Raw genomic sequence first — 72089 nt, 5'->3', positions numbered from 1 at the left:
CTTCTCGGTCCCCGTCGCTCGCTCTGTGTCTCTGTGCCGCTAAGATAAATAAAGGAGATGTAATGAGAAATCTTACAAGGTTGTGAAAAGCAGCCTTTGTGTTCTTATATTACAAGTCGTGAATAAAAAGAGCCTCGCCGTCTTTACTCGAGTGAGGACACAATTCGAGCGAAGACAAATAGGCACTGGGACAAAATAAAAAGGTAGCACGGTGCTGGTGGTGGAGGTGGTGGGGTGGGGCTGGAGGATATTGAAAAAGCAACAGATGACCTTCTCCAAGTTTCATCTCTTCCCCCTGTCTTTCTCATTCTCCGCTCTGCCCCGCCGTCTCCCTCTTTCCCACTCACTCACCCACTAATGGTTATTTACCTTGTTGGAAAGGGCTCCGCTTTCTCACCGGAGAGATCGACAACAGGACGTGAGCAAAGGCAGAGATGGAAGAAAGAACGCGGAGGGGAGAGGAGAACGAAAAAATATATCAGTCATGTCGGTCTCCCCGGCGACACCGACTCTGCCTCCTACTCTCCCTCACAGCTGTAATGGAAGTGAAGGCTTGGCCACAGAGAGTGGGGAGAAGAAAGAATTACATGTCAATATTTGTTCCCACTGGCTGCCCAGATAGAAACAGATACATTACATGCTCTAGTCTTTTACCCCTAAAGCCAATTTGAGAGCTCTACCTTTGTTTGGGATCAGGGGGACTTTGGGGATCGCCTGGGAAAAAGAGGAGACCAAGGAAAAGGTGTGAGCGTAAGGGGGGAAAAGAGGGCGAGAGGATGACTAACGCCGGCAAACACTGATGCTTTTTTGTATTGTAAGGCCACAGAATGGGAAGAAGCGAAGAGTGGACATTTCCCATAGCAAGTCTTTGGAATCCAAACAATGACTCAAATTATTGTCCTGGGCCTCCACGCTTCCATCTCTTTGACTACAGGCTGTAGCATCAGCATGAGCAGTTATTGCTTTTGAGCCACAGGCCGTCCCTTACTTGGAAATTGCTTTGGCTATATGAATAAATATCGTTCTCAATATATCCAACAAGGAGAGTACAAAGAGCAGGAATGTCTGCTTCTCTGTGTGCTGGATTTTGGGCGCTGTGGAATAAACAATAAGGCAAATATTACACCTACAGTTTGCTTTCCGAGATCCAAACCACAGTAGCACAGTTTGTTCTGTTGTATTTGTTAAACCTCATTACCAGTATGTGGCGGCTTGAAAACAGACACTGTACACAACCTACTTTTTTTCCTCTCTCTTTTCAGCGATTAATCTTTCCCTTTAACCAGCGCACCCCAATAAACCCACAGCCTGTTGTCCTCCTCTGTGGCACGCCGTGAATCCTTCTCTCCTGTTGAGAAGAATTCACAGAGACTCACAACTTCTTTATTGGACAGTTTTATGAATCTGCCATCCTAATGCATCAGAGATTTCGGCTCGCGCTCATGAACCTGTCTGCGCTTGTTGCTAAATTGTTCATCAGTGACAGCAGTTATAAAGACTTGGAGGAGCAGTGTGATACAATTAAGAGTCAAAAATTTAGTTTCCAGTTTGTTTCCTGGCTTAGAGCGTAGAAATAAGTCCCGCTCTTCAGCTCCCTGATGCCGTTGTACAGCTATTTTGAAACCTCTATCTAGATGAATGGTGAAAGAGCCACGACTGTAATTTCAGTGCTCACCGGGACATAAAACAATGCATTTGCAGGATCAGTAAAGTACTTTATTTAGCTTTCAACCTAATTAATGTTGGTTATTTATGACCAACAAATGACAAAAGTCTAATCCTATAGCACTTTAATCTGGAACATTCAAGTCTACTGTGTATGTTGTCACCTACACAACCCGTGTCGGTTGGTGATACTGTATGATTTGGGAACCTTCCTGTGTCATTGAAATTAAAATAATTGTGCTGGATTCAGACTGCAAAGAAAGCGAATGGTAAAAAGGATCATTATAGTCTTTGGTGTTTAACCAGTGTATATTAAAACTTTGAATCCTTTGTGATCTGGCTAAATAGGCAGATAGTGTAGAAATCAACAGTACAGTGAGCTGGTTTAAGTCGTCTTTGGTTCCTCTCTTAATCAGAATTTTTATTGGAAGTTTAAAATGAGACGAGGTTGCATTGCGCTGAAGTACAGGGTGCAGTCAGCATCTCTGGCTCATCCTGACAAATGCTTTGCTAATTTATGTTATGACTACAATAATTACATTTACTTACATCTTTACTAAGGTGATACTAAGGTGACTAGTAGCTGAGGCTGTGCTCACATGCATCAATCTGCTGATATAAACATGCGAACTATATACTTTTTTCACATAAGTTGTTGGAATCTTAGAAAAAAGCTTAAAATTTTACAGTACCAACGCTTTTCACCAATTTCATGTCTGTACCTCGAGCTGTTTGGGATTACCAATGGGTTGAAGTTCAACATATCTCCTGAATTACAGTACTGTGCCAAACTTTTGAGACACCCCTCACTTCTTTATGTTTTGCTTCCGAGGAACCAGACTGACATACTCGTGATCTTTTAGAAAGAACTGTCAACTTCTAATAGTTCTCCATGCTATCTGAAGGTCTTCGATAATGACCCGAATTTTTGCTTTAAATCATTGTTAATATGTGCAAAGCAGATATTGTGAGTGAGTCTCTACAGCCACCTTTAAAACACAGTGGAGGTCATGGTGTCATGATCTCGTTGCAACGTATGGAATTATGAAGATAAAAACTGCTGTCATATTTAGAGCCACCACACCAATATCATTTGGAAAGCATCTGACTGGCAACAGCATAAATATTCAGCATGACAATGATCCCAAAAACAATGCAGTAAAGGGCCATTGCAGAAACACACACAGGGCCTATTGGTCATGGATTGGCCTCCCCACAGTGTGGATCTCAATAATATTAAAGCAGCTTGCCAAAAAAAGCTCAGGCTGTCTTAAAGAATAAAAAACAGTCATACTAAATGAATTTTTGTATTTTTGTATGCTGTATTTCTATTCATATTCATACATTTTCAATAAATTGCTGCACGTTTCCCATTTTCCTAGCAAAATATGAAGAAATGAGGGGTGGCACAGCACTGTATTGGTGAACGTGAGGTATCATTAGAGTCAAATTCCACTCACCCAGCATGTGCCACATTAGATTTTATGGAACAATTTTCTTTTCAATTTTCACCAAAGCAGCAACGTTAGCAAAATTTTAAGGTGGTATTCCTCTTCAGTTTGACACAGTCACTGAGCTAAATAAACAGAACCAAAGCCATAATTCTTTTTAGGCTTCTTGAATCCTAACTCATCATGTGAACACGAGCTCACTGACCACAGAGGAGTGTAAAGTTGGCCGATGCCCGTGTGTGTCACAACGTGACAGCGTCTCAATGTCATGTTCAATATTTCCGTGCATTAATACTACAGGCTCCAGAGCTTGTAGAGGAGAGTTTGTAAGTCAGCATGTACTGTGTGGCATGTGTGACATCGATGTTATTAATTAATTGGCCAGGGGCAGTCGGTTCATCCCATCCACCATCATTTGTAAATGCATCCTGTGTTTACATACAGCACTTATAAATCAATGTGCTGCCATCTAACAGTGCTCAAGGCCTCTGGAATATTCAATGAAACACATGTTGTTGTTAAGGTCATCCAGAGTTCTTCAGTGGGAGCAATAGCAACATGAGCCAGGGCATAAGCAAACATTTAGGAAGGTAGTTAAAGTAATCTGAAGCAAACAAACAAAAAGAAAGAAAAAAAATCAACTCGGGATGTAGTAATGAAACCGTTTAGCGCTCCAGGTTTAACGATAACTGCTGTCACATTTTGTTCTAAATCATAAACATCTTACTGTCCACATTTTTCCATTGCTTTTCTGAGCGACTGCCTTCTGACCTTTTCTTTCTTCTGAGGTTTTCTCAAAATCAGGTTCAGATTGAAATCAGGCCACGTGAAACAATGATGTTGATTGTCACCGGGGCAACAGGGTTCTTGCAGTGATGAAAGCACGCGATTGTTAGATTAGAGTCGCAGCCATTTAGCGCAACCTGAATAAAGGTTAATTAGAGCTGTGTATGAAAATTAGCATGGCATTCAAAATAATCTGTTTGGCTTAAATCGTCTATTCTTCTTGCACAGAACTTGCATCGCCTCAGGACAACTTTTTGATTTGTGGTAATTGCACAAGTTCTCCACGTTCTTAATCCCACAGACAAGTGCCAAGTCTGTAATCTATAATATGCATCATAAATTAGAATATTTGAAATGCAGCTATTGTTCACATCTCATTAATTTGGAGCCGTTTTATTTTCCATGAGGATTTCTTGGGTTTTGTTTTTGCACATTCTTGTCTTTTGGGTTGTTTTTTTTTTGCATTTAGCACATTAAAGAAGCTTCTGATGAAAGCTTGATAGCAATTTGAGTGCAAATTCAGGAGTTTCATTTAACTGCTCAGCATGAAAACCTATTGTGTTTCTGTAATCTCCAGCGATTAACTGTTGGATTAAATTAGACTGAAACACTGTCTTTGTTTATTAAGCGGAAAGACAGCACAGATGTAGATTAGACTCCTAAATTATTAAAGGTTCACCACTGCAAAAAATACAAATAAAATACAGTAAATAAATTCAACATATGGCAAACAGTTATGTTGCAGATGTGTTTTGGCATCAGCTGTGCAATCAGTGAGGGATTACTTACATTTCTGATGATATCAGGTTCAGGAATTCTTTTATGCTGGAAACCAAACTTGTCCTCTGAAATATTCAATATCGCAGTATCAAAATGTCACGGTCAACACCAAAGTGTGGGTTAAACTGAAAAAGCATCTCGAGGTGACACCTTCAGTGGGAGTCACAGAGGTTGGTCGTGGGCTTGCAAGATTACTGTACGTGGCACGCAGTCCTGAAAGCCCTTCATTCTAGGACAGGGTGCCCTTTTTAAATAGTGTAACCTTCACAAAGTGAGAGGTGACTGCTTGTGCTTTTCACTGTACTCATTTTAAACGCTCACTTCAAAACACGGCCCCGGGGGTTTCATTTGAGTACAGACACTGCTTCACAGCCAACATCTGACCTTTAAAACCTCTAATGTTTCTTTTTCCTTTTTTCTTCACACCGTTGCATATGCACGTTTTCCCAAAGGATGAGGATTGCAAATGGCAAATTTATTTATTTTTTTCAGATTGCTTTTATTTAGACTTTTGTAAATTCTTTCCTTTTGAAACTTGTTTTTGGAACCAGCTGCTTTTAAGAGAACAAATGTAAAGCTGACTTCAAACCAATGAGCCGGTTGTTTCTACTAAATAAGCGGGCTGATTACGCTGAAAAACCCACACCTTCGCATGTTGCGTGCGTCGTCTGTAACGTGGTCATGCTTTCGTTGCTTCCCACACACTATGTGCCACTTTTTGTCTTATCTGGGCGACTGGTGTTATTTTCTGTGCCTGTTATCTCGTTGCATCTGTTCAAGATAACGATAAAACTACTACAGTAAAAGCAAACACTGCAGTCGTCATGTAGCTACACGGAGGCCAATACACTTGCACAAAATTGCACTTTAGCCATGCATGGAAACAAGAGAGGGAGATAATATTTTTTTTATGAGGGAAACAGATTGACCTCTTGTGTACATATATAAACATAAAGAAAACATTCATCCTGCACTCGCATGATACCTAAAAATTCACAGTGGAGCGGAAAAAGCAATCTTCGAAAGGGAAAGAAAAGAGTTCTCATAGGTAAAGATGGTGTTCATTACATATCAGCAAGGAGAAAAATTGATTTACAGCAGCTATGACTGAGTCTCTATGCTAATTTGTCTCAAAGTGTTAGCACGAGGCTGTTTCTGAGATCCTGAGAGGGAAACATCTACCTCCTCCTGATGGCCTTGATGACGGATTTGCAGTTTTTACACTCCTGAAAAGAAACTGTCCCTTACATCCCAAGAATAATTAATGTATATATATATATATATATATATATATAGAGAGAGAGAGAGAGAGAGAGAGAGAGAGAGAGAGATATTGCTGAACCACAATATGACAAATATGTATTAATGACACTTTAGCCATGGTACAAACACTTGGTGTCGTGGTATTATTGTTGATCGTTGTTTAGTGTCCTCCCCTTCCACGTCCACCTTGCCCTCCCCCGTCTGCATCTCACTGTTATCTGGGCGACTTTATTCTCGCTCCCCCCTTACACTTGACTCCCTACTTTATTTTGAAGGTTAATTCCTCATGTGGCTTTCCTGCCTTTTTCCCGCCCTCATTATTATCTTCATTGAGTTCACTTGTGCCTTATTACACTGCTCCCCGGTGTGTGTATTAGCCTGTGTTTTCTCTCTCTGTCTGCTCTCCCTCCTGTTTCTGAGTCCTCTGCTCTGGTTAGTTCTGGTTCTCTTCTGGCTTTATCTTGTTTTGGGCACTTGGTTTAGCTTTGTTTGCTGCTACATATTCCTGCTGCCTCATATATTTTTTTTTAATTAAAAAACCATCTTTAATGTTACAACCAGCCTTTGGTCAGCAATTGGGTCTACTCAAGAACTTTCCTAAAACTGTGACACTCTCTGAATTTGGTGATTAATGAATTATTTAAAAAACCTCACAAATTTCACTTGGACTATTTCGTACTGATTGTCCCCATAAAAGTGTTGACATAGCCCATTACACAAGAGATAAGTAATGTTTTTGCAATTTGTGTGAACTGACCCGTTGACTAAAGGTCAGTTGCTTTCTAATGTCTAATACGTTGATTGTCAGCATGATTAAAAAGTTCAAGTGCCACATGACAGGTGACTGATTACAGCACTATGATACATCTTGGACAACAAAGGGCTAGTGAAGGAAACTGCCTATAGGATAACACTGATTGGCACACTTATTAAGGAGCTCGGGAAGCTCAGGTGCGTGGTGGTAGCTCTGTTAATGAATGGGTCTGAGTAGTGTCAGATGCCCATCAGGGTACAATAGCAGGGGGGTGGTGAGTCTGGCCTGTCCCGTCAGTCACAGTGCAGCAGGGGGTCAGAGGTGACCCTGGCACCCCATCTGGTTCCGAAAAAGATGACGGGGGGAAAGGAGGGGGAAGGGTGCCTTCACAGGACGGGAGTCAGGCATTTCTTCGAAAGATAGACGCAGACATATGGGGCCTCATGCAAGCACAAAAACCTGTACATGATCATAGGCAGATGCATATGAACACAGTACATCTGTAGTTTGTAACAAGAGCAATCCACATATACATGAGCACGCTCCCTCCCCGAGGGCTGAGGTCAGGGGTGATCTGTCACACGATGCACCTCGATTGTAACAGATGGACGTGCACACTCTCATTCTTTCGCATGCCCACCCCCCTATCCAAACACACACACACACACACACTTATATTCCAGTGAGGCTGGCAGGGTCCTGACCTGTGTGATCAGGCTCGCAGACCAGGCAGGCATATGGGCCAGGACCCTGGGGGCAGTGAGATAGACAAAGAGCTGATTGGCACCGTTAGAGGATAAACACACATAGTTTATTCAGCTTTTAAGTCAGGAAATGAAGTTTACCCACTTTTATCACACTAAAAAAAGAAGCTTTTTTCAATATGTCATTTTTTAATATGTCACTCGCTATTAGGCTCTTGTTTGCTACACACAATTATTGTTCTCTTTATATAATCTGATGCTGATATGAAAATATTTGGTTTTGTTCAGGCAGGAACTGGGAGGAAGCAGGTGCTGCTGGAAGTTGGCACTGGAAGCTTGGCCAAGGAAGGACATACATGAGTAGGCATGGCTGGGCCCAAATTAACACGGGTTGGCTCGCTTGCTGCAGACTGTATGATTTATATCCCACACCAGTGACTCTAATTCCTTTGTACTTATTTTATGTATAGTCATTTTGTTTTGGCCGCGGGGCGGTAAAATTGGCAGATGGCTGACAATGATCCATGCCTGCATTTCTCTTTGTGTCTCTCATCTAAAGATGCATATGCTGTCACACACAAAAACACAGGAGCAGCTGTGACCATACCTTGAAATCTTCGTGAAACAACAGGATAGTTTGACCTTCCCTTAAAAGCGCTGCGATACCACACAGCGTCGTGTTGTTGCTTTAGAGCTCTTTGTGGTTCCAAACCAACAACAAAAAATCTAGTCTGGAATAAAATGTTCACATTTTGAGAATATGTGCTTTTTAGTGCTCTTGTTGAGAGGAAAATTAGAAGATTATTGGTTTTTGATGTCTGTGAGATAAATAGAAAATATATAGTGGGAGCTTAGCTTAACACAAATACTGGAAACAAAAAATAAAAAGTCTGGTTATGTTCTGAACACGACCGCAGAAGATCAGTGGATTGGTCCCCTGCTCCTAGAGCCGATGTGTCCTATGCCAAGTATCCTTGGCCAAAATACTGAACTCCAAGTTTCCCCTGATGCATTAATCGCATGTTAGTGTGTGAATGTCAGATACAGAATGTGTGACTGGGTGGATGAGACTTCAGCGTGGTATCGTGACAGGATGCTGACTGTGCAACAAGTCCAGCGGTGAAATTTCCTCATACAGCCAAGGAATGCAGAAGACCATATTTAAATGCACAGTACACCGACTCTTGAAGCAGATGCACTTCAGCAGCAGAAGACCACAGTGAGTGCCGCTCCCTGAGATGAAACAGGAAATTAAGACATAACCAAGGACTGGAAAAATGTAGTCTGGTCGGATGAGTCTGCTGCAACATTTGGATAGTAGGAATCAGAATTTGGTGCAAAACCAAATTAAATAAGCGATCCATCCTGCCTTGCTGGTAGTCGGATTATAATGGTGTTGGGGATAATTTCCTGGCACACTTTGGACCCCATATCAGCAACGAAGCATTGCTTAAAGGCCACTGAGTATTGTTGCTGACCATGCCCAATCCTTTATGACCATTGTGCACCAACCTTCTGATGACTGCTTTTAGCAGGGTAACACTACACAAAGCTTGTATCATCTAAAACTGGTTTCTTAATTGTGGCAATGAATTGACTGTTTTTTTAAATGACTTCCACAATCACTAGATCTCAAGCCGAGGACCTTTGGAACCCATGCAATGATGAATTAAGGCAGTTCTGAAGCCAAAAGGGGCCCTACCCATTACTAGTAAGGTGTACACAGTAAAGCGTTCAGTTGGGTTTATATATACCAAGATTGAATTGAACATTCAGTTTAGTTCAGGTTAGATTTGACTGGACATAAGTGGATGGATATCAGCTAAACAGGCAAACCCATGTAAAGTCAAACTTGTATGAAGACTGTATTTCCTTGCAGGTGGGTTTGGTGTCCCAGTCTGGGGTCTCACATAAGTAACAAAGCTCTCAAACTGAGTGCTTTTACAGCCATTTACAAGTCACAAGCGACTCTCAAGGGTTAACTGTTTCCGTTTCAGTCAAGCTTTACAAAACTGCCGATCCATCCATGGAGCTTTTGTTCGAGCGGACGTGTTAAAAGGTGGAACTATTCACCACAAAACAGTCTCCTTTGCTGTGGTGTTCATTTTATCCGCTTTCATTTGTAAGTTGCGTTCCCGAGTGTCTCCTGTCCAGATTGTTTTTAGAGAATGATCCAGGTCTGCATCCCGCTGATCAATTCTACATCAGCAACCTTCACCTGTGATCTTTCCTCTCTTATCATAGAGATTAAACTTCTCCCGACATTTAGCAAGAGTCACTCCCGACTGTTTTCTGTCTCTCGATCACGCGCGCTCGTGCAAAGACACAAATACTTATCGCTACATGTGATATACACACGGTCGATCAGGTTGAGTTAAAATCTCTTCACTTTCCATTTATTTCTGTCACCGTGTGCATGCATGCATACTGACACTCGCACGCGCGCACACACACACTCGCACACACCTATGAGATGTGCACGGGAACAAATCACCAGCTGCCAGTCGCAAATGAAGATATAACCACTCCTGGCCGCCGTGTACCTTCAGCAGTGCCACTTAATCCTGCCGTAGGATCTAATGTGGATGGACACTCAGTGATGGAGAAAGACAAGCACTAACAAACACATCTATTTCAGCTAACAGTGACTGACACAAGCCCGAACAAAGCTCTCTGTCTTTAACGCACAGTCAGGCACACGGGGAGGCCGATGCGGAGTAACATGCAGGCCCGGGAACAAACGGGACGCACATACAGTACACATCTTATTACAGCTGCAAACGTGCACAATGTCTGGGTTTAAATAATTAAAAAGAAACAGTTTTCTTTTTCAAATGATGCACTTGTGTTCAGCACTAAATAAAAGATAATGATACTGTACATGCATACTTTGATGTTGTGTACATCCTGTTCTTTTTTAAAATTTTATTCATTTTTATCTGTATACAGCATATCCATCTGGAGATTACATAATCTATGTAACAAACAATGTATTCTATTCACATTTATAGATGTCAAGCACAGGGCTCCACCCACCTGCTCTTCAAACTTTCTGCCCACGAGGGGCAGCCAATCAGAACAACGTTGTCTTAAAAAAGGAGCATGGGTTAATAGGAACTAATTGGACTTCTTTTCAAACTGAGGATGACATAAATGCTAATGATTTTAGCTCCACCCACCTGCTCTTCAAACTTCTGTTCACGAGGGGCAGCCAATCAGAACAAGGTTGTCCTAAAAATGGTGCTCGGGTTAACGGGAACTAAAAGGACTTATTTTAAAACTGAGGATGACATAAATGCTAATGTTTTTAGCTCCACCCACCTGCTCTTCAAACCTTCTGCACATGAGGGGCAGCCAATCAGAACAAAGTTGTCTTTAAAAGGAGCTTGGGTTAACGGGAGCTAAAAAGACTTCTTTTTAAAATGAGGATGACATAAATGCTAATGATTTTAGCTCCACCCACCTGCTCTTCAAACTTCTGTTCACGAGGGCCAGCCAATCAGAACAAGGTTGTCCTAAAAATGGCGCTCGGGTTAACGGGAACTAAAAGGACTTATTTTAAAACTTAGGGTGACATAAATGCTAATTACCTTGAGCTGTAAACCATGCAAAGCTATTCTAGTGGAGTGCACAAACATATGATGCTGGCAAATAAGAATAATAGGTTCCTATTAAAAATAACACTGATGCTGAACAGGATTAAAACACTGATGAGATTTTATCCAAAAAATCAAATTCACTGCGACATCGTAGCGACCTGGAAATTCTGGTCATTATTCAACATCACAAACCAAGAGCAGAAAAAGGGAATCCAACCATATTTGATATTTGGATTAAGTGAATTAATCCAACTAAATTTTGGTGCTCCCTCTGTTAAAGTCTCAACTAATATACGAGTCTGAACAGATGCTTATTCATTCTAATTTTGGTTTATTTTAAAATAATTAAATGAACATTTTCACCAGAAAGATTCAGTCCGTATTGAAGCGTATATCATTTTCGCATAAACAAGACAAAAAGTCATGGTAGCAGCTGAGGCAGAATTTTGGCAGAGTAGTGCTCGGAGCTAAATACTATCGTGGCAACGTGCCCACAGCAGATCTTTTTTTCACAGCACAGAAAATGTGTGTGATTAATAACATAACAACTGCAATCCATTTGCGTTCCCAAGTTCAGTGTCCCGGGGCCAGATGCATAAATAGAGTGTATACAGAAACCACACACATGGCAGTTTCACGCACAAACTGGTATTTGTAGAAGAACGGCGCTGTGAGATTGTGCGTGCTTCAGGCATACTTGAAACGAGGCATGCGCACAGACTTCTAGGGCAAACTGCAGGTGACCCAGTGAGCAGGAGATTAAACATGAAATGAGAGATGTAATCCTAGACTAAAACACTGTTTAGATGTTTTTGCTGATTTCCTGCATTGTTTTATTATTGTTGAAATCTACACAAGAATCTGTGAAATTGATTAAAGGCTTGCAGCAGCTTTTTATTTACATAGCAGCCATTATTTCCCCATCAGCTGGGCTGTGAAGTCAAGTTTGTTTCTGATGTTGCGATTGATGTTGATTAAACTGTGGTTGCAAAGCTGAGTCTGTGAAAAAGTTGTGGCATGAGCACCGTAACTAGTCACAGCAGTAAAGATCCCAGTCTGTCTGCATAACATTATGCAGCTTTCACCACCTTATATTAGCCTTGATAGTGAAGTTAAGTTGATGTACACCTCCTGTCAATGCTGGACATTCCTTCCACTATACATGAATTACTTTGTGATATTTTCTTCTTAACATCAAGGCAACGACTTTTATTTCAGAGTATATGAGCATCATGTCATACTTTGTGGATATTTGTGGATTGATGTAAATCACTAATGAAAACTTTCATGTGAAGCCTTCCTTAACATTATGAGTAATCTTGCTCCAAAAGAATAAAGGGCACTACACACCAAATGTGCTGCGAAAGTCTGAATGTTTCGTATACAAACTTGACAAACTCGACGTGTAACATATATACACACACTGAGAGCGAACATTCATCCTCAAAAATGCACTGTGGAAAAAAACGAAGCCGACATGAAGTGATGATGAGTTGCTCCTGATGTTTCTAAACAAGAAGAAGGAAGAAATTTGATTCTGGGTTCATCCAGTTCTAATGAGGAGGCAGCAGCAGGGAGACTTTCGTGGTTTGATCCAGGAGTCGAAGCTGTATGGCAGCTGCTTTCGTACATATTTCAGGATGTCAGTGGGGCAGTTTGAGCAGGGCTGGGACCACATCTGAGGAGGCCGAGAAATAATCTCAGATAGCCAATTGACCCGGAGCAAATCTAGCTGTGTGTCTGAGGTAAAACAGGATTATTTTAGTATTTGTAGATTCAGTACCAGCGCAGTTGTTGGCCTGATTGGTCAGAACTGCTTATTCTGATCCTTGGTGAACCCCAAAAAGTTGTGATTTCCTTACCTGAATGATTGAGCATGCATCAAGACACTTCTTGGTGGAAGTAAAAATAGGACAGCAACTAAAATAATAAGAGACTTTCTAGTACAAACTGTGAGCCGATGTATTAGTTTGATATTGGGCAAGTTTGCAAGACAAGTTAAAACTCACGCCAAAGGAAACAATCAGATTCATCTTCAGTTGCATCCATCCTGTCACTCCAGCCAGCGTGCTCTCATCCCAGGACCACCGATGCTGCTGAGATACTCAGAAGACATCCTTTGGCACTGACGTTTTCATGACCACAGCAATATTGGACACTGAGAGATAATCCTGTTTTAAAAGTCTAGTGTAGGGGCATAAGTCGCATATTTTGTCAGACTGTTTGCCGCTGCTTGAGAGCTTTGTGTTCTGCTGACGACAGCAATTTTGTTTTTACCAGGTTTGTACTTTTGCTTTTATTACCTCCTCATCAGAGGTTACAGTCTTAGTAGTGTTTGTTTCCTCGTTACAGCTTTATTGGTCAAAAATTGACAAAAAGCCTTATAACTTAGAAACTGTGACAAGAGTGAAGTTTATTATCAACATACAGAAAGTGCTATATAAAGATATCATACCACATTTGACCTCTGACCTCTCCTTTAAGCTTAATAGACTGATCTGAAGATTAAAACATTAATAATGCTATATAGAGCTATTTAAAAACTTTATAACTTACAGCCATTGTTTGTATTAACAACACACAGGCATGTTAGGTTACTTTATTATAGCTTTATTATGTACAATACAGTAAGAGATTATAACCATGTAAATGCACTGAATACATGCACAAAGTAACTTTATCTTTATTATTAAACATGTAAAATAATTTTTACTAAACAATGGAATACATTCACTACATTTAAAAATATCATATACAAAATCAAGCATGAAAATAAAATATAGACTATACAGCACTAGTCCCTTAAAACTAAATAACACAGAGACAGTGGAGGTTTGTGCTGAATGTTTTGATCAAGTTTAGCCATATTTCTGTTAATGTGGCTACTCAGCTTGTACAAATGTGACACCAAAGAGTCCTTAACATGTGTCCGTAGTGTCCAGACTTGCAGTTGCCATAACTCGGTGCATCATGGAAGTGGCACAAAAGGACACCTTGTGCGTATCTGTCAGACAGCAGCAGTTCTGACCTTAGCCCTGGAGTTGAAGGCGGTGGATTTATCCAGTAGTTGTTGAGATATGTCAGTCTGGACCGAATTGATTGACTGACCGACAGACATCCCTAGAGCCAGCAAAAGGAAGCCTCACGTGGCTCCTTTTGCTGTGTCCTCCTGTCACCCTCTGTCGCCTCCTTTGTTCCCGTGCTCCCTCTGTTGGGGTCTGTCACCGCTGCCTCCATCTGCAGAGAGCACTGATCATCATTAGTGACAGGCAGGCTTTAATTAGCCCGCAGTAAACAATTAACACACACACACACAAAACATTTCAATGCAAATCACATTCTCCAATGATAAAGTGCTGCAACAATATTATCGAATACATTTGCCTGCAATTAGGATTACCTTTCAGCTTTACTCTGCCTATGTGTGTTTTCATACGCAGACAAAAGGTTGTATACGGCTGTTGTGTTAATAAATTCCTTTTAAACTGTGTTGGTCTCCACTTTGCTGATGCCTTTGTGCGACTTGCTCATTAATGATCATAGAATTGCTATTTCAGTAATGGGCGTCTGAAAGTAAAGCCATAGAAACTACAATCAAATGGGGCTGAATGGGCCGCAGATGAATAGAGATGCACTGAAATAGCTTTCCCTGTGCGCCTTCTCTTCCGTTACTTGACAAGTTTTTTAACCCATCCTGTTTATTATTTCCAGTGTAAAGACAATGAGTATCTGCGCTGAATCAAATAGACTTGACAGCTCATGACAGAGAGTGTAGCCGGCTGCCAAGAATAGCATTTAATGACACCAGTTGCATTGTATGCGAAAACGTGTCCAGCCTTGAATCGCAATTATATTGTTAAGAAGAGGACAAAGAATTACAGGCGGAAGGAATTAAGTCGTATTAGTCCATCTGTCATTTACGGGTTGTCAGACTGCAGAGAACATCTCCTCTCTGCTGGTGATTTGGTATGGTGAGCCTCTCCATATGCATCACACTCCACTGATCCCTCAGTCATGGATGAAATACTGGACTCCAGCATCAACAGCCTAATATGACGTCTGGCTAACAAATTAAAGACAGACAAATGGCATCGATCCTTGAATGAACTGGCCTTAAGAGAGTTAAGTAATGGGCCCTGGCTAAATCTCTGCTAAAGGCCAAGTTCCTAGGTGGAGTAAAACAAAGCTCTACAAAGTGGTGCTTTTCTTTTTTCCTTTGGTAAATGGCATAAAGTGAAACTGGTGCTGTTGACACAATAAATAATTTGTCATCTCTGCGGGGCGATACTGTGGATTTTACTGCAAGTAAATTGAAATGCCTTCTGTCTGGTAACAACATACCAGCTGATATTGGCCTGTTACAAACCAGACACTAGCAGAAATGTCATTTTTAGTAAATGCTGCTTCTACTTATCTCGGTCGACCACTACCAAATATGTGACCTGTAATTGTGTCCTTTATGGTGCAGTGGTAGTGAAAAAAAAAATCAAATTAGCGGACACCAGAGGTATCGAGACTAAAGAAAACTGCTCCTGCACAGACAACCTGGTATTTCTCACTGAAAAATGTGCATACCTTCACGCACGCTTTGCACCATATGTCTTCATTTGAAACATCAGTCGTTTTAAAAATATATATATATATCACAGCTTCCAGCAACAGTTGGAACGTTTGTAGCCAAATAAATATCAGTTTTTCGACAAGTATGACTTTGTTTCAGCTGGACTTCAGTGCTCGCTTGTTATGCAGCATCTCGGAAGCGAGAAAAATCATAAATGTGACCCACCTTCATAATGCGCTGTTGTTCTGATTAGCAGGCTGCTATGGGTCACGGTACACAGTGTATCGAAGCCTATGGTTGTGCGTAACACATCTGCCGTATCCGGACTTGGAATGAGTCTGGGTTTTGTCCAAACAAGATTAAACAGCAGAGTGTTGACATGAATTTGTGAATTATTTTGGCAATGGGCGTTAGGCTCGCACACATGCAAACACTTTCATAATGACTCAGGCGTATAAATCTGCCATGAAGCCGTCAGCTTTTGTGCATGCAGATCTTTCTGTGGGTCCGGAAACTATCCAGCTTTTTAAAGATGACTAATCAAACATCTTAAATGCAATGAGGAGAGGACATATATGGATGATGTCTTTTTTTAAAAAGAATATTAGGATTTGTATAATATTCCCTTTTAAACCAAACCCGTGTTGTCTCCCAGTCTGGATCCCAGAGCCTGCAAATGGATTTTGCATTGTCAAAATTACCACTTTGATTTTAGCCCATATTGACTTCATCCCTTTAAGGGCTGAAATTACCCTCCCTTTCTGTCTCTCCTCCTTTTTATTCCATGTTTTTCATGGCATTTCCATTTTGGCCCTGTTCTCCCATTTTATTTCCCTGTCTCCCTCCCCTCTCGCTCTCTCTCCCTTTCTCTCTTTCCCCATTCTCTGGAGTAATTGCATTGATAGTGAACAGTGCTGCTAATTAATTATGCAACAACCGAAAATTGAGGTGAGAGCGAGGGATGAGAGGAGGAGAGATGAGGTTTGTGCCAAATGGTCTACAGTAGAGAGGGGAAAGAGAGAGAGAGGGAGAGCGCATAAAGTACTTTGAGGGGAAAAAAAGCCAGATGGGAAGTAGAACAAAGGAAAAGCACAAGAAAATGAGGAAAGGAGGAAGATGAGAGGCGAAGAATGTAACAACTGAGAGGTTATGTTTGTAACGAGGATCTGTCAGAACATGGAGATCAACAGCGCGCAGGCAAATCAGGGCTCTACTGCAGAGGAAGATCAGAAGGAAGGATGCAAACACTGGTGGGGAAGTCAAAGGATACTATCAGCATCGCCTGCTATTCTCTGGTGCAAGGCACAGATGTGGTTCTCACACTTAACATATGTCCCTGTACTCCACAGAGAAAATCCTCAGGGAATATCACGCGCAATGGACGTGGTCGAGTCAGGTCAAAGACTAAGAATGAGGACTGACATGTGATTGTCTTTTATGGAAATACATTTCTATTCCCTGCTTGGATGATTAGTAGGGTTGTGTGTAGCTTAGAAGCAATTTCCAGGAGCATGTGCTGGTTTAACTATTGAAGCTGTTTATTAATTTACACAACCCCAGCAGCTCTACCACTCGTACAGGAAAAATACAATTAGAATCTCGGAAAACCAAGATTAACAGTAGAAATGGCACCGCAATTGTATTATATTACAAACTGCTTTTTAAAAAAAATAAAAAATGAAAAAAACATGTTTTTTTTTTACATGACACATAGAGTTGTGCAAAACTCTTTAGCCAGCCCTCCTTTCTTTATATTTTGCTTCCAAGCAGCCAGAGTTATAATTTAGTAGTAGTGTTAACAATAGTTCTCCAGGCTTTCTAAAATATAGTTTTCCTTGAGCATTGGCTGCTTTTTAAGAGCACTTTTTGTTGGTTAAGCCATTTGATGTTGACGAATGAAACATTCAAGGATAAAGAAGGCACCTAACTCAGCCAATATTCTGTCTACATTACAGAAAACTTAGCAAAGAACCAATTTGAGGCAGTTTGTTACTAGCAGCTTGTTGCAAAAACATATCATTTGATACCATTTCTTTAGCTGAATGAGAAATGCCAACGATAACACAGTTTGACGGGCAGAAAATAGCATTTTTTTGCACCAACCAGATGATTACCAAAGAGCCATCAGCTGAAAACTTGGCATATCTGAGCATGGCGTGCAGTGTGTCCTTGACAAGCTGGACAAGTGGAGGAGAAAAGAAGAAGTGGCAGGTCTAAAAACGATCTACAGCAGATAAACAGGTTCTGAAAGTCATGTTCTTGAGAAAAAGGAAAACATCCAGCAAATACCTGACACGGTACCTGAGGGACACAGCTGGCCTTTCATCTGTTCTTCAAGCCTCCTGAGAAATGGACTGAGTTAAAGGGTGGCTGTCAAGAAACCATTCTTAAATAAGGGAAAACAGGGAGAAAAGACTGAAGTATTACTCAATAACTGGACTGAAAACCAATGATAACTTGTGGAATGAAGAATGACTTGTCAAGATGAATGGAAATATCAATGCAAAACTGGAAAGTCAGACTTTGATCCACCATCTAAGACCCACTAGGATACATTTGATTGGAAACATCATTTTTCAGCATCACAATTATCCCAAACACACTGCCAATGCAGTAAATCATACATGGTCTCCTCAACATTGAAGCAGTGTGGGGTCACCTTTACAGAAAGCAGAATCAAATTCAGAAAACTAAGAAGAGTATTTAAGAAGCCTCAGGAAGTCTGGAGAACTATTCCTGAAGATTTATCAAAAATATCCAAAAAAAAAATTTGTCGTATATACTGCAACTATTTCCAATTTTCCAACAAAAATATGTAGAAATGAGAAAATGGCTTGGGACTTTTGCACGGTACTACCCTACAGTATTATTCAAATGTATATTTATTGAGAAGAATCCTTGTGACCATTGCAGCAGCTTGACTATAGTTGATGAAACATTCTCAAATGGGTTATAGTGTAGCAACTCTGATTAAACACCAAGCTAAACCTTTGTCGTGGAATATATAGACTTATGGCGCTGCCTGAACAGTGTTTAAAAGTGGATGGCTGTGGATAAGCCTCAGAGCATGACAGCATGTCACTCTTCCTCTCAGAGCAACCCGGAAGAGTCAGTAAACAGAAAATGAACCAATATAGGTAATCCAGCAGGAAGTTGGGTTATTAGCAAGTGCACCTTCAAAATAAAACCTTCTGGTTTAACATTTTTAACCTTTTTGCTGTTCTTTATAACTTGCATATAAATGGATTCTTTTAAAGCAGACATAAAAGATAAATGACATAAATGCCTTTGAGATATCACACTCCCCGCCTATGTGAAGCCACTACGAACTTGAAGGAGTCCAAAACAACAGTCCTTAAATCAGTCCTTAGGCAGAAGAAGAACTACTTGTGCAACTGGCCTTAGGAAGGTTCTTGTATCACCTTGGCTGGTCGTTTATATCTCAACATGTCTGTGAAGGTTCTCAGTCATACAGGTCATCGTAGTCTAAGGAGCCTGGAAAGAAAAGCGTCTGGACTTCTTTGAGTTGCTTGAAGACGAGTTGCTTCAGAACTGAAGAAGCTTCTTGGATGAGAGGTGAAACGTCTTCAAGCAACTCAAAGAAGTCCAGACGCTTTTCTTTCCAAGCTCCTTAGACTTTATGTCTCAACCTTTCTCACATGTCCATCCTGCCCAGGAAAAGTTGCCATGACTTTGGCCATGGGCCAGTAGTTGCGGACAGTTCGTTTGTCCCTGAGGAGAACCAGATCCCCAACTTGAACGTTTCTGCGTGGCACTGTCCATTTTTGTCTTTGTTTTAAAGCTGGTACGTATTCTCGGCTCCAACGGGCCCAAAACTGTTTTGCAACTTGATCAATGTTTCCAAGTGGATAGCTGTAGATAAGCCCCAGAGCATGACTGCATGTCAGTCTCCCTCTCAGAGCAACCAGGAAGAGTCAGTAACAGGTAATGAACCAGGTAATCCAACAGGAAGTGAGGTTATTAGCAAGTTCACCTTCAAAATAAAATCTTCTCATTTAACATTTTTAACCTTTTTACGGTTCCTTATAACTTACATATAAATGAAATATTTTAAAGCAAACATAAAAGATAAATGACATAGATGCCTTGGGGGCATCACATGGGTCTATTAAAGCGTGGCCGACACTGCACCCATTCAGTCTTATTTTAGCCTTGAGCTAGTTACCTTCCCCCAGATTGGAGGAACCTGACTAAGTGTTCTATCCTTATGCAATATCGAGCTAACATATTGTGGTTGGTCAACTTATTTGTACAAGGAGAAGTATAAAACCGCACATTTTTAGAAATGAAAATTACAGCATGTATTTTGAATGAACACGATTCACAGAGTAATAAAAGTCAAGCTTCACTCACTCCACTCTGTAGGATGGCATCAGTCATATAGTTTTTATCAGCAGAAGCAGTTTGCTCAGTTGTCACAGAACAGCAGAAGTTGAAATGTTCCATTATGCTTAGTGCTTTTCAGACTTCTGCTCCATGCTGGCTTTTACTTGAAATTTAAACTACTGTACCAGAATATCGTATTTGTAATGAATTCTCATTGTGCTAAGTGATAAAGCCCATCTACAGAAGGAGCACCTGCTGCTGCTGCTCTACTAACTTGCTGCACATACTACACCTTTTGTGTAGACACTATGTACTCAGATGGCACTTAATGTTTGAGGTCTGTATCTGCTCTTAAGGAGCAGAGTTTTCTTTGACAGACAGAGTTCACTCAGAGCAAGTCTGGCCACCTGAGCTCAGCCACCTCATTTGGGTCAGTTGTCAGGTGTGTCGGGACTTTAGGGGCCACTTGCAGCCAGTAGACTGTATATAAAAAAGGATAGAGTTTCTGAAAAGCAAGGGGTCTCTAATTCTTTATAGTGGGGTTGAATGGTGTAGTTGAAAAGAGATCTCAGGTTTATGGATTTCATCTTTAATTCTGAGCCTTACAACATGGTTTTTATTTTGCAAATTATGGTCTCTGTTGGGGGTGAGAAGGATGGAACAGCAGGCTGTGCTTTAGGATGTGACTGACAAGACATTATTTTATATCTGTTAAACTGTTATCATTGGCATTTTTCACAGATTGAACTACAGAAATGGAAGCAAAAGTTATTCCCTACAATACACAACTTTGTTTCACGGCCAGATCTGCCCTTCATTTGTGATTTCTGGTTTCAAAAAGCTATGATGGTAACGGTGAAAAGACTGGCTTCAAAACATTACTTCTTTCATAACAACTGCGTCAACACAATCCACTGATGAAGACCACAGGGCACAGCTGAAAGCTGGTAAGTGCTGATTTCAAGAAATCAGGAGTGAACCATCAGCTTTATCTGGAGTATACGGTTTAAAACGGCTGCTGTAAAATGATTTGTTTTTTTCTTCTTTGTCAGATGAATAAACTGGAGTGCTGTGCAAAAGTTTCGAGCCACCTGTCATTTACTTTTATATTGTGAAAGGAAAATTGTAAATAGGTGCAGTTTGAAAGTCAGTATTTGTTATGACCACCTTTATTCTTTGACAGAGCCTGAACTCTCTTAGGTAAGCTTTCTTTATGATCCCACACTGCCTCAGTAATGTTCAGGTCCTGGCTCTGTGGGAGGCCAATCCATCCATCCATCCATTCGCTTCCGCTTGTCCTTTTCAGGGGCGCTGGGGGCGCTGGAGCCTATCCCGGAGACTAATCCATGACTGCTTTTTCTATCCAGGTATGCTTTCACTGCATTGTTTAGAGTTGGCTGACAAGTGAAGCTGTTGACAATCAGATGGTGGTGCGTGATGAATAAAAATCTGACGGTACTTTTCTGTGTTCATATTTCCATCAATTTTGACAAGATTGCCAACACGACTGGCTGACCGGGACAGAGCCGCCACCGTGCTTTAAAGATCGCCCTAGACACTCGGTGTTATTGTTTTCTGACATCCGCCAGAGTTTCAACCGATTCAACCACAGAAATGGAAACTCCCTTTTAGTAAGAAAGTACGATTTTGCCTGTTATGCATAGACAAAACAGGTTTGAATAACTGCTTAAATAATTCATAGGAGAGTGTTTAGTGGCTTAACTAACAAAACAGTGCTTCGACAAAGCAATGTATGTCCAAAGAAAACTTTGAACCCCATCCAGAAAGCCTGGAGAGCTGTTGTATCTTTTGAAAAGAATGTCTGGCTCCTTTTATGTAAAATCTAACAAAAAAAAAGTGGTCTTTCCTTTTTGTGAAGCTTGGTTTTTAGCAAATATTAATTTATAATTTCCAAACATGTTTCAATTAGGCGTACCATGACAGTATATTTAGCCCTACTTTGGGCTGACATGGAACAGAGTCACCTCTTGCACATCTTTGTCCAGTAATTACTTGCAGAGTATTATTGAAAAAGATTTGTATCAGTATTTTTCATAAGTCAGTGTCAACTATTTTAAAATATGCGCTCGCAAAAATCCACTATGTGTCTAATAAGTTCTGGCTTATCCTGAAATATTTGTGCCCAGATTAGATCAAGCCAAGTCAAACTCTTGTTCTTCCTATCTCAAATTCTTCCCCTTGTGCGTCGCCTACTCTCTTCTTTTTAATGTTAAATGTCAAATTAATATTCAGCATTTTCAATGTCACATTAATAAGCCAATATTCCATCTAGCTCATTTGCTTTATTGCATTTTTCTCACTTCGCACCTCACCCAGTACCCTTCGCAGGCTTCTCCGCTTTCCATAAAATCCCTAACCCTCCCATCCTCCACCCTTCTCTCTCTCGCTGTCTTCTCCATCTCTACCGCCCTCTCCAGCTGAAGTGCTGGCTTGACTAATTAAAAGCCTTAATCAGGATTCATAATTAGGTCTAATCAGTGCCTTGTACATCATTCCCTTGCATTCTTCCTTCGCTTGTGGTAAGGGCCGAGATGCTTATGAAATAATTTAGGCGACTTAATGTGTCCAAATGCGGAGCTGGGAGCAGGGCTTCAGCTAAAAAGAAAAGGAGAAGAATATGATTGGGACCAGGCGGCTGATTACTTCCCCTTCCTCCCCCTCTGGTTTTCTACTTCACACATTTAAATTTGTTCTCTCTCTTTTTCTGCCCTTTTTCTGTCTCTTTTTCCCGGTATGTGGTGTCCTCATGACAAGACAGTAGGGTAATAACGGAGACAGCCTTTCAGATTACAGCTCCCTCCTCTACCTCTGTATCCACCTGCTTCATTACAGCTGAGGCCACAGCACACTAAACCCGGCAACAGTCTTTCTGCTCTTTACTGCCTTCTGTCCACCTGAGCTCTCATCTGTTAGAACGCCCGATACAATGCATTACAGAAATAGAAAATTACACCGTTCATTATTCAAAAGGCCGCTGCTCAGCTAAGACTGCAGCCTCCCGGTTTGTTTCCGTGTCCATGTGCTGCTCTCATCGCATCTACAAAGCGGGAATATGATCCTGCTGCAAAGTAGCTGCTCCTTTTGAATTTTAGTGGTCTGTATCATGCTAGCTCGTAGAGTCCCGACCGTGCAGAATGTTTCTCCCGTGCCTCTGTGTCGGCCTCCTGCTGTCTGAATAAGAAATTGTTAAGGGGGAAAAAAAAAAAATTAAAGCGCCTTCAAAAAGAAAACACCAAACAGTGGGAGTCTGAGAAAAAAGCTGCATAGAACAGATTTCAGCATGGTGCTTATTCTACCCTCTTTGTCTGTGCTGTCAGAGCCAGACCATTTAAAAAATATACACCAGGTGCCCAGGTATGTGTTCATGCTGTGGTACACACATGTAATCGCAATTACGATGACAATGATTTTCCAGCAAGCCATACAGAAATTTGTCAAAATTATGATGTGCATTGTTCTGCGCAAGCTATTAGGCCTATAATGGAGTGGTTACCTTGGCGACTGTAAATCAAACCAGGTAGTGCAAGAGGATGAGGGTTATTAAAGGTGAAGAAAAACTACAATTGGTCTCATTTTCTGAAGGATTTGCTTTTTTTTTTGTGGAGAGTTGTGTGATGTCCTGGTAGGTGATGTCAAGATTTGCTTATGTACTACTCAGGAAGGTAAGTGTATCTGCAGTGCAAATTACTGTTAGGCTCGTAACGAAACAGGAACATGTTAGATTGCATTTTATATCTTTGCATATATAAGAATGTCCGGAACTAAGCTTATTGAAAGCATCCTAAAGAAAGGAACTCTCCACACACACCACAGAAGAAAGCAGAAGAGGTTTAAAGCAATATTCGAAGCAGATGATGGAAACTGATGATTTGTGGAGAACTCAGAGACTGAACAGAATGAACACCAAAATCAGATAACGTCAGCTATCTGTTTAAAACCAGTCAAAGCCTGCAAGAAAATGGACTGACTGACAGCCAAGGTCAATGGCAATGACAGAGCAGATAACCGTAGAAACCTAAAGGAGGTTGAGACCACCCTTGATCTAAGATAGAGGTTAACTTGAGGATCGTGAAAGCTTTTAAGAATCCCTTTTCTCCACAGTGCCTATTATAAATCCTGCCATTCAAGAGATGGGGGATCAAATCCATAACCCTTTTACATGCTGTTAGACGTTTACAGTAGGAGGCCTCCTTCCAGTAGATAGTTATCACCTCATTCGATGTATGCAGTTGAGGCCTGGTGAATGGAAGTACAAGGCAATGTGTTTCAGGTTAGTACAATTCCAGATTCGGATGCCGGAAGGGTGGGGAGGTCATTGTTCAGCAGACTCTCAAGAGTGACGCAATAAAAAGGCAACTGGACTTCTTTAGGCTTGTGAGCACATTTCAACTCTCGTCCAAAACAAAAGGTAGAGAATCCGGTTAACGCCTAGTGGGGGTTTCCGATTTGAAGTCGTGAGGGTTGTTGACCTTCTACTGATCATCTGAGTCATCAATGACTCCAACGTGTAAAAAGCGGTGTGGGTCCTTACCATCATCGAAACCACTGCGAGACCTTGCTCCACCCCATGGTGTGAGCTATTGAAGGCACCTGAGGCAAGGTGTCAATAGCGCATATGACATCACACTTAGCCTCTGGTGTTGTTTTATATCCTGTTTGGTTGGTTTAGCCACCAAAAGTATTTTCGGTACTAGTTTGGTTAGAATATACATTTTTGTCAACAACAGGTTAGATTTCATCATCCTTCTTAACCAAGCTGCCAGAGGTCTCTGTTATAATTTGTGTTGCTCTCTGGTACAGAGATACATAAAGCCTGGTGCTTATATAGCATCACTACTATAAGTTAAAGAGTTTTTTTAATCACACACCATATTTACACACATATGCACACAGCACTTCATCCTGTACCCATCATGCACATGCTCACAGTCATATGGATGTATCAGGGGTTCGGTATCTTGGCCAAGGACATTTTGAAATGTGAACTGGAGGAACCAGGTATCAAACCACCAACCTTCCAATTGGTAAACAACCCGGTCCACCTCCCAAGCCACCAATGGTTTGATCATATCAGAATCAAATCTAAGTCAGGACCAGACATTAAGTGTACTTTACTCTCCCAGCTTCTTAGTACATCTTGCAGGCTATTGCCTGGATAATTTAGCGACTGAGTGTGTTATGTCTGCTGAATGTCTACTCCACCTTTCATCTCAACTAGAGTACTTCTAATAATGAGAATGCAGCTGACACAGACAATCCAGACAATTTGCAGACAGAGTTCATATATAAAATGGCTTTGTATCAATGCAGTGGTCTGAATTACCCAGTTCATGTAACTTTTAGTTTTCAGAAGAAACTATAGAACACATTTTTCGCATAAAGAGAACAATGAATTTTGTCCCTATTTCTCATGATTACATGGTTTTAGCCATTTGCACTGGTGGTGCCAAATTAAATTTTATGCATCTCCATCAAAAAAGAAAGACAAAAACAGAACTGCTTGGCTCAAAGTTGGTATGACTGATGTCATTTACAATTGAAAGGATAACTGGAAATAGCAGCAAGTGATTGGTGGATACAGCCAACTGGTGCTATCTATAAATGAACTCAATTTTTCTAGCAAAGCCAATCAGCACGTGGGCTGAGTCTCAAACAGCAGGCGAGTGGTTGAAATAGAGAAAGTTGACAACAACACTCTTTTTCAACCACTCAGGTGGTGACACGTGTTCTGCAAGGGCTTTTTAATTTGTGCAACCTACTTATTTCTACTCATGTTTGCTGGACAGCTGTTAGTGAGATGAACAATCCTTATATGTAGGACTGATTGCACCTTGATTGGCAAAATTAAAACGTTCCTCAGATTTTTGTTCAACAATAACTTAATGCTGTGACATAAGCCTTCTTTAATAAGCAAACAAACTATAATTAACTTGCTAATACATTTTTTTCCTTTTACTTAAGAACTATTTGAAATGGTGGACTCACATTTGAACGATCTGAATAGTTTTGTTTTTTGACCTCTGTTTTTTCCAATAAGCTTTAATAGAAGGAAAAACATAACTTGCGAAGTTACAATTGAAAGGAGGACAATGCAAGGACACTTCAGGGAATAGAAATGAATCACACCCAATCAGATAGACCTTGTGACAACTGTTACAGCTTAGCTGAACAATGTCATCTTGAAACTATAAAATAAAAAGTATGCGCCCATAAATTACTGCACTCGAGAAAGATCTTAAACCGCTGCATCCAGAAATCGTAACGTTTACCACATCAGAGCATCAATTAACGTTCACATTTGATAAATACTTCAATCAGCTGAGACAAAAGCAGAGATGATTGGTACCATCCATCTTGCACCCTCCTCCATTTCAGCACATAGTGTTGCATAGAAAGCGTATTATGGTGCACAGAGGCCAATAAAGGCTGTTGTTCCACTCAGCTGTGGTCTTTATTGTTTATGGTAATGGCTTTTATGTCTCAAAATGAGTGTGACACTGAATTATTGATGTTTAAATGTCCACATGGAACCAGTAATTTTGGGACCATCACTCTCAAGGAAAAGAGAACGTGCGCGTTTAGGTTAAACCTGCAGTGTGTTGAATGTACCGCGGAAGGTGGATGGCATCCCATTCTGAGGTCGTGTGAGTCTTTTTATTGCTCATTGCATCAGGAGGGAAGAGACATGAGCGGGATGCGCACATCTCCATCACAACACCGTGTAATTCAACAGTTTAAAAATTCAAATGCACTTTAAATAAATGCATGAGGCCTGCACCTGCGGACGCTTTAGAGTTACAAGCCTCCCGGTGTACGTCTTTGACTTCACGCTGGGCAAAGCTAAAACTGATGTAGGTTTGGTGATTGCTCACTGGACTGCCATGTTTGTGTTTTTACCCAAACACATGATCACACCTTGAATAAAGGCCATAAAATACCCTCTTTTGTCCTCTCTATTTAAAAAACCTCACTGTATTTGCAGTCTTTAGAGAAAGAAAGGGGCCAAAGCGGAGCTATAAACTAAAGGTCAAAATCATTCCGAGGCTGGTTGGTGTGCAAATGAATGATCAAAAGTGTGTGTGTCTCTCGGGGGTAGAGTGTGGGTGTGTATTTGCCGGATGCAGATGAACTCCCCAAAAAGTTTTTTCTTTTTGAGTCAAAGCATCGTTATTAGTTGATGTCATGTGACTGTGCATGGTGGTCTCATTGTCCTGCTGATGTGACACACACACACACACACACTCTCTCTCTCTCTCTCACACTCGGCTGTCTGAGCAGTCATTTTCAGGGGTATTAGAAGCCCTCTAACATGGTGGGCCATTAACAGCATAGTAATATCACAAGTTGACCCTTGACCTTCATAGCAGCTTATATCTCCTTGCTGATAGATGCAGGCTCTGCATATAGCACTCTGTGCTGGAAATGAACTGACATGTGGGAGAAGAGGGCAAAATCCCTCCATCTTAAGCCTCGCCGGAGCGAATAGCAGAGCAGCTTAGGAGGCGCGGGAGAGTGGCAGAGAGACAGACAGAGGAGCTTTGATAGAAAGTGGAGAGAGGGGGAGATGATAGGATAATGAGAATGGAGAGAACAGATTTTTTTTCTCTTTTGTAAGGCTGCGGTTACATTCCCTCTACCAATCTCAACCTTGTCACCCTAAACCCAGCGCGATTGGGTTTCACTCAACCACATGACATCACCTGTTGATTTGATTGCAGAGCCTCGGTGATATATAACACTTCTTACTCTTTCTGCCCCCTTTTTTTATATGCCTTCTTCTTCTGCCCGTACATGCTCACCTCATCATTCCTGTGACATTACTCACCTGCTTCTCACTTTGCTCGCTGTTTAACAGAATTCCCCCATTTTGAGATTGCATCTTAATGTGAGTGTCTTTGATTTCCGCTCATCTATCACAACCTCTACCTTCCCCATAATAAAGCAATGCCCAGTTTCTCGTTTCTTTTCTGTGCCACGACATTCGACCTTTTACCCTTTCCCCTTCAGCCTTGGATCTTTTCCTTTCCCACATTATTTCGGTTTCCTGCCTTGATCGCTGTGCCCTTAAGCAGCGGTGGAACCAGTTTCCCATGAGGCATGAGTGGCAGCCTGACCGACAGTCTACCTCTACCTAACTTCGTCTCTTCCAGCCCTCCCTCCTCTGAAATTTTCCACCGATTTCCCCTCCAACCATGCACCTCCCAACACCCGCAAATGACTCAATGCCCACCTGCCCTGCAGCCATCATCTATCAGTCAATCTGAATCTCACAGACACACACACACAATGGTGTGTGCACCATAGAATACACACATAATCACTGTGAAGGACTTAAATGACAGCTTTAACCCTCAGGGATATGCTGAACTTCTATGCATGTCTTTTTATGTGTGTGTGTGTGCACACATATGGCCAGGGATGTCTGTGTACATGTAAATGTAGTTATATCTATAAATATGTATGGTAATGCACAGAGAGGGGTTGTGAATAAAACATGGAACAGCCTATGGTACTCTTTATGGATGTTAATCTGAGGCTGTTACCTGCCTGTGATTGTGAAGACTTCACAATATCTTGTTCAAATGTCACCGCATCGCGTGAGTTGTGTTAAAGTGAATATGTGCTCTTTGACTGTCCTGTATGATAAGAATTATAATAAGAATGACTGTTGAACATGTGCACACTCTGGGCGTATGAGGAATATCAGGGATATTATTTAAACAGTCACCACAAAAAGTTTGGCACTAAAGTTTAATTATATTATTAGATGGCAGAAAAAAAGTCCTGACATCAAACAACACTCTGAGGACTTTTATTTGCAGCTCAGGTACTTGTAATTCTGCATGGATAACTCGTTTTGATAGACTTTTTTTTTTTTACTTGATGCGTGTAAACATCATAACCTGCTTATAATGACCTAGATAAGATGTTCTCCCAGTTATGAAAAGCCTGATTATCATATCTGGGATGCATCTATATTGATATCATACTTTTCTAGTTTTTAGTTTTGAAAGAATGAGTTGTTGATGGAGGAAATTAAAAAGTGTTGGCCCTACTTAACAATTCTGTTAGATGGTTCATAACTTTGGCCCAGACTGAAGCTTGTCAGCAAGCATCTGACCTGGCTGACCTCAAAAGTTGGTTTGGGCACTCTGAGTGGATTTAGATCAGTTTGGTGTTTTCTAGTCTTTTCCTAGTCTAAACAGGCCCAAATGATTGCTCTGCTTGTGAAATACAGTACTGTGCAAAGGTCTTAAGCCACGCCCATTTGTATGTTTTGCTTCAGCAATTTAAAGAAATTTGTCCAAACATAAATATGTTGGTATATAGTATAGTTTGTGTATTTCCAGTGAGCTTAGAGTTTAATATTTGGCATGACCACCTTTATTCTTCAAAACAGTCTGAACTCTCTTAGATAAGCTTTCATGGAATTTCTTGAAGTAGGTTTCAGGAATAGTTCTCCAGGCTTCTTGAAGGACATTCAAATCTCTTCTTTTTGGATGTTAGTTGTCTTTTGTTGTGTTCTGTGTCAAAATGATCCCACACTGTTTCAGTAATGTTGATATACAGGCTCTGTGGAGGCCAATACATGACTGATTGTGATCCACTGTGTGTTTCTCTAACCAGATCTGTTTTTACTGCACTGGTAATGTGTTTTGGGATGGATGGCAAGCTGAAAAATGAAGCTTTTGCCAATCAAACGTTATTGCGTTGTGAATCAAAATCCGACTTTACATTCTGCATTCATAATTCTAACACCACTGGCTGAAATGCATCCCCAAACCATGACAGAGTCTCCACCATTTTTACAGAGGGCTGTAGACACTCACTGTTCTACCTCACTCCTGATCAATTTAAGGCGAACTGTGGCTACAAATGATTGATTTTTTCCAACAGACTTTAAGGGCATAAAGATATAATCTATATTTTGCTCATTGATAAGTTGCCTGTTACATGGGAGACACAACATGAGTTCATCACTTGAGTTAGTTGCCTTTTTCATGCCTGAAGGATTCATATGTCAGTGTTAAGTGGCTTAGCAATCAAAAAGTGCTCCAAAAAAATTTGAAAGCCCTTCAGAAATCCTGGAGAACTCAAAACCAGGTAGCGTCTGGCTCCTCAGAAGTAAAATATAAAGATATAAGGGGTGGCTCAAGACTTTTGCACAATGATGCATGTCAGCATGGACTTCCTGTAGATGTACCACTCGAAGGTTTTGCTGCTCTCCTGATAATATATGTTAAAGACTTTGGTGTTTCCCAACTTTTTCAGCTTCATATTTGTTTCCAGGTCCAAACTCGTACACGTGGGCTAAGGCTTTCATGTTTTGGGTTGCAGTGTGTTTTTGTCCCTTGTTTTTTGAGTTGACACGAGCCCCAGAAGACACTTCAGCTGTCATTCTATCCTTCTACAGGTTTTATAGCAATGTTGATGTGGAGCATGGCTTTAAGCTTAGCTTTTAAAACCTGACGACATACTACAGCTTAGTGTGTCTTAGACAGCAGTTTTAATGCTTCAGGAAACAGTCACTGCCGGGCTTAAAATTTCATTATGATGACAGGGAGGAAGGTTAGGGTCTTTGCTTTTTTATCGTAAAATGATCAACTCATGTAGCGATGTTGATGATGTTGTCATCTCACAAATTTCTGTCCGCAGTTTTCTCCGTTTTCAGTGTTTCCTTCCTGTTGTGTCAGGGCAATTGACAGCTGTGTGAACATAGGTGCCGTACCTACATGCTGACCTTCAGTTATTAGGAACAAATTAATCCTTTTTTTTTCTTTTTCTTTTCTAGAAGATACCTGTACTTCTGTGCCTTTATATTCCCCTGAGAACCAAGAAAAAAGGACTCGTCCCATCGAACTAGATTGTTCCTTTGGCATATCAACAGAAAGGATGTCGTCTATTTAGTAAAACAGGACTAGCTTAAATAAAGCAAAAGATATAGACTGAAAACAAATGTCCATTACAGAAGACACAAATAAATAGGCTGGTTCTCAGGATGATACTAAACTAATAATTGCATCAGCCAGGACAGGGTGTAGTGTCTTCAGGTGTCCCATAACCAACCCATTTACAAACTTTTAACTTTTACCATTCTTAACACCTCTTATTATAGCCGCCGCTGGCTGATAGTAATACCAGAGAAATCAGAGAAAATCTTATAGGATTTGAAAGAATCTGGAGCTTTTTTAACAGTCAGTGGTGCTGCGTTTGATTTGGGAGACCTAAAGCAGCAGGTTCGCCCACAAATTAGTTAACTTTGTCTCAACTTTCAATGAGTTGCCAAGCAGATGGGTTTGCTGTTTGTGCTGAGTGATTGTCTGGACTCCTGGATGCTGAGGCAGCTGTTACAGACACATTTTTCTCAAGGTGAACTGTAAGTGCTCTGGGGATATGCATACTTTTATCATCAAGTCAATTCAGGTATCCTCTTTTTTTTTTTTTTTTTTTTCCTTCAACAGTTATTTTTGTCTTGATGCGTGCTCAATCATCCAGGTAAGGAAATCCCTGAAAGCTGATTCTGTTCATGTGGGTGTAGCATTGACAGTCTCCCACAGAAACGGCTACATCCAGATGAATGGTAAACAGACTGGTTTAGCACTTTTCTAAATCTCACATGCTTTAAGTGAATGTGGCAAACATGAAAACATTGCACCTGCCGAAACATCAGCATTTAGATTGAAGCGCCGCTGTGTCTGCGCATCGGTTTGCAGAGCTTCTAGCACAGCTGGAGGCGTTTAGTGTTATTTAATTAAACGCTTTTACAGAAATACCTAAAACTTTTCATTCTGGGAACGATGAGAAAATTGAACAAATTGGACCCAGATTCATTTCAGAAACAGTTAGATTTTGGTTGTTTGACCTTCATTACAAAAACACAGCAGAGCATGTGCCGTTTTTAGCTGTGTGTAGGAGTTATGGAGTTATTTTTTGGCTTAATGATGGGTGAAGCGGTTTCTTTTTGACTTCCTATACAGAGCCAAGCTAAAGAATAAGCTTGTTAGGCATAATAATATTAACAACAACATCACCGCAGAACATTAAATCATCCGGGATCTTCAAGAAAACACGCAAACTTTGAAGCAGGACAGTTGTACTGACTTTGGATCTAAAGGGCGATTTGTCTTTAATGGACAATTGGTTTTACATTAAGAAGTCTATGACCTTTCCTGGCTTCGGTGAATGTGGCCATTAACTCTCCCAAACACAACTCCACATTTTTAGATTAAATGCAAGAACAGCCCGATCCAGACGCAAATGCAGACATAGATAAATACCGAGGTAGGGTTTTGTCTTCTCAGCTTTGTTGTCTATTACAACTATGAGCTTTTTTTTCCTTTTTTTCTGAACCAGAATGAACATCGCAGAATAATTGAGTGATTCGTCTTGATCAACAACATTTTAATTATGTTTTGTCTTGCAGGGCAGCAAAAATCAGACTCGCTTCCCTTTTATTAAAAACAACATTTCTTACATGAACTGCTACAAAAACACTTTCTCTCACTAATGCTGGTTGTCAGCGCACCATTCATCGCCGTCGCGCTAATATTTATTTGCATAAAAATTAGAGAATTATGTAAAATAACGACTGGGTGGAGGGAAGGAGGGGGGCACAGAAAGTGCAGGTCATTTAAGAAAGGAGGAGAATGAGACAAATGCTCCGCTGACGACTGGGATGGAGGGATAGGAGATACTCCCCACGGACCCAAATGAGACAGTGTAATGAGTTGCCAGGCTTTGATACAGTCTTCCTCAAATCAGCAACACACTCATCCAGACAGACAGGGTCTTACTAATACATTCTGCTGTAGACGTTTTTCCCAGCTTGCCTCCCTCCTTCCTTCTTTTCTCTCCCGGCCTCGTCTCCGTCTCTGTCTCTGTTCCAGCCTATCAGACATGACAGTACCAGCTGGCTCCTGGCAAACTCACAGCCAGAGGATATAAGCAGCATGTGTGTGTGTGCGTGTGTGTTTATGAGCTTGTGTGTGTGTGGTGAGGGCTGTTGGGGTGGGGGAGTCAACATATCTGTCTTTTTAGTGTGTGCGTCCACACTTCTGACAGGCTTGGGGTTGTGTTTGTGTGGCAGATTAGGTTTGGGTGTCTTAAGTGTGGAAAAAAAAGAAAAGCGGACGTGTTGATTTGGTGTCACGGAGTCGGAGTCTGAGTGATCTGAGTCACAGGTGTGCCGGTTACTTTGGGGTGGGGCTCAGAGTAATATTTAATTCCAATAAAGATAGTTGTCAACACTTGCTTGAAGCAGCTGTGTACTCTTGTGGGTGCTTGGCATTTGCTTCTCTTGTCTGACTCACTGAGCACATTAAAAGCCACTTATTTGCCTTTGTTGCCGTGTAGCTGTGTGCCAGCGGAGATGATGCGCTCGCTCTTGCTTTTGTACTTCCCAGCATTTCACCAAAGTTCTAGTATTTTATATAAATTTCTGAACTGTTTTCTCACAAACCCCCCCAAAAAAGTCAAACATCAAACCTCCTATTTTGCATTAGCAGGCGTTCACATGGTTGCAGGAAACCTTTAAGGCTTATTGAAAACCTTTAAGATGAACACCAGATGCGTCTGTAATTTTGACACTTTTCAACATGTTGAACCTGACCCCGAATACCGCTGGCCCTCCTCACCTTTCCTCCGCTGGCCCCTCTCGTTCCCCTCCATTGATTAAATACACATATTTCTCTTTCCATCTGCCCGCCCATACCTCCTGTTGCCTTATAAAGTTTTGACCTAGATCCATAACGGGGAGGGAGAACATCCCAGTCGGGGGGGACACAGACATATCCCACTCCCCAAACCCCCATCGAAAATGTGTATTTTTAGATACTCGGTGAAGCAAACCTAAACATCTTTTCAGAAGTTACAGCTTCATATTTGTGCATTTGCTTGTGTTTCTTCCATCTCCTCCTTGGCTGTTTACGACCTATTACACCGAGTAATGAGCAATCCCAAAGATTAGAAGCCACTCATACTAAAAACTGCAAAAGCCAACATCTTGGTGACTTTTAAATATGCTCGTTATGTGTTTCGGTTTACTTCACAGAGAAGGTTTGGCACCAGATTCCCAAACCAGGATGAAGCTGGGGTTAAAGCAGCGCTTCAGTACAAATCATAATTGCAGCTTAGCAGCTCAGCCAGACATTAAGAAAGAGCCCCTAATTTTAAAAGACCACAATGGAACTTGATGGAAACCAACAGCATCCCATGGGTCTGTCCAGACGGGGTCTGAACCAACTCTCTATTGGCTGAAACAGGCCAGACCTGATGACAGACAGGCAGGCCAGAGCTGACAAACTGGGGCTCACATGTTACATGCTGTTTGTTCTGTACAGACTCCAAAATATGTGAGACATGGAAGCATGGGGTGATATTCAGACGGAGGAGAGGAGAGATGGGAATTGAGTAGGAGTGAATGAAATGAGAGGAGGTGAGAAGCGGAGGGGAAATGGGTTGACACTGAGTAAGAGGAGGTGGCAAATGTTGCAGGGAAGGTGGAGGTGGGAGGACATTTTCACATATTCATAAGGAAAGAGTTTTTGAGTTTGGGCGAAATAGTAAAATGGTTGCAGTTTTCTTTATGTGTCGATGTGCTCGTCTCCAATCCAACCCTCCTTGGAGGTAAAGCAAAAAGCACAATATGAAGTCAAAACGTAGCGCAAGGAAGCTGAGCAGGTGAAACATAACGTGGAATTGATGTAGAATACACTTCCTCAAAAAATGAAAGGAACACTTTTTAATCAGAGTTTAGCATCAAGTCAGTTAAACCTCTGGGATATTGATCTGGTCAGTTAAGCAGCAGAGGAGGTTGTTAATCAGTTTCAGCTGCTTTGCTGTTGAGATGAAATTAACCTCAGGCGCACTAGAGGGGCAGCAATGAGACAACCCCCAAAACAGGAATAGTTTTACAGGTGGCGGTCACTGACATTTTTTTTCACTAGTGTTGCATTTGGCTAGTGTCAGTGTCACCACTCACCACCCTGCAGAGCTTGCACAGGTCCAACACATCCAGGATGGTACATCAATATGTGCCTTTGCCAGGTTTGCTCGGTCTCCCAGCAAAATTTCCAGAGCATGCAGGAGATTCCAGGAGACAGGTAGTTACTCTAGTAGAGCTGGAGATCCTTAACCCATCAACAGGACCAATATCTGCTCCTTTGTGCAATAAGAAACAGGATAAGCACTGCCAAAGCTACATAATGACCTCCAGCAAGCCAGTGGTGTGAGTGTCTCTGACCAATCAGAAGCTCTATTGGGCCCTGTCCTCACTGCCTGGCACTATGTAGCCTGATTGGCATTTGCCATATAATACCAGAATTGGCAGGTCCACCACTGGTGCCCTGAGTTTTCACAGATGAGAGCAAGTTACATTGCTCAGCATGACCAGTCTTCATGGTTAGTCTTCTATGGAGAGATCCACAGACCTTTACTAGCTGGGCAACAGCGTCCTGACTGCCATTAGGTATCAGGATGAAATCCTTGGACCCTACGCTGGTGCAGTGGGTCCTGGGTTCTAACAACAAAGCACAGCCACATGTGGTGAGAGTATGCAGACAGTTCCTGTAGGATGAAGTAACCGATAACACTGACTGACTTCCCACACTCGCCAGACCTAAATCCAAGAAAACACCTCTGACATTATGTTGATGAAATATAAGCAATGTAAAAACAAAACGTGTTGTAATACTCTATAAAAATTAAATATAGGCCGACCTAGATTTACATTCATTTTGTATACCGTGTTGTTCTTTAATAGTTCCATACTGTGTGAAAGTATGGGTGAACTGATGCTATACAAATATTTAAAAAACTTATGTGCAACACAAGTCAGCTCAGAGAAATTAAAAATGACATGCCTCAAACCATTACAATCCAGACCTGCACTGATAACACCCAAAGCAGAAAACAGTGCATTTAGAGTTGTTTGGTATGTTATGAAAAGGTGTGTTTATAAAAGCAGGGATCAGGGCAAATACTCTGACTGAAGCTTTTTGATCAATAATTTATGTCCTTTCCATTTAATACTATTCTATGCTGTCAATTTTTAATGGAGTTTTTTTTTATCATCAGTAGTAAAATAATATAAATGTTACAATATGTGTGAAACTGCAAAGGGGGGGCTGAGGAGAAACACAAGAAAAAGATGAGAGCAAGAACTGCGCGTGGGGTGAGTGGATAGCTCGAGGCCAGTTGGCAGTGACCGTAAGTGCTTTCATTGCAAGGTGCAGCTTCTGTAGCTGAGCCCTTGAGCCAGGTCTAACAGCAGCACAAATGGATAATGTGTTAAGCATATTGCTACATTTTCTGCTAGAGACGCTGACATCTGAAGCTGGGAAACTGAATCGGGGCTCAGGACTTGGACAAGGTGCGGATAGGTGAGGGCAAGCAGGGCAGCATGGAGGTGGGCCTTTTGGAGGCGGGTAAAGGGGAAGGTGTTCAGCCACATCGCAGTTAATGTCCTGACTGAGCAGCTTATCGCATTCCAAAGCATTATCCCCGGGGACTCGTTTAACTGAAGGTGCAAGCCCTGATTTCTATGAATCACTCGCACCGTAACACTGCTCATTACTGCAAAGACTGACTGTGGTGCGACCCTGGGAGGTCTCAAGGGATGGGTGGTGACGCCACTGGCAGGGTTACGACCTTTGTGGTTGCACCGGTCGACTCATCACCGCCACCGTGCATCCCCAGGCCGTCGAGGGAGCTTCACTGGATGTTTGTGCAAATGCACATACATTGCACCTCCAATGCACCTTCTTGTTAGCTGCAGATGTAGTTTGATATGTTGCTGTTTTTCTCTTTCTGTTTTCACTGAGGATGCTCAATAATTAGTTGATTGGTGTCTTATTTCTAAGGAAGCCTGATAACTAAGTGTTTCTGAGAGAAGTGCGTGTGTGCGTTTTCAAAAGAGACAGAGAGCGAGAGTGGCAGCGAGCAGAGTGCTCAGTGTGTGCTTGTACTTTCTGCTGCGAATGTGTTCCAGATAGTGGTGCTGATGGCTATCTTTCGGAGAGAGCTCTATTGATTTGGCTGGGGTAAATAATTGGTTGGGTCTACAAGCTGTCATGTTCGGCCTGATTGCTAAGCATTGGTGGTCTCAAGCAGTTATCTTCCTCCATATCCCTCTCTGATCCTCCTCTAGCCTCCTTAGTCTATCTCTATATTTATTGATTAGGACCCTATATGGTCATTCTCCATCCTTAACTTTGGGCAATAATCCCTGTGCCAAAGCACTGTTTACAAGTTATCTGCTCTCCACTCCTTGTAGTATTGTAGATGGAGGGCAGGTACAATTTAAGGAGGCGAAATGAGGAGACTACAGAATGAGGACATTCGGAAGGGTCAGCTGTAATACAGCCTTTCATAGTGTGCCCTAGTTTTCCTTCATAGCAGGCTACTGAAAAGTGAGGTGTGTGTGTATGTGTGTAGGGGGGCTTCCCTGGAAACTCAACTTAAAGCACTTGAACTTATAAAGAAAATAAAATGCTCTCCGTAATCAACATGCCAAGATAAAGTCAGATTTAGGACATAATCACAAGTTTAAAAAAAGAAAAAACATCTTTAAATTGACCAAATAAAAAAAATCTGACTGCCAGCGCTGTGGTCTATGTCCTGCGCAATGGGAGGCCTGGGTGTCAAGTTTGGGAGGCCCTGGACCACATGAGGCAGCCTCTCACGGGGTCACTGAGCTGGAGCGATGAGAAGACCATTAGCGACCCCGCTTGAGTGCCTTTGGGAACTACAACCCCCACTGAGTCCAGAACAAGAGAGTTTATTATCCCGGCAAACCCACAAGGGTTTCTTTAGAATGGAGAAACGCCTCATTTGCTGCAACCGGTGGATTTTTGTCCATTTTGAAAACCTGTACCAAGACCAACACTGCACCCACATAATCCCTGAAAAGCCCATAGGGAACCGCTGAAAGGTATCCCATCCCAACAATGACTTAGCCATATTTAATTATGGTTTTGTAAAGTATAAATGTGGGGGGGGAGTTGAATAGCAGGACTGACACAAAGTGGCAGGGTTTAATGGGTTTAAAACGTTTTTATACCATTAGCTGCATATTTACATGTCATATATAGTAAAACTGAGTTCAGACTGGATTACATGTCATTCATAGAACTGCATTGGAAAACAGCGTTATAGTTCTTTTTCACACTGTGTGCTAAGTGTGCCCAATTTTAGGTTGTTAACTGAATTTCTTTCTTTTTTTTAATGCTTGTTTAACATGGAGCCCGCACCTAAACAGCCCAAAGCTAAATAAGCTCACGGTGGCAGCTCCTCGTGGAAGCCTGGAAGTTTCGGGAAGAGCAGAAAGCTAACCGGGAGCTGAAGTTAGCGGGGACGGTAAACTTCCTCTGCCACGTCTGAGCTCCAGCAGCAGCAGCAGCACTTCCCCCGGAGCTCACAGCCAGGACCGCGGCGCAAAAACGACAGGGACACACGTGAATTAATTAACGGTAAATTAATGAAACGAACACGACATTTTTCTCTCTTTCCCTGTCTTCCAGACTTTTTACATTTTTGGTTAATTTTGAGAGAGTATAAGCTGAAGTAGACGACAGATGTTTGCCGTCACTTCTGTTGAATTTCGGCAAAAGTAAGGAGTCGAAGTTTTTGCCTTTTTCTTTTTTTTTTTTTGTTGTTAAAGGAAAGATTGAAAACGCACATTTCCCCCTCTCATTCGTTTGTTCGGTCCCAGCCTGAAAACTTCATCAGCGTTAATTGTCGCACGTTGCTTCTTTCTCGCAGCGGGTGAGATAATAACCGTGGATCCAAGTGGGGAGGAATTTAGAAAATCAAGTTCTCACTGCTGTGGCTCTGTAGGAGCAGTTTACACAAATGACACTTTTACAGGAAAAAAAGGAGCCCTCAGGCTGTGTTTATATTGCTTTATCTCAACTATGAGTGTTGCAGTATGAGTATTACACTATTAAAAATCAGGTCAAAATATGCGCAATGAATAGTTGTGGAGGGGGGGCTTTGCTTGCCTTGAGAATGAGAGGGGTGCATTCTCCTCATTCCTCTTGCTGTTATGTATACACAGACAGATTATCTCGTGTGAGCAAATCCTCATACTGACTCTCCTTCCCGTGCTCTCTGTTCCAGAACAGCCATGCTGCCCAGGCTCCCTTTCTGTCTCCTAATTTCTCTGCCAGTTCTCCTGGTGCAAGGGAGCATCACTAATTCATCCAAGAAGAGCGCCGATGCCCCGGCCGGTCCAGTATCTCGCCCGCCGCCACTGCCTCCTCCACCTCAGGGTGACCCAAGCTGGACCCTAGGTCTGCGGCTCTACCAGGCCCTCCGCTCCGACTCGAGCTCCGTAAATGTCATCTTCTCTCCTCTGCTGGTGGCCTCCTCTCTCGGAGCACTGGGGGAAGCTTCAGTCGGTAACACCTCCAGCCAGGTCCGAGGTATCCTCAACCCACCGTCCCCCGACAAGGCGGGGACGCAGGTTCCCGAACGTCTTGCCGAGGCGTTGAAGAGCTTCAGTGAAGCCAACGGAACCAGCTTTCACCTGCACGCATCCTCAGCTGTGTTTTCCAAGCAGGTCTCTCCAGTCGACCAGGCCTTTGTGAAGCAGAGTCAGGCTAGGTTCAGAGTGCAGCATCAGACTCTGGGGAAAGGAGACTCCAAGGCTGACCTGAAGCAGCTTCAGGACTGGGCTAAGGCCGGCCTTAGTGGACTGGAAGGCGCTCCTTTGGAGGCCGAAATCAAGGCCAGGGCTGGAGCTTTGATCCTGGCGAATGCAGTGCGTTTAAAAGGTGTGTAGAAACAACATTATTGTAAATTAAATTAGTGCAGGGTTACTAAAATATTAAATAACAGTGAGCATCCAATTTTGCTTTTAAAACCGTGGGAGCGAAAAAGCTTGATGTCTTTTCCCGTTTTAGATGAGAGTATGGCGTGCGCCATTTTTAGTGATCACACAGCACAAGTCTTTGCTCGCTCTGTGGCGCGTGCCAGCAATCCCACCTGTGTGCACCCTGCATCTCCATGGGTGTGTGTGCGCGTGCATGTGTTGGACTCCAGCTGGTGGACACAGCAGATAAAGGATGATTCTGGGGTCTATCACTGAGAGCTTATTCATCTTCCATTGGGGGGTGATGTGTCATCTTAAATAATTGAGTAACAAGTGTCCAGACTCTCTCTCCCTCGATGTCATGCCTAACATCTGTGCTCGGAGCGCTCCAAGTCTGCGGCGGCACATCTTGGCTCGGCTCTGCTCTTTGTGACAGGCTGCAGTGGTGGAAAGCAGTCAATATTTCTGCACGGACGCAGTCGGTTAGAAGCTCCATCTGTGATTTAACAGTTGCATCCCAAAAACATATCCATCTAAATCCTTATCTGAGGTTCATTATGGCACGCTAAATGTGCCAATAAATATCGCATTTTATTTTCGAGGGTCGGCAATATTTGTTCATCCGCACTTATCATGAGTCAAGGAAATGACTTATTTTCCTTTTTCTTATTTCTTTTCCCTTTTTTTGTGTGATTGTGGAATTTAATCTACCATCTCCTCCTTCGTGTCTCAGAGCACAGCCAACATTTTGAATGCCCGCTGACGTAGATTCTCTTTTTTTTTTTGTTTGCGGTCTCCACAAAAGATGATGATGATGATGTGTTAAATATATCCTTCTGTCTCGCTTGTTCCTTTTTTTTGCAGCGTTGGTCTCTGTTTTTGTGCTTTTGTCACTCTCTATCACATGTCTAATCTACCCCTGTCTCCTCTCCCTCTCCTTCCCACATGTCTCCTGTTCACATCCTCCTTATCGGTGTCTATCTGCCTCTGTTCCTTCTCCTTCCTCCTGCAGGTACTGCTTTTTTTTTTTCTTCTTTTTATTAGGTAGAAAAAAATAGAAGGCAAGGCTCCTGAAGTGAAAACAGGGTTCTGGCAAAGATAGACAACCCTTCAGAAATAACACTCCCTGACAGACTATACATTGATAAGCAATTTAATTAATTCTCTTTGTTTGATGTTTTTTGACTTCATTACAAAATTAGTTTTGTTTTTTGTTTTTTTTCTGCGAGCCCACCCTCATTGGTTGGTTCATTAATTTCGTGGAGCAAATATACAAATTAGATTATGCAGCAGATTGCAGCTGCAAATTAGATTACGGAAAATTGGATTCCTTTAGTTTTGATTTATAATTTTCAGCGTGGTCGATAGTTTGCTCCTTTCTCAAACCAGCAGCTCCTGCTTTTGTTCCAACTTTTGTTTTTTTTCGTTATGTTTGGGATTCCAAGGACTTAAAGCAGTTGATGATGTGTTATTAATGGGATGTTTTCAGAGGTCTCGGGTGTTATTTTATTTTAGATGGCACTGAGTAGGCATCTCCATCCGTCCGTCCCCCCCTCCCCGCTTTTGTTTGTTTCCTTTCTCCCTCCCTTCAGTTAATTATTGAAGGAAGAATTTAAAAAAAAAAGGAAAAAAGCTCTTTGCTGTCGCTCCTCCCTCGGTCTGTACAGAGCTTTCAAAGAAAAGGAAGGTCAGGGCCAATTAGTAGCGGAACATGTTTATAGCGGAGAGATGCGAAAAGCAAAGAGGGCCAAAGAGAGAGGGAGAGAAAGAAAGGGTAAAATTAAATGAATAAAAAGGGGAGATTTCTGGGTGGAAAGAGGCAGAAGAAAAGCAAAGAGATGGGAGTGATTGGAGGAAACTGAGAAAAGTAAAGCGGGAGAGGTTGGCCTGCTGAGAATGAAAGAGATGGACTGTCATGGTGGAGGGGATTGTAAAAGGGTCTGCCTTTGGGAGTTCCAGTCCACTCTGGTTAATTAATTCATGCTTTGTTTTGCTTTAGACAAACACCAGTGACAGCAGAGGAAAATAATACTGGGAAAAAAACAGTGGAGTGAAACTTATACAAGATAATGCGACAGCACTGGGGGACTGAAAAAGGAGAGGCGGCACATGAAGCCCCAGCTTATTTAAACTCTAATAACAGCTTCTGAAACAGCACAACTGCACGCCATCACGAGTCGATGAGGGAAGAGACCGAGCCGCGAGCTCGCATCGATTCTCCACTGGGTTACGCTTTAAGTTAACAGGACGACTCGGTAGCTGTGTGAGCGCCGCGCAGTCGTCTCGCTGTTTGTTGCTGACAGCTATTAAAAGGTTCAGGTTTAAAGCCGTCGCTCTGCTGCTGCTGTGCAGGTCTGTTTGGAGGTCAGCAGGTCATTAACCCCCCCGTGCTTGTTTTTACACGTGTGTACCGTGGAGAAAATTGTTCATCGTCGTGACATCATTTCAACAACACGGTTGCCGCTTCAGGGAACCTTCAGCCGGCCGCTTTGGAATTCCAAAGCGTGTTTCCCAGGAAGCGGACTGAATGCCTGTGATGTGTGCTAGCATGCCCGGGAGGGACAATCACACGTCTTTTCTGCTGCGATTTGTGTTTGGCTGCGCTCCATTCGAGTCTGGTTGGCTTTTGGAGATGCCACCCATGGTGTTGAAACAATTAGTCAGGCAGCTATTAATAAAAAAAAAAAAAAAGAATAAGTGTGGAATTTAATAATAAGTTAAACAGTTTAAAGAAACTCCAAATGTAGACAAAGTGTAACGAGGCCTAACAGTGTGTGAAAACAGTCTTCCTCGTCTCTGTAACTTTCTAGTCTGGAGATAAATGGAGCCAAACATCTTTGAGGTTCACCATAATGGTGTTTGTTGCTTTTATGATTATTTACTTATTTTACTTATCCAGAATAAGTTTCAGCCAACCAACTCTGTGATCCTCATACATAAGTGGGTCGGTGTTTCTTTGTAACACTTTGGTAATGAAGTGAGTGTTTTTTTTGTTTTGTTTTCTTGTGATTAGAGAAGAGATTTGCAGATAATGGACTTTAAACCAGTGGATGAATAGATGATGGCTGAATATGTCTTGTGTATATATAAGTGAGGTAACACAGTGACGATGCTATGTTGCTTATCCTAAGAACATTTATTCTTAGGTGATTTCTTTAAAACTCTTTTACCCAGATGATGATGTCTGTGATTTCTTATTTTTATTACACACGTATATCTAAACCCATGTTCTAAGTTCAAATGCTTTTACTGGAAGAGACTGATGTTGATGGTTGCCGTGTGGCTGTAACACAGCCTGTTACAGACTGCTGAGACCATATCATGTAAAATGCACTGATAAATTTTGCTGATCGTTCTAGTGAGCAGATTGGCGTCCCTATGAATTGTGGGATAGCACTACCTGTTTCAGCCGCCACCGTGTCAGGCAGCTGGAGTTGATGTCACCGTATTTAAGGACGGTGACGTGTCAGGATATCAACCAGTTAAGCTTAACTGGCAAAGGTGCATCTACAGACTGTATGATCAGAAACCAGAGTGCAGGCTTATTGGTTCGGTGTGTTGGTCACATGTAACTGTGGTTTGTTTTTGTCAAATACACATATCTGCAAGTTTCTTGGGAAAATGAGAACAAAATTGCACAAAATTGAGCAGAAGCAGTTTCCTTGTGTCTTGTTTTGTTAGTGAAACCCAGTACAGTGTATACTTATCTTAGCAGTGTGGAGGAGTGTTTTGACTAAATCAGGCTGAGCATGTCATCTGTCTTCACAACTTATGGCATGTGAGGTATATCTTTTTGTCTTAAGGTAAATTATGGGGCACTGTGTCTTGTATTGATCTCTCCTTAAAGTTCCTGTGCTTGTAGGTGTCACCTTGTGCTCTGAGAACTTGGTCTGTTTTTCTTCAGAGGAATTAAAAACAGCGCGGACAAAAGACGAGTCTGCGCACAGTTCTTAATAGAGGTGCTTAATAATAAAAACCAAGCAATCAGTCTGCAGGCTTTCACATTGCCAATTGAGGCATTTCATAGTTTTTGGCCTCCTTGAACCTTAGCTTTGTGTGACGAGAGCGCTGACCTTTTCAAATGATTTATCGATAATGAGAATCATCATTAGTTATAGCCCTAGCCGGCCTCAGGTGTCATTCACAAAGAGCGCGATGGGTACAAGTCATAATCTGCCGACCTCTACGCCCCATCCAATGTCCCCTGCTCTATTGAATGGACCAGCAGCTTTCAGAGTGTGTTGTGAGGTTATTACAACGGTAATTCCTCCACTCTTAGCTCCTCTTAAATTGACAGCTGTCAGGAGGTTAGCAGGGCCAAGTGGGATGTGTTGAACATTGAATAGGGGTCAGTAGCCTTAAGGTCTTCATAACTGCTGCAGTACAGCACTCTGCCTCAGCAGCTTTCAGGAGGGTATACATTTTTTAATGGGCAGTACACACAGATGATTCATGAGCAGTGCCAGCCAGTGTCGCTCTATATGTGTTTTATGAACATGGCATTGTTTAACCTATTGTTCACTTTTTCTCCTGTTTCATTGATTTTTTTTTTTATCCTCTCCCTCCCCATGCAGTCCATCTATATGAAGCATGCTGTATTTAAAACTGCTTTTTCTTTCTCTTTGCTCAGGGCTGTGGGAGAGAGAGTTCAACGAGGAAAGCGCAGATCGCCGTACCTTCCTGGGAAAGAAATACACCAAAGTGGTGATGATGCACAGAGCAGGTAAAAAAAATAAAATAAAAAGCTGTACGCAGTCTGTCACTGCTCTATTCCTGCCAGGGAATAAATGCAGCGAGAAGGAATCCAGCTCTAAAAGGGACGTGAATATTTGTGAGGTCCAATATGCCTCGCTCTAATTTATCAGTGTGTCCCTAATGATTTATTTAGCACATTTTCCATATTTTATGCATTGTCTTAAAACAGCAACAAGGCAGGGTGAGTTTCTTCTAGGATAACAGTTAAGAGATGTAGACCGAATGTATATTTCTTTTAATCTCATCTATAATGTCACTTTCAACTCACGAGTGAGAATTGTGTTACGGCTGGCTTGTTGTCGGCCTGTCGCAGCTTGCATTTCCTTTATGTATGAAGCGAAACTAACTCCAGCATTCCCTCTGCGAGTTCACTCGGTGATAGAGGGAGGTGGCGCCGAACGACTGCAGCGACACGGCTGAAAGTGCAGCTCTGAACCAACTTCCAAGAGAACTTCTGCATTAAACTACTGCTAAAAAAGAAAACGTTACTTCACAGCACTGCTTCTCTCCTTGACTCTCTGATCTTTGCTCAACTCTTTGCCTGCCCCCTGCTGTCCCCCTGCTACAGGTTTGTACCGCTTTCATGAAGACACTGACAACATGGTGCAAGTTCTAGAGGCGCCTCTGTGGGGAGGCAGGGCCAGCGTCGTGCTCCTGCTGCCCTTTCATGTCGAAAATCTGGCTAAGTTGGAAAAGCTGCTGACCCTGGAGCTGCTGTCCAAGTGGCTGGAGAAGGCCAGTGTAACCAGCGTGGCCATCTCTCTGCCCAAGGCAAACATCACTAGCACGCTCAGTCTGCAGGTTAGTTCAGCAAAGTTTGTTTTAGTACAGTGGCATAAAAAGATTCTTGCTGTGAGTCAGGTCCTTTAAATTCAGCTCATACTGCCTTTCATTGTCATATAAGTCTCAAACGGGTCCTGCTAATGCAGTATGGCATAAGTATGGCTCTGAAGTGTTTAAATAGAAGGTTGAGTTAATCTTACTTCTTGGAAACGCATGTAGGAGTCCTGGTTACACCTTGTACTGTTTCCATGTGTTAAAGAGACATCGGTAGGCTTGGATAGTTTTTTCCCCTTATTTTCCTAATATTTCACAAGTTACTGTATTTTTATGCATTACTTGTGTTTTGTTTATTTTATTTATTATTTAAAAAAACCTCATAATTAAAGCTGTTGTCGAGTGATATCATCGTTGCTATGGATTGTTAATTACCGTTGGCTACCGAGGTAGCAAGGCTTGAAGTAGGAAGAATGACATCCTGTGTCATTATAGCCGGGCAGTGTTTTGATCTAGAAAATGAACAGCCGAGTCAGGAAATGCTGACTGGAGCTGTGTGTAACCACATACAATACAAGCATGTTGATGTTAACCTACAAGAAAAGAAGGCTGCTGATGCTGCCGCTGCTAATATTAGTCATTTTTAGGTCTGGTAGTTTTGCTAATGTTAACTGGTTACAAAGTTAGGAGCTAGAACCCTCCAACCTCCGTCCATAGATTGTTGCTGAAGGAATCTGTGGCCCTGCTGTAATGGACACTAATGCATTGAGGGGGTGAATGAAGAACATGTGCTGATGATGATTAGTGAACTGGCATTTTCAAGTGTTACGTTCTTTAGACAAGGGCGCCACCAAGGAGGGGCGCCCTGGGCGTGCCTGTCCTACTTTGGTAATAATTAAAAAAAGGTAAAGGTAAAGCTGGTGCCAATCCCTGGATAGATCACTGTTTTTGATGTGCCGGCCCAGTATTTTTAGAGGCCACCCCTATGAAAGTAATTCTGGAGGCACCGCTGTCTTTAGGTATAACTTTGCCCAAATTTCTTGGGTCACAATCTCCTCTAGCTTCTATGGTCACGATGCTGTTTTCCTTTTTTTATTCTTTTTTCTTTCTTTTTTTTTTTTGCATTTATACGCAGACCAGTAGACCAAGTTGTTTTTTAAGTAAGTTTAAAGTGCGGTGAAGTGGGAGCTGTGCAGCTGTTTCAAACCCTAGTTGAATTTGACAGAGTGGATCCCTGCGTGCAGCTTCAATTCTAGTTTCTTCTTCCATTCATTTCCTGTATCTGCGCACTGCATCATTTTTCACTCCACCTGATACGCTTTCTCATTTCACCCAGCAATGCAGTCATCATTCTCATTGTTTCTTTGCCTGCTTTATCCTTCTCTGGATTTTCCGCATCTCTTCATTATTCCCTGCCTCTGTCTTGGCCGGCTGCTTTTCCTGTCTTGCACTCTTCCTATCTGTCTACTCTTTTCTCACACATATTGGCACCCCCTCCCACCCCATCCTTTGGTCTTCCTGCTCTTCCTCTATGCTGTGTCGTGTTTCTCGCTTCTATTTTCCTTCTTTTACTTTCTCCTTCCATTCGGAACGTGACCACTGTGTCTTACTTAGTTTTGTGCCTCCTTCTTCGACTGCTTTTGTCTTTTCTTTTTTAGTACTGGCTGTAATTGAAGCCTCAGTGCAGACGTTGGCTAAGGTGAGTTCAAATGTCAGTCCTTTCCACTATTCTCTTCTCACTCTTGAGGTGAAGGGTGCCCAGGTGTATCAAACCTGGGTACCCAAACCTTCCTGCTCGGGGGCTAAGAGGGGCCCGAGGATGACCATGACCTGTACCTCCTCTGTGGGGTCCCGGTGCCTCCCACAGGCCTTATTTTGCAAGAGCACAAAGGTTATGCCACAGCCCAGCTGGTAATGTGGATCTCTGCTCCTGCTACTCCCAGGGCCAGCAGGTAGCTGGTCTGAGGTACTGAGAAGTGAATAGGACAGCCAAGCGGACAGAAAGCAGCTTAGTGGCAGCTGATGCTAATGTGAGTGCATTAGGGTTGTTAAGGTTCATCCAGGCCAAACTGGAGGCTGCTGACTGGGAGGCTTGAGAGTTGTCGGGCTGGTGGAAGAGCACGTATTTTACCAGGCCGAGAGGTGTCTAACAGGGACACAGAAACATACAAGCTGCTAGAATCACACGGGCCTTTCACCTTCAGGAAATTCCTGCTGAGGGGGTGAAAGTGGAAGGAAAGTTTTCTGGTCAGGTTTATGGAATTGACATTAGTTGCAGTCACATCCATAGTTTAACTTTAATACTTTTCACTTCTCTTTGTGAAATACTGTTCTTCCATGTGATGTTCCACGTGGCATCTTGTAATTATAAAAAAATCAAACTCAGATTTTCCTTTGTGGCTCCAAGTAAACTGTTGAAAAAACAAATAGAGGAACATGGCTGAGATTGCTAATTCCAAGTATCTTGAGCAAAGCACAGGAAGTAGCCTGTGACAAACAGCCAGTTTAATTGTGCTCTGTTATTACTAATACTACGTTGTTATTATTATTGACAACTGATGGAGCCTTTCAAAGAAGAAGTTTGCCATTGAAACCAGAACAGCTATGCTGAGCGCTGGCTCAGAATGACAGGCTGCTACAAGAATCTTTGCACCTTTGCAAGAGATGTAGGATAAAGGAATTTCCTAACAGAGATCTATGCAGGTATGCATGCAGCAAAGCATGAATAAGGAGAGTCAAGAAAGGAATGGCATTTAAGATCCTTGATAGCCATTAAAATGTTCCTAGATTTAGCTCAGTAGTGGATTTCTAGCATCGGTAACATCGGTTTATGGAGTTTACTCTCAAGTGGCCGTTAGAGGAACTGCAGCTTCTGGCACCATTTTTTCTGGAGGTTGCTTTTTTTACCATTTCAAACTTTTATTACTTAAATTATTTTTTTCTTCATTCCTCTTGCATCTTTTCAGTGACTTGTTCTACTTTGAAAAATTGGTTAGTCTTCAATCTGACTACACCCAGAGACCAGTTGATAACACAACAGTTGTGGATGAGCTAGAGAGAAGTAGTAACGGGGGGAGGTTAGTTTAACCTGACAGAAGCAGAAGCATCCCAGTAAAACCCATTTCCCCAGGGCAGTGGACACCGACTGCAACCTTTGCCGACGTCCTATCCATATGTATGCTGTAACCTCATCATGGACTGATGAAATCCACTTTGCCCTCGTTTTACTTTAGCAAACATCTCTGTAGAGCTGTGCTACCATGTTATTCTGCTAGCTGCGCCCCGGAGAACAAGCTTTTGACATTAACATTGTCAGGAGACTCTCGGGAGGAGGATGTAATCTAGAACTAAAGCTTGAAATGGCTTCTGACACGCCTATGACTTTGCCAGAGAAAGAGCAGAAAGCATCCTGTTGCACAGACCCTCCTTTGTCTCTCCGAGGCAGTTTTACGGACAGAAAAAACAGAAAACAGAAAACCTTTAATGGTCTTAAATAACTAAAAGTAGCTGTACAGTGTTCTCATTATGCAACCTAATTATGGGTGAGCACGTTTTGGCCCCGTTTGACTCGTGATGAGTTGTCTTCCTCCGTTTGCTCTCTCAAGAAAAATAAGCGCATTTGTGAAATCATTGCGAAAGGACTCAAGCTCCAAACAAAACCCTCTACCCACTCTGATCTCATTGCGTCTGTCTTCCCAAACCCTCTGGCCAGCGACAGTTCCGTGTCTTCACTGACAATCATTTTTCCAATTGGGTCAGCCAAATAATTGCTCATCACCGTGCGTTAATGCTGTTTACCACTTTGTCTGTCAGTGCCACGGATGGCCATGGAATCCTTAGATTAGAGGGCAGCATTTGGAAAAAACGATGATCTTAGCAGTGTGTGTGTGTGTGTGTGTGTGTGTGTGTGTGTGTGTGTGTGTGTGTCTGTGTGTGTCTAAGACTTTCATCTTGTGTGCGTAGCAAATGAGCACAAACAAAATCGCACACCTCTGACTCATGTTGAGCGGATTTGCCACATCCAAAGGCATCGTTCGCTCCTTCACCCCAGTCCTCCGCGTTGTATCAGTCACAGGGATCTAAATCCTTTTTGTAGGTCAAACATGTGCCTCTTGTAAACCATCGCTAAGCGACTGAACCTTGGCTCCGCTGACCTAAATGGGAGTGACACTTAGAGCAGGGCGATATGACGAAAAATATTTATCACGATATACATTTGAAAATTCGCGATAACGATATAACTGACGATATAATTGACACTAGACAAAATACTTTACAACTCCACAACTTTATTAGTGCAAAAAAAACCCCATCAATGTATTTTCACTTAAACAAGCAGCTGTTTTTTATGTGCATTAAAGTGATATAAAAAGTTAACAGTGCAAATGCAAATTCCTTGCTGACAGTTTAACCAAAGGCATTTCCAGTGGAAACTGGCCAACATATCCTCAGCATAACCATGTATAACATCCACAAAACTTAAAAAGAGGTTATACACACACAACACGGTAATATTATGTTGAAGCACAGTACGTATCACTCCGCGAGGCTCCTGACTACGATAGTCGTAATGCTCCGACAATCCATCAAGCGGTGCGGCTTCGTAGCTTAGCAAAGTCGTACTAAAACATTTGACCGATTTTCGAGCACCGTGTACATAAAATCGTTTCGAGGTCAGTAAACACAACAAGAATTCATACATAAGGCACACGGGATTATAAGGGGCACTGTCGAGTTTCAGAAAAATCAAAGGATTGATTTTAAGTGTGCCGTACTTTCCAAAAAACACGGTAATAACGACGGCCCGCTAGCATGCTCTACCAAAAATAGTGCTTTGTTGTGTGTCTGACGGACGAAAGCCAAACCAGTTCCACACCACTGAAGTTGCAGCATTTTTACAAACCAATTCTGGTTCATCCGTTTCATTCAACGATTTGCTTTCGCCGCCATGCTTTTTCCGACGTGTGCGCAGGAAAAAGGCACTGCGCATGCGCGTTTTACCCCTATTCTATTGCGATATTTCATTTTTCTATCATTGCCCAAAATTATACCGGTATTACCGTGAACTTTATGATATGGCCCAGCCCTAGTGACACTGGCTGGGAAAGTGAGCAGGAGAGGTGGGAGAGAACGAGAGGGGTCAATAATTGCTTGGGGACGAGGTGGGAAGCACACGAAGACCCATACAGAGCAGCAAAGTGTGGCATTTCTCTTCCTTTCTGTCTCGTCGGTGGTGGCGTTTTTCTCCGGTGAAGAATAGGAGTGTGACGGGGTCTGCAGCCAGAGACGGAGAACCCTCTTAACAAGCCTTGCCCAGAGGTCACAGAATAAACCACACTCATTCCTTTTCTCTCTGATCCACTGCTGACCAGGCCACACACATGCACGCACACTCACTAATGGCCAAACTTGAGCTCCTCGGTGGCTATATCTCCGATTGGTGACTAAGACATATGAGTGTTCACCAGAGAGCTCACTCAGTCATGGATAATGAGGTCAAAAGGCCATCAAATATTTACAAGAGCGCACTCTGCAGTATACAGTGTCAAGGGGCAGCTGTTTTAGCACAGCTACCATAGCCCTGCATCATATGAATTAATCAGATGTGTTTCATGGCCATTAGTTAAACATCTCGCTGAAAGCTAAGGCTTTATTTTCCTTTTTTCTTTTTCTCTTCTCCAGTAAAATGGGCTCATAGAATAAAGCGCTACTCATGTGTCTGTGTGAATGAGACACAGAGCGCATTGACTGTGTAGAAGAGGTAAAAGCCCATGTAAATAAGATACCAGTAGGAGTGATGCTGATGAGACCTTAATAAAGCGATGGTGAGGCTTTGAAGCCTCGAGAGCTGATAATGTGTGAAGAAGAAAAGGCTTTCTTTAAAGCCTGCATCAAATGTGTCCATGAAATGGTGCTGCGATGATGCCAGTGCCGCACACTGCACGCTTCAAACCACCCACGTGGGGATGTTTAGGGCAGCGCTGAATTAGGCAGAACGTGTTTGGAGTTACTTAAGGTGGCAAAATCTGGGAAATCAGCACCAACGCTGGTCCTTTATTTCCCAAGGTTGCCATAGTATATGGATCTGCATGTGATTTGGCACAGATTTTATGCCCATTGCCCTTCTTAACACAAGCTTCGCTTTTACAGGAACAGCTAGTAGTTTACTAGCTTGTGAGTCTGTGTGCCCTCCTGGTGTGCAACCACAGACGTTTCAGGTGTGTGGAGAAAGTGTTAACCACATGGAGCCACTGTACTGTAACAGTATAAGATGATAGAAAATTAGAAATTCTTTTAGTTTTTATTTATTTATTCGCTTTGTTGCCTTTTAATATAGAGCTATATATAGAGCTGAGCCAAGAAGGAAACAAAAGCAGAGTGAGGAGGAGGATGTGCCAAAAAAAAAAAAGCACTCCAGCTAACAGTGTTCATGTAGCATGTGCTTTTAACAATTCCACTCACTTGAAATGTATGGGAAAGTGGAATCATTGCTATAGTGTGGGAGAAAGTGTAAAAGGCAATGTGAAAAGATAATGAGGAGCATTAAAGTAGAAATGAAATAACACACTAATGCATAGTTGACTGACAGAAGTTAGTGTTTTAGTAACTGATGAATTATTTTGGTGATTACGGTGGAAAAATGCCAAAGATTGCTTGTGCCAGCTCCTCATTTGTCAGGATTTCGGTGTCGTCCCAGCACTTTTCTACTGTTGTTGTTGTTCAAATAACTTTGAATAGTGAACCTCATTATTTCTCTGTGTTCTAACAGTTTTAGACCAAAGACTCTAAAAGTGAAAGTTGTTAGTTTAGTACAAAGTAAATTAGATTGCACAGTGAGAATCGTTTTATTATCCAGTGTGTTATCTTTTGTCCAGAGGCACAGATCGGCCTCACTCTCGCCTACCCTTTGCTTTCTGTAGTCCCTCTTCCTTACCTGCTGTGTGATCCAAATGAAGTGGGGTTTTTTCCCATTTTACCTGCTTTTCTTCTCTAATTGTCAACTAAAAAACTCATATTTTGCAGGATTAGAAGAGAAACGTTGGCTTCACTATTTAGTTTCTGAAATATTAGATACAGTATGCAGTTCACAGACATAAAAGGTCACAAGAAAATAAGAATTTGCAGTGAACACATTCAGCACTACAGACAAACCACTTGTTTCTTTTTTTTCTTTTCCATTTTAACTGTCGAGGTAAATAGTCTTTGTGTGGTGTGAGGTCTTCATAGAGTTGAATCATCTTAAGGTCTTTTCCCCAAGTTCAAATCGCATCATTTGCATACAACAGCTGAAAGGAGCGCTGCCTAGCAGCGACCTCCCTTTTGATCTTTGCTTTTTTTCTCTCTCATCTTTTTTCCTCTTTAACTTCATCATTATTAAAGCTGGTCTGCTTTTTTTTTTTTTAAAGCATCCAGAACAACTGCTCGCTGATAGAGCTGTAACGTGTCCATGTCCGCCACAACCTTAAAACCCCCCACAGGTACACCCGACAAGCTTCTTAGTGGGCCTGACCATCGAGGTGAAATAATGTGATGCTGAGTGTTGCATGCCTCAGGGCCATGCTACCTCGGGCCTGGTTAGACTGCACTGCTGTAGGTAAAGGTAGCCCTGGCCACACATACACTCTTAGATGAAATCTCCAGGTGACAATGCCTGTGGCTCCCACTCGCAGACAAATAGCTCGTTGATGTTGTGCGCGAGGCATCAGCAGTCCACCCAGTGCTGTTCCATCTAAGATTCATGCGGTGCGTCCGAGAGAAAGGGCAGCCAAAGAGCACCTCCCAGAGGTTTTTCTCCCCGTATAATGCAGTGCCACACCTCCGCAGCGCACAAGGCCTCAGTGGGCTCCGCTGACATGCCTGCTTCTTCTTATTGTGCTGCTAATATATATATATATAATATAATATATATATATATATATATTATATGTATATATATTATATATGTATATATATGTATATATCATATATATATATATTATATATATTTTATATTATATATATTTACTATTTTTTATATTATTATAATATTTATATTTTTTATATATATATATATTTATATATGTGTGTATATAGATATATATAGATATAGATATAGATATAGATATAGATATATAGATATATATATGTGTGTGTGTGTGTATGTATGTATGTATGTATGTATATATGTGTGTGTGTATATGTGTGTGTGTATATATGTATATACATATATGTATATATATGTGTGTGTGTGTATGTCCACAATTGTGCACATAGGTGGAAAGAATGTGTCGTGAGTGACAGAGAGAGATGCCAGGTAGTTTCTTGTTAAGTAACTTAGGGGAGGAAAAAAATTGAAATGATCTCCAATGGAGACTGACAGTTTGCAAGAACATTGTAAAGCGGGGTGAGTAGGCCTGCCCAAGAAAAAGGAGAAGGATCGAGTTAGAAAAAGAATAGGATAACATGGAGGCACGTGGGCCAGATGAGGTATGGAGACGCTGGGCGAGTGGCAGAGCTGCAGAGGAAGACAGTGATGTAGTGGAACCGTGTGGGGTGGGTGGGGGTGAGAGAAGAGTAGAGGAATAATGGATGAGGACAATAGAAGTGCATTAGAGAAGGAGGTGGTGCTCGTGCTCTGTGGACACAAATGCATGAAAACACTGGAATGGGAGTGACAGATGCCTACAACTGTATATACATGCACTTGTTTTGTGTTTAGGTTTAACCTGTGATGATCGGGGTGATTTTTTTTCGAGCATGCACATCTTAGCTTTTAAACGAAAAGCAGATGTTCTACATGGTTTATTGCAGTTTTCTATTAGTCTGTGGTTTTAAGACGTGAGGAAAAACAGTGTGGTTTTGGTTCAGTGAGGGAGCACCCACAGAACAGCCGGAAGATCTTAGTTTTTGTCTGCTAGTAAAAGACGTTTCCAGTAAGGAGTTTTGTCAGCTAAAGTTTAAAAAATGCCGGAAAACAGTACCGTCACCCACCCATCTTCCCCTGCAGATATTCTGTAGCCGTGGCCTCGCGCGCATCCGCACAGATGAGTCCACACAGCCCCACGTCCACACCCACACATGCTCTCATCTGGCCCTTGCAGAAGCCTGTCACTGTGAGTAGCCCTCTGCCATGGGAGGATAAACTACCTGTCATGGCGACGACTTTCTGTGGAATTCATATCAGAGGCAAAACAAAGGAGGTGCCGAGGTCACGGGGCATCACTCTTAAATTATTCATCCTCTGCATCCTCCTTCCGTCTCCTCTCTGCCTGTCGTCCACTTTGTTCTGCCAGCTCACAACAAGGGCAACTGTCAGCCTCTTTTCTATCTCAAAATTTTGGGTATATAAAGTAAATAAATATTATGGTAAGTAAAGAAAATGCTGCTTGTGAAAAGTTATTCATTGAGTGTTTTTAAGCACATCTTTATGTGTAAGTTAATCATATTGCAGGGTTTGGTTAGGGCACCGCTCGTCCCAAACTTCTGAATGTCAGCATCATGAAATTTTAAAATCTGCTTTCCCTCCTTCTCCTTGTTTGGTCCCCTCGCGTGCATAATTGATCAGCGTCCTGGCAGCTGCACTTGGAGAGCGTGTTTATCTACGATGGCACCAAGCTTTGAGAACTTGTTTGAGAACTTACTCAAGGCAGCCATGAAGTCTTATCACCTTTTTTTCCCCTCCAATTGCAGAAACAGTTGGTTACTTTAGGTTTGACCAATGCCTGGGACCAGAAGTTGGCTGACTTCTCTGGGGTGTCAGCCAAGAGCAAAGGAAAGCTTCACCTTGGTGGCGTCCTCCACTGGGCTACCCTGGAGCTGGCTGCTCAGGCAGGGAAAGAAGATGCTGACCTACAGGAGGAACACATTGATCGGCCTAAATTGTTCTACGCCGATCACCCCTTCATTCTCTTCGTCAGAGACAGCGCCACGGGAGCCCTGCTGCTGATGGGAGCTCTGGACCACGTGGAGGGAGAGCCCTTACATGATGAACTGTAGCACCCTCCCTCCTGTCGCGTTATCCTTCTTTTCTCATCTTTGGTGTTTCTTTTCTTTTCGCATCCCCCTCTCAAAAGACTGCACACTGGTTTCTGAGTGGAGACATTGTCATTCACTGTTGCACACAATCGCATCAGACTACGTCTGGCTGTCAGGCTGACACCGCGTAGTCTCACACTGACTGACACTGACACCGACACCGCCATACTCGACAGAGTCACACTCGCACAGTATCACCAACATGGCATATAGAACAAAAATACTGTAAGAGACATTACTAAAGTTGACGGATACACCAAAAACACTAACTTTGAGAGACTACTTGCCTTTTTTTCCCCCCTCCTTCCCCACACACACGCACGCGCAAGGACTCGATCATCAAGTCAACACAATACGAGATGACAAACACCAACATGCTTGACAAGCACAAGTAGTTACACTGACACAACATAAGCAACCGACAAAGAACTTCAACAAACAGAAGCTCGCAGTGACACTTGAAACTCTGCTGTCAGGGCAGGTGCGCGTTTGTGTGTTTGCGCAGTGACCGACACATCAAGGGTACCCCTGTGGCCAGTCTCTAAGCTGGCAGGGACCATTGGCGGGGTCCCCAGGGCTACGTCCAAGGAAGACTGATGGCTCAGCCAAGTGCTTATTGATGAGCCAGCTTAATGCTAATGACTGTAATGCGTTACAACGCTTGTCAACAACACGGAGAGGACGGGGAACCTTTTAATCTCTTAATGCCATCGGGGATCAATGACACCATTATGCTGTTGGAAACAAATGTAACTTACATTACTTGATGTAAATGTAACAAGTTTATATTTAGAAAGATTACACAAACTCAATGACGTCTCCATGTTGAATATATTTTTTTAAATTTAGGACAATGTTTGAATAAAGGGCTGTTTTGGGGGGATTTTTTGAATTCTTTATTGTCAGTCTCATCACTTTTCACTGATTCAAAACAAACAAAAGTGTCCTGTTGATATGTCAGATGTCTGTTGCAGGTAATTTATTTTCCTCAACTTCAACCCTGAACTAAAAGGCCTTGCATGCGCCGCCAGGGTCTATGGAAGTAGATTTAAAGCCCCAAACTGAATCACTTACTGAATTTTAGTGGCAACACATGATAGAATTGCAGTGCATTGAAAGTGTAGCAGGCGACTTTGTCAACACAGTCACAGAATGCTCTCCAACAACCTCAGGTAAAATGCGTTTCTTCCATTTCCACCGATAAATAATTGAGAAATCAAATCTATGGTTGAATAAAAGAAAACGAAGGTCCCTGCTTGCCGTTCCTCTTAAAACAGCGTTCGGGTTTTGGTGTCTTCGGTGTTTGAAGTGTTTTATTTAAAGCACCCGAACATTTTAGGAGACTTTTGCGTTGCACCGGCCGCCCATCTGTCTGCACAAACAAAATACTTGATGTGTGATGGTTTTATCCCAGATGTGTTAAAAGCCTAGCGTCAAACACCGAAAATGTAAATGTGAGATGCATCTGTCTTGTTGCAGTGGTCTAGAGGCACACAGCTGGACTGTCTGATTCACAGCATTCAACAAAATCCCTCTCAGGACCACTGTGCTAGTCCATCCTTGTTCCTAAATTAGCCACCTGTACAGGTCTGCTCGGCAACAGTGCGCGGCGTGCATGTGTACTGTTCCTGTGAAGCCGTGCACCTATAACAATATCCTCTCTGCAGTGGCCGTCTGTGCAGCACAGATTTCTAAAGGGCACTATATAGCGGGTATACTTCATACTGAATAACCCGTGGACTCGATTCAGACAAGCCGATGATGGATCAGTGGTCGTCTGCTGTGAGCTCATCAATCCTGCTTATTCTAACACCGGCTCCCTGCTGGCTCACCTTCACATTTCATTCAGAGCACCTACAACCGCATGCATGTTCCACATCTGCTCACAGGTAGCCAGACATAATCAGATTTTTGAAGAAAAGGGTAAGAAAGCAGTAACTCGATGATGTGGAGCAGTAGCATTCAACCTAGCATAAATCAATCTAGTAATTCGTGATTTGAAGGGAGTTCTGTCAACTAATAATATTTATCCTCCCTTTATAAAGATGTTTTAGGATTTTCCATTTATTTAGTGTAGTTAGGACCTGATATTTACATCTCATTTAATGTAAATTTGGTGGTATGGCTCTATTTTGACACACTCCTGTGTGTGAAATGCAGTAGGCAGGGACATGGAAAGTGGGAGGCATAAAGACCCCGAGCACAGAAGTGATCCAGCATCAGTGACAATATATTGTACAACATGTGACACTGATTAATACACACACGGGATAGAAGAAGGAGCTCAGGTGAAGGTGGGCTGCAGCGACTTGTAAAGGTGCAAGTGGGCAGGTATAATCAGCTCAAATAGCATATATGCTCATACACAGTGGCCAAATGGATATGTAGAAGTGTGCTATCAAAACAATCACCTGGTGAGGGCTGGCAAGATGGAGTTATTGCCTGTCTGAATTAATTCTGTGTCCCATTTCTGACTCGTTTTATTTTTCAAGTGCCCAATTATTTCACAAAAAAAATTTCCAATGTTTTAAAGCAACAGTCCATGATAACTAGTTCAAGTTAAAAGCACCTGAAAGACATGTTCAGTTGCCTCAGAGTAGTGTCTCTGGGAGCACTCTGGCAATACAGAGCAGCAATATTTTTGGACAGGAAGTCAAGGTGAACTGCTTCATGAGCACTACTTGATAGCTTGATACCATTGCCAGTGGTAGTCTCCTTTCAACCATTTCACCGTCACGTGACAGAAAAAGGTTTTGAGAACATTTAATGTTTAATTGCCTGTTGTTAAATAAAATATAATGTGCTAGAGCGACATGAACTTCCTGTCTCCTCCGCTGGCCTACGCAATGGGTTCAACCGTCGGACAGTCCAAGTGGCAGAGAAGAGAGCGTTTAGAGCAAAAGAGCACTCACAGTAGAGCCATGCCAGTTATGGTGCAGTACTTACCCTTTAGAGAAAATCATAGAAGTGACTCTTTATAACTGTGGGTCAACTTTCTCAGTGTATCGCCTCGCTCTTGTTAAAAGCTTGAGATGGGTCATCAGTAAGAGGCAGGCATGTTGTACATGGAAAGAGAGGTTTATGTGGTGAGCTGGAAGGATGGCTTTCTGACATTCTGAAAAGACACACAGGTGGTCAACTTCACACCATTTATAGATTATTCACATGGGGATTTAAAGGGAACTGATGGAATAAGTGATTGTGTATCAGTTTTAATAAAAGTTTACTTTTTTACACGTTTCTTGCACTGGGTTGGACTGAAAGTTGCTTTCAAAATTTCATTAGCTTTCTTAACCCTAACCCCACAGGTTAGAGGTTTCTCTGCTCCGATTAAAGAATTAACTCTAAACTAGCACTGAACTTTAAGAACAAGTTTTCAGGAGAAAACAAAGGAGCTTATAACATCTGGTATTTCAATTTTCGCATCCAAAATGACCAGAGCTTACCCTGCTTTACTTGGTGGTCAGGGTAATCTGGCCATAAGCTGCTCTGTCGAGCAAAGACTGGCATTTTATTGACTCAAATGGTACACTGGGCCATCTCTGCTCTCACTCAGAAACTCAACCCTCCCAATGTGCTCCAACTTTAACGCTAGCTGTAACCTCATGGGTCAGAGGATCCACTGCTGTGAATAAAGAGTTAACACTGATGCCAACTCTGAACTTTAAAAACAAGACATGTATGACTTTCTTTATATATATATAAAAAAAAAGACAGTTGACAATCAGATGCAGTCTCCCATCCAAGTACTAACCAGACCCTACCCAGCTTAGCTTTTAAGCTCTCAAGTGATCCAACATGGTCAGTGCACCCTGCTATAAGGAGCTCCTTTGGGTACAAACAGGCAATTAATGGATTCATACAGTGAAACTAGCTGTCTGTGTAAACCTGACATAACTATAACCCTAGCTGTAAACCCAACCGAGGTCATAACCCTAACCCTGTCCCTTACATCATGGGTCAGAGGTTTCTCTGCTCTGACTAACTTTGGCTATACTCTATAACCAAAACTAAACTGTAGGAGCAAGACATGTAAGACTCTAAAACAAAAAGAAAAAATTAGAACAACTATTTTTGGTCATCCATCAAAGCACTAACCAGCCCCTATCCAGCTTAGTTTCTGCCATCAGAAATAGCACACGCTCAAGGAGGTATGGCCATAAGCTGCTCCTTGCTTAACAGACTGGAAATTTTACAGATTCAAATGGCTGTCTCTGATCTCATTCAAAAGCCCAACCCACCCAATGTACTCCAATGCAAACACTAATTATGGTGATCCATGAACAACACCAGCAAAGGAATATCAGATACACAGAGCGTGAGTAGGCAGGTGAGCTGATGGAGTCTGTTTTACAGGGAAGGATTCCAGGTCAAAAGGATTAGCTTGACAGAGACAGACAAGTAGATCTGACAAGAAACCCATGGAGGGAAGCTCCCTGTAAACACTTATTGTGCTGATTTTAACTCAAGAAGAGGTTTGGAAGTCTTTAGTCATCGACTCATCTCTCTGCAAACCTCTGTGACTTTAGGCGGTCTGAGCTGAGCTGTTGTGGTTGCTAAACACTTCCACTTTCCAAAATTACCACTTACAGTTGATTGTGGAATATCCAGGAGGGAAAAATGACATGAACTGCCTACATTTGAAGTCAGAGAGCTCTATAGAACAACCCATTCTTTCTCAAAGGTTTGTGAAGACAGGCTGCATGGCTTGGAGCTTGATTTTTACACCTGTGCCTATGGGGGTAATACACAGTAATATGCCCTGACAGGCAGGTTGGAGTTTTACTGACCAATGGGGCTAAGCTAGTCAGAATAGTCATTGCACTCTCCCTGCAGTATTCCAAGAGGAAGCTGTAAGTCAAGTCGAGTGTGTCAATATGTGAACTGTTTGAACTAGATGGTTTCATATAAAAATATGTCAAGTTTAAATATTGAAAGGTGGGATCCCCCTTTCAAATCACAAGCCCATAAAAGTATTTTCAAGGCAAAATATAAAACAATAGCTTTACTCTGTCACTGTTGTCTGTTGTCTTTCTCACCAGGAGATAGTTAATCTGCCCGAAGCAGGCTGTCTGCGGCAGCCAATATTAATGTTATTGATCATTGTCAGCTCTTGTGTTTCTTCCAACCTCAGATCACACTGGGGTGTGCAGTTTCTTTGCTTTTTTCTTTCCAGTAAAAGCTTCTTTTTTCATTAGTCCCCTTCTCTGTTCTTCTCCCCAATAACCTGTCTACTTTATTGCACACAGTCCTTAGAAAGTGACAACTTGGGAAACTGAATCAAAGTTTCAATAAAGCCTGGACTGCTGCAGGCTTTGACAAGTAAGGTGGATGGAGTGGAGGAGTACAGAAAGAGACTGAAGAAGGACATATCGGTTCCAGAAAGATAAATAGTTCATGAAGCTGTTGACTCCACCATTTTATTACTTTTGGCTAAGAATTTTCCACCCGCCTGCAGCTCTTTCCGCCTACAAATTATTCATCGCACTTCCCACAGGTCTTAGCTGTCAATCCCAGAATTAGGTGTTTGTAGGGAAGATGGGAGCTGGAAGTTTGTCGCGAGATCAGGTGCATGCATACTCAGAAAGAGCTTGATAAAACTATAAAAGCTATTATAATACCATACAATCATTTCAGCTACACTTTCAGACAAACTCTGAATGCACAATCAAAGAGAAACGCAAAATTAATAAATATATGGATAGGAGACTTCAGTTCAAATCAATTTTATTTATATAGCACCAAACCACAACAACAGTCACCTCAAGGCTCTTTATATTGTAAGGTAGACCCTACAATAATACCTAGAGAGAGAAACCCAACAATCATATGACCCTCTATATACAAGCACTTTGGCGACAGTGGGAAGGAAAAACTCCCTTTTAACAGGAAGAACCAGGCTCAGGGAGGGGCGGGGCCACCTGCTGCGACCGGTTGGGGTGAGAGAAGGAAGACAGTATAGAAGACATGCTGTGGAAGAGAGACAGAGATTAATAACAAGTATGATTCAATGCAGAGCGGTCTATTAGCACAATTAAAAATGAAAGGGTTAAAGAATACTGAAGCAAATTTGAACAAATGCAAGAATTTGTCACATCTTATGAACGATTTAGTCTTCATGTAAATTTACATGTACTATTAATTTTGGTGCATTTAATTGTATATTTTCCGAGTGATTTATTTGTTTTTATTTATTTATCTATTTTTATTTAGTCGTTTCAGGTGCTCAAGGACTTAACAGCATGACCGCTGTCACCAATAATTTGCTTCTGATGCGTTCCCCAGCAAATCTTTAAACAAGGATCACTCATAAAAAATGCATAAATATGGAACTCTGTGATAATGCTGGGAAGAAATGCATTTCTTACAGTTCATATTTCATGAGTCAAAATGTTCATTTGTACAAAAGTAGCTCGCAGCTCAGTTTTGAAAAGTTCGGACTGCTGTGACTGTTTTGACAGCGCGACTGTAATCTTTTCGCTGCATCTGTCATTGCATATTCAGTGTGTGCGTTTCCACTCACATGCTGTAAACCTCAGACAAATTGAAAGTGCAGAATGTTCACACTGGGTTGGTAAAGCCATCAACCTGGAAATGGAAACCTTGTCAGCGGTGAAGAATTGATGGTCATGGCTTCCCAGCCACCCACAGTGACTCTCTCTGCAGGATTAGAACAACATTATTCAGATTGCAGATGAACATTAGACTGGGATATCGCTCAAATCACGACATACCGTATGTGCTCTACCTCAATCCAGCCAGTGTTTGTGAACATGAACAGCTGTCATCCAAAGCCAGAAATAGCACACTTCCAGGACTTACCTGCTGCGTCGAGCAGACTCGCTGCCTCAGCGGTGCTTCATAACCAGTGAGTGGAAATCAGATTTTGTGAGCCGGCAGATGTTTGCTTTATGTTTTCTATTAAAGCTAAAGGCGATTTTTGAATAGAGACAATACCAGTGTTCAACCAAACTTTTTTCCAGTATGTAAAAGCGATTGCTGTTCTTTCCCTTTTTTTTTCCTTCCTCTGATGCACTACATATATGCAATATTGTAATATTGTATGCAGTATATACAATAGCTTCTGCTTCCACATCATCACCCAACCTGTCAGTAATACAAATGCAATCTAACATGTGTTCAGTCTCAATATAGAATAATAAATAGGGATTGTGAGGGGGTATAGCTCAGTGGTAGAGCATTTGACTGCAGATCAAGAGGTCCCTGGTTCAAATCCAGGTGCCCCCTGTTTTAGGGCAGGGATAGCTCAGTAGTTAGAGTGGTCGCCCCAAGGTCGGGGTTTCGAATCCACTGAATAGGTACCCTTGAGCAAGGTCCCGTCCCTACACACTGCTCCCCGGGCGCCTGCTTAGTGGCGGCCCACTGCTTCACTGAGTGAATGGGTCAAATGCAGAGAAAAGCAAGTAATTTCCCCACAGGGATCAATAAAGTATACATCATTACTATTATTAGATTTATTGTAGCTTTGTCCTGATTTCAGTATACCAGGCAGGTCATTGGGTCAAGACAGTGTGCACAGTATATACTTCTGTTTTTTTTTTTTTCTTATTTTGTTTGTTTTTGGAGATGAAGGGAAAACAGGCAAAAAAAAGTGTAACCAATTCGTGAAAGATTGCACTAATCCCCTTATGCAGTGGTCGTAAATCCAGCTACAGGCATCACCTTAGCATGACTGCAAATGATAAAAAACAACATTTAAATATTAATATAGAAAATTTCCACAAGTATTATACCTAGCAGAGATGGGCAGTAACGTGTTACAAGTAATGTGTTACTGTAATCCGATTAATTTTTTCAAGTAACGAGTAAAGTAAGGGATTACTATTAGGTAATTACATTACTGTTATTTTCACGTAAGAACTCTATGTTACTACGTTACTAACTAATCGCGATTTTTTTTGCGAGAGTGTCTCATGACAGTGACTTAAGCGAGTGCGACGTTCGTGGCACCAGCTGTGTGCAGATCAAAAATGGATCATATAACAAGTGCGACAGAGTATGAGCGTGCAGCGTTTAAAGCGTGGAAGTACTGACCTTACTTTGAGTTTGATTCTGTAAAAAGTGACAAAAACATTAGCGTCCGCTGTTCACTGCGTGGGAAGAAAAATTCTTTTTACAGCGAAAAAACTCCTAAACTTCCGAGCAAGCACCAAATACACTGCCGCTGGAAGGTGAAATTCACAGAGAAACTGCCGTATCCTTCCATTGACCGCCGCGACACACCTGCACCAGGGTAAACCTCCACCTGCCCCACTCCTGCTATACAGGTGAAAATAGAGCAACAGGACCACTGAGTCTTTGATTTTATTTATTTTCTGCTGTGTTTTACTTGCATCTATTTGAAAGAGTGAGTGCAAACACAAAAAACTATTATATTTTATGTGCTGGAAAGTGTAGAGAATAGGTTTAAAAGTTAAACAAATTTCTTCCAGTCAGAGAATGCTGTATATAATTTAATGTTTGCTTGATGCATAAAGTTAAAAAGATTAAAACTGATAAAACCAGTTTTAAAAAGAGATTTTTTTCATTTTATTACATTTTATATGATGGATTATGCAGAAACAGTAGAATTGGGCTGAAAGATCTATTGCTTTATTACTTATTTAGGGTGTAAATCCTGTTTTGAAAAGTAACTAAGTAACGAATTACTTTTGAAAATAAGTAATCAGTAAAGTAATGGGATTACTTTTTTCAGGAAGTAATCATTAATTAGTTACTAATTACTTTTTTCAAGTAATTTGACCAACACTGATACCTAGCCCGAGTGCCGACCCCGACCTATGCTCTGACAACCCTCACTAATATTTAACACAAGAAGTGCGCAAATAGGGAGGGAATAGTATTGTATTTTCTGTAAAGTCATTCTGTTTTTTCCACTTTTTAAATGTACTTTAGGAAGTTTGTAGTGCAATGGAAACATATGCAATGTACAGGCTTTTCTTATTTGCCCTGTTTGAAATCCATTTTATACTTTTAAATATAATTTTTGAGTAGAATTATTCTTTTTTTTTTTTTAAATGGATTAATTATTTAATAATGTAACACATTTTAGGCAGATGTACAACATAAAAGTGAAATCAGAGGTCAAATGTTACATGATAATTTTTTACATGCTGACAATACACACCACTTGTAAGAAGCATAGTTTCTCAATTACAAGGATTTCAGTTTTCTAGCAATGAATCATTAAGTTGACCTTTAAGACCTTGGTCAACTTAAGAAAAGCTTGTTAGTTCTTCATCACGCTGTCTGTGAACAATTAGCCACCACAAAACTGACGGGACAGCAAGGCTGATATGCATAGCTCCGTTCCTATTTAGGCTATATATAAGTGTAGGTTAATAATAGACATGGTCAAGATAATTCGCTGTTTGGTCTAAATGTGCTCCATGCAAGAAGACTAGTTTAACTGTATCATACTTGACACATGAGACTATGTGAGTGTTTGACTCCACATCCTCAGTGTGATTTTCTTTCCTGAAAAACCAGAATAAATTGCACAATACATTTTTTAAGCAACAACTTGCACAGAAATGCCAGATTAAGCAAAAAGATACAAATGTAAAGTTAAATATGCAAATTTATTTTATTATTATTTTTATTATTTTTTTGGTAAGGTGAGGTTAAAAAAAATGTTAAAAATGTTAAAAGAAAATTATTTGATGGTTCGGGCTTTACAGAGTTATGAAAACACTCTGACATCTTCTAATTTTCCTAATTTCACTCATATTTGTCCCTTTACAGCGTTGGTCCGTTATTTTTTTAACCTAGCATAAATTATGCAAGCAATTTCAATGAAGAGAAAGCGGCAGAGAAAAAAATGCCAGATTCTGAGAATATGGTGGCCAGGTTGAGATTGCAGGCATGTGCTCAGTGAACCTGCACAGTCACTGTTCTCTCATCAGTTGAATTAACAGAATTAATTATGACTCTCTGCCTGGGAACACTCTGCTGGCATTTACATGCGGTGACCCATAATCCCTTCTCTGCAGTGTTTATGCGTTTGTGTGTGTTCATGCACCTTACCCTTGAAAAGAACAGCTGCTAAGCATGGACAGTGATCACACACACACACATACCTACAGTCACACAATGGCACACGCACATTTTGCTGTACCTGCCTGTTAGCATTATTGGACAAGACAGCTCCCTGTGTAATTTGCATAGTGATATCATTTGGATAATATTGCAGCTAGCTTAGGCGCCACCTGCTTCTGTGCTGAAATTGCTGGTGAAAAATGGAGGCCAGGTGGGAACAGGGGTGTGGGGCTTCACAGAGCTAGAATGCAACCTTCTCCAATTATGATATACATCGTTATAATTGGGGGATGCGTGTCTTTGGGTGTAATTGTGCAAATCTTTTTTTGCCGTTTGACTGCGGTGTTTGCCCTTACGTGTTGACATCATCATAAACTGAATAAGCAGCTTTCTCTCACTCATTCACTCAGCTCCATCGTGCATTTAGATTTTCCAAATTTGTACAGTTTCTGAAATAGTGAAATGATAAAGTCCCATTGACTTTGACTGGAGAGCCAGTTGTCTCTCACTCTTAGGCTACGTTCACACTGCAGGCTAAAGCGCATCAAATCAGACTTTTTTTGACCCTATGCGACCCATATCCGATCATGGTATGACAGTGTGAACAGCACAAATCCGATATTTTCAAATCTGACCTGGGTCACTTTCGTATGTGGTACTGAATCCGATACATACCTGATGTTTTAGAAAGCGACTGCTGTTTGAATGGTCATGTTGCATTAAATCCGTCTTTTATGTCACTGACACAACATAGATGCCAATCCGGTTGTTAAGTCTGACGTCACTAGCCGTGTCTGGGCCTAAACTCCGCTGCAGGTCCATATATCAAACGATCACTGTGGCATTACTGAGAGTTGAAAAACTGTCTAAAGTCTTTCATCTTTAATAAAATGATCAGCGTTCTGCTCTACCAGGTGTAACAATTGAGTTTAACATCCAGGCATCCATGAAAACGGAATTTATGACATTTAACGGAGTTAGAAGTTAGCAGGAAGTTAGCTCGCTAGCTTTTATCTAAATACAATATAGCATGTCCTGACTGCGGGGTTTTGGAAACAAAGTAAAACGTACAGCTCTGTTATCACTTTCAGCATAAATGAAGACAGAAAACTAAACAGCAGTGACGTTTGTAGGGTTACTGAAGTTTGGCTAGCTGGTATATAATGATGTGCTACGTGACCACTAGCGACACAGCTATGTTAGCATAATATAAACAAGCTAACTTTTTTTCCACTCGATAAAAGTTAACGTGAGTGTTCTCGGTGGTCAGGAACAAATGTAATCGCATGGCAGGATGCTGTAAAAGGACCAAACTTCAGCCAGGAGAACAACTGAGATAATCCATCCACAATACGAGGTTAGTCATTCATATACTGCTGCATGGGCTGGGCTGTAGTTACATCCTAAGGTTTTAAAAACTGAGCTTAAATAAATGATTAGCGGTAATAAAAGCCGAGGGAGGTCAACAGTGATCACTGACTGTTTGAGGAGCTTTTTGAGATTAAATAGAAGAAAATACAAAACATTAAACATGTTAACAACACAAAAGCCATATTAAACGCAGACTACTTTAGGCCCGGATGCAGGATTCGTCATGTCATCACTTAACGACCGGATTATTAGTGCCGGAGAAGACAAACAAGAAAGCATGGCGGCCATTGTTAAAGCACGGGCTCTCTTTTTTCTCAGTGTCCTTCTTTCTCTAACTAATTTGTCAAAATCCTGTCGGTTATGACTGTGCAGAAATTGATAGACTGCTGCAACAACACCTACTAGCTCTGTAGCCGCTATTTTTACTTCCATAAACAGAGCGGGTTGTATGTGACGCCTTCTTTTGCGCATGTGGGACACTTTGAGGGCCGTGTGTGTGACTGTAGCCTTAGTGGCCCAGTGGCAGTATTACCATATGCTAACCTCTCACTTACATACTGTCGTGAGTTCAAGTATATCATGCACTTTCATGATTTTGTTTTTGTACTGTAAACATTTTCCCGTGTACCAAATCATTCCATATTGCAGAGGGACAGCTTTACTATAACAGGTTAAATGTCCCTGAACTGTGGCAAAACTTGTATGACAGAGATGATTACGACCACTTGGAACAATTCCCAGTGGTAGCAGATTAGCTTCTATCTCAGGTACAGCACTCTTGTGGCCTATTAAAGTGGCTGCCCAGTGTTTATGAGCTGTCTCCCTTCAGCTTTCTTACCCAACATCTTTGCCTCCAACTTTTTATCTGTGCTAGAAGCAAGCTAGAGCTCAAATCCACCAGTAGAAACAATCCCACTTCAATTTCTTGCAGAAATGGCATAACTTAGCTGCTTTTGTTCTCTGCCGAACCGTTTCTGTGACTTCAGAGAGGAGGTCGCCATAACAAAACAGCAACTGGAAGAACCTCTTTGCCCTCACAGCTTTCACTGACCTCCCATCCCCCTCCTATCCAAATGTGGCTGCAGCGGAGTATGGAAACAACAGATAACGACTCAAGCCCTGTGAGATGTGTTATGGAGCTCTTAATGAAAGAGTTGTGCCCCATTGAGCCCTATAATGAATGTTCTGACATTGAAAATCCCAGGAGGAGCAGCTTAATTCCTGGGAGTAGGTTCAAGCAGCTAAACACACTTTCATAGAGAAAACAGTGACTAAATGATGCCTTAAAAAATTGGCATTGTGTAGTTAGTTTGGTATGCATGTATCTACGTGGCCCCATCAGAGAAAGGTGTTCCAACACCTTTGTTCCGGCTCTTTATGCAGTCTTGTCCAGCTTGTCTGATACCTGTTTAGCTTTTATCCTGACTAATGGAAATGTCAAAAACACTGTAGAAAAGCTGGACTGCCCATTCTCCTCAGAAGCCAAAAGATGTGAAGCCGAGATTGCTGCCAAGCCTCGTCAAAGACGCACGCACACCCTCACGCACACAGTCAGAGTGCTATGCAGTATTATAACTGATAAGAGCTTTTGTAGATTTTAGTAATGATGTCCCTGAATACCAAGTGAGCTGCATCTAAAGAGACCCACAGGAATTAATAAAAATGTCTCCAATTTCATGGCCGCAGTGGTTTCCTGCTTTTGAGAGATCACAAAAGAAAATCACTGAATGCCACAATTTAATTATGTATTTCAGGGTGTCTCTGGATGTATTGCTCCTTTTTGGAAATTCTGCATCCCCATTCTGGTCCCTCTCTTTGTCTTTCCCCATCATTCCACGTCACGCTTTCATTTTTCTTTTACTTTCTCTCAGCGCTCATTTCCATTTCTTTTCCTCTTTTTTTTTTCTTATTTCAAATTTCTCATTCAGATCTCATCCCCTGTCCTTTCTGTCTTGCCCGGCCCCCTCCTTTTTTTGTACCCTTGTGTTCTCTTTTATATTGCTGCCTCTCTTCACCAGTGCTCTGATTCATTCCTCCTCTGCTTCACTCTTTTACATGGGCAGGTGGCAGAGCAGCTGGCCTACTATGGCCATGTGTCAGAGACAGTAATCACAGAGGAGATGTTTGACGCCGCTGTGCAATTTGGCACAGTGCAGGGTGACCCCACCCAGAGCTGAGCAAGACGACCTGTTTGGATAGCCCCCCGGTTGCCCCAAGCACTGACTGGGAAAGGAGCATCAAGGACGGCTCACCTCACACCTCAACGGCCTCGCAGGTGGGCTCCTCAGGGGAAGAGGGGGAGACGGTTGGCTGTCAAATGACACGAGGCGGCAGATCTACAAAAGGTTGGCAGCTGTGTAAAATGAAAGAAGAAAATTTGTAGGCCACTTAAAGCCTGCAATTAATTGGAAACAGCACAAGTACAACAAAAAAAGTTTTTGTATTGGATAGACTGAATCTTTCAAGATGCTTCGTTGAAAGGCTTTGTGGGCAGATGGTTCAGTTACTTCAGAATCTGCTTTTTCAGTCTATAATTGCAAAGCACTGAGAATTTAGTCATATGGTTTATGTGAAATAATCATATGGCTATTTAACGATTCAGAAAATCTAGACAGCTCGGAATAGATCCAGTATTTGGAGATCAGCATAATGCTTTTTTCCTTTATACACGACCACAGAGGATTTGAAACCAAACTACAATTGTATTCTCAAAGTGCAGATTTTTCATTTTTATTTGAGGCAGATCCGGGCTTTGTACAGCCAACAGGCCACATCAGGTCCTTCTTTTGTCCCTGACATCATGCAGTTTGCCCTCTTTCAGCTTCCTTGCTGGCTTACTGTTCTTTCTGATTTTGTGTGAAATCAAGTTCACTGTAAATGTTTTGCATCTGAAGTTTATAACCAATGTTAGATCGCAAGACACGGGCGTCTTGCTATTTATTTACTCAAGTTCAAGGTAAAGCTGTGTTCTTAGTTTGCTGTCTTTACAATTTGAATCACTATTACGAGACTGAGCACATGGAGAAATACAAGAACTTGACTGACGCAGAGCAGGAATGGATATCTGAATGTTTGCTAGCAAAGCTCCAAAAGAAACAAGGACTTTTTTTATTTACCGAGCTTTGCACATCCAAGGACGGAGCAGTCAAGACCAGCTTTGCAACTTCCCATAAAATCACAAAGAACGGGAAGCTATTCTCTGATGGGGAGTTTATCAAAGAGTGTCTGGTAGCCTCTGTTGTGCTAATATGAACTGAGAAAAATTATTTGAGAATGCACCCCTCAGTAACAAGATGGACCGAGCACATTGTAGTAAATCTGGAGTTTCAGTTAAAAAGTAAAGCGGAGAATTTTGGCTTTTTCTCTTTAGCTCTCGACGACACCTGTGATGACCATGACACCCCAGTCACTCATCTGTATATGTAGGACAAGTTTGAGATGTTGCAGGACCTGGCAGTAATGCTCTGAATGAAAAGTATTACAACAGGTAGTGGTTCAATCACGGAGGCCGATTCCTTGGATGGGCTGGGGCTGAAATGGGACAAACTGGCAGCTGATGGCTGTCAAAATTTGACAGGGAGCATTTTTGGACTATATATAGCTCATACTTCATTGTTGTATTCCAAAGCTATTGTAACTTGCTGCTTCTAATGGCCCGGAGTGAATACATAATGCATAAAGAAAAACTACACCGCACTGCTTTGCATTGTAATTTCACTGTAATTGTAATTTTGACTTAAAATGATAAAGGGGAAGTGATATTAGTCTTCAAAGCTTTGCTGGTGATAAGAAGATGAGACAAGAGTGAGAAAATACATGTAGACATAGACAGACTTCTAAAAGAACCACTGCTTTGTTCTACCGGTGCGTTTGATGTTTCGACCAGAAGAGCTCACAAATTCTGCTTATAAGCAACAACTTAAACCAAACTCTGTGCCTACGAAAGAAGTCAACACACCCTCAGGTAGTGAATGAAAATTGCTTTGAGAACGGTGAAAGACAACTAATTTTGTAATGTAAGATGTTAATACGCTGGAATCAATCCTAATGCACTTTGGGTCAACTCCTCTCGGTCTGATTATTCTTGACAAAACAGACTAATAAATATTACAAGATACAGTTTGTGCCAATACATAACAGCTGTCTCTCGAGTAAATTCGTCACTGTGAATAGACTCTAACTCTACCCTTATTTTGTGATGGTAGTTATTGTTCTGCACTACAGTCTCAGTGAGTTTGATGTAGCGACACTTGAACCAGTTCTCTACCTGCTGTAGTTTGTTTTTAAGAGTGCTTGAAGCTTGCAGCACATTTTCAGAGCAGGACAAGAACTACTGCCGCTGGCTGCAGGCCATGATGGAGAAGTTGGAGTCCGTCCAGCTGCTGAATTAGATTAGATCTTTGGGGATCACCACAATAGCAACCTGGTCAGCCTAACACTGGGAGAAGTAAGACAGTCACTCACAGCTGTTCTAGTTAGTTGGAAGCAACTGAATGTTAAAAATAAGAGTGGGGAAATTGTTCACTAGTAAGTTAATTGCCTTCTCCAATTGTGATATGCATTACTATGTCTGGGAGATACTTGTATTGGGGTGTAACTACGCAAACATTACTGCCATTTGACTTTACTGTTTACACGTGCATGGCAAAGTTATAATAACTGAATAATCAGATTTCTCTTTTATCATTGTGTCAACCATGCAGGAGAAGATATTGGTTCTGTGCATCATCGCTTTTGTTTATTGTGCAAAAGTGCAATGACTTTGAGATAAAGGAAAGAAATAAGGAGTTGTATGTGACATGATACTTAATCACTTGTGGGCTCTCCAGCACTGAATGCCAACACAGGTTGTGCAGTTCTCACACTTTTTTCTTTATGCACACACATGCAGCATGTTAAGGAAGATGCATTGCTGTTCAGCTCGGCTCTGAGTTCACTTTCAAGGCTTCTTACCTGGTTTCTGCAGACTGACTTGTAATGCATTTCTCCTCCGACGAGCTACTGAAATAGGGCAAAAGAGTGATTAGCCAATGCACAACAGGTGTGCCACCCATCTGACATGATGCTGCCCCCTAAAACATCCAGCTCCACCTCTCCCATCTGCATCCAAGTAAAGGCTACACCCTGCCAACAGACTGTTTAATTTAGCAATAGCTATCACCAAAATAGCAGCCTGGTCATAACTAACAAAAAGGGAAAAGCAAGACATACACATGAGACCTAGCCAGTTAGCAGCATCAGATAAAAAAAATACTTCCAGAGTAAATAAAGGTGGAATAAACGTTAATATCCTGAACTCAAATCAGGGCTGTAGCACATGAAAAAGTGTGAACATGTTTATTTATTTCATATATTGTTGCTTATTGTCAGCA

General features: G+C 41.8%; 1 protein-coding gene and 1 non-coding gene across 6 annotated transcripts; both read left to right on the top strand.

Moving 5' to 3' along the window:
* Positions 1-37751: 37751 nt before the first annotated feature.
* On the top strand, positions 37752-60149 carry serpinh2 (serine (or cysteine) peptidase inhibitor, clade H, member 2). 5 transcript variants are annotated; one of them, XM_005939200.3, is made up of 6 exons: positions 37752-37860; positions 38173-38398; positions 39053-39703; positions 44372-44464; positions 45065-45297; positions 54943-60149. In XM_005939200.3, exons 3-6 carry the CDS (start codon positions 39055-39057, stop codon positions 55246-55248), a joined length of 1281 nt encoding a protein of 426 aa, XP_005939262.1. In that variant the 5' UTR covers positions 37752-37860; positions 38173-38398; positions 39053-39054; the 3' UTR covers positions 55249-60149. The 5 variants fall into 5 exon arrangements, with proteins under 5 accessions (XP_005939262.1, XP_005939261.1, XP_014194537.1 ...); XM_005939199.3 differs by having other exon boundaries at positions 39048-39703; XM_005939201.3 differs by lacking the exons at positions 37752-37860; positions 38173-38398 and adding exons at positions 38415-38538; positions 46932-46972 and having other exon boundaries at positions 39048-39703; positions 54943-55040.
* A 2314-nt stretch (positions 60150-62463) lies between these two features.
* On the top strand, positions 62464-62535 carry trnac-gca. The gene has a single exon. It is a non-coding gene; the product is annotated as a tRNA-Cys (tRNA).
* The last annotated feature ends 9554 nt before the right edge of the window (positions 62536-72089 follow it).

The sequence above is a fragment of the Haplochromis burtoni genome, unplaced genomic scaffold, assembly GCF_018398535.1.
Source record: "Haplochromis burtoni strain Fernald_Lab_line unplaced genomic scaffold, NCSU_Asbu1 Contig_265, whole genome shotgun sequence".
NCBI classification, from domain to species: domain Eukaryota; kingdom Metazoa; phylum Chordata; class Actinopteri; order Cichliformes; family Cichlidae; genus Haplochromis; species Haplochromis burtoni.
Note: the sequence above shows the minus strand (reverse complement) of the source record. Positions and strands in the feature narration are given on the sequence as shown.

Excerpts from the sequence above, each read along its gene's own strand:
- serpinh2 (XM_005939198.3), top strand. The coding sequence starts at position 38,504 with ATGTTTGCCGTCACTTCTGTTGAATTTCGGCAAAA. Across the intron at positions 38,539-39,047 it reads TCTGTTGAATTTCGGCAAAA|AACAGCCATGCTGCCCAGGC; the intron begins GTAAGGAGTCGA and ends TCTCTGTTCCAG. Across the intron at positions 45,298-54,942 it reads CTAGCACGCTCAGTCTGCAG|AAACAGTTGGTTACTTTAGG; the intron begins GTTAGTTCAGCA and ends CTCCAATTGCAG.